This window comes from Protomyctophum parallelum (assembly GCF_964188405.1).
Source record: "Protomyctophum parallelum genome assembly, chromosome: 6".
Lineage (NCBI taxonomy): Eukaryota > Metazoa > Chordata > Actinopteri > Myctophiformes > Myctophidae > Protomyctophum > Protomyctophum parallelum.
In genome coordinates this window covers 41,392,439-41,464,527 of record NC_139701.1, presented here as the reverse complement: position 1 = coordinate 41,464,527, position 72,089 = coordinate 41,392,439, and the positions used below count along the sequence as shown (strand labels likewise).

Here is a 72,089-nt window from a genome sequence, read left to right as displayed (position 1 = left end):
ATAGAGCACGGAGGCTCCTGCGGAGGTTTGCACATGTGCAGTGTAAACAGGAACTGCGATTGATGGCCAGCAGAGGTGCTAGATAGAAAGCTCAAATGTTTTATATCATCCACAGCACTTGAATGAACAGTATCCATGTTCCTTTGTCATTTCACAAAAATAAAAGTTTGACACATGTAGGCCTACTAAAGAACATGGAAAATCCACAAAAGAAAATATACAAAAACATTAACATTTAGTAAATGTACTTGTCCTTTATCTTTCAGTTTGTTATACACAACATTATTTCCACAGTTATGAAATTGATATAGCCTACTTTTTAAAATAAAAACAAAACCAATGCTCCAAATGCATCTATAAGGGAAGCCTTCAACTTTAATTGGGAACAAAAAAGTATTAAATATTTGGGTATAAACATGACAAAAAAATTGTCCACACTATATAAAGCCAACTACGAAAAATTAAATCAGGAGATAAAAAGAGATATTGAAAGATGGGCTACTTTGCCACTAGACCTGAACTCAAGATTGGAGGCAGTTAAAATAAATGTATTATCCAGATTGCTCTTTCTATTCCAATCCTTACCTGTAGAGGTCCCACAAGGGCAATTTATTACATGGGACAGAATGATTTCTAGGTTTGTGTGGGCCAGGCAGACGCCAAGGGTCAGATTTCAAACCCTTCACCTCCCAGGAGAGAGAGAGAGGGGGCATGAGTCTTCCCAATTTAAACATGTACTATTATGCGGCCCAGCTACGATATGTAGATTATTAACCAGATTATATAGCAAAATGGAAAGATATGGAAAAGGAATTCGACCATCATCCCATTCAGAATATTATAGGAGACAAAGAAAAGTTTAAGAAATAAAACACTGTATCACCCTATTTACACTAAAGATCTGGTTTAAAATAGTTAAAAATGTAGGTTAGAAGAGGATATAAAGATTTTAAAATGGATGGCGTTTGCTAGTTCATTTAAACCTGCAGGGCATGATAGGGATTTAAAATATGGAGTAATAGAGGAATGACAGCCTGGTGTGTTTTGGATAAAAATGGGGCATTTGAGAGTTTCACAGATTTGAGTGTTAAATACATGTTGGATAAACATAATTTCTTCAGGTATCTGCAACTATAAGGGATTATTATACTAAGGAAATCAAGGGGAGGCCCTCCATAGAAGTGAATGGTATTGTCCAAAATATTAAAAATATATACAAGGGGAAAAATATTTGAATTATATCAGCAATATAATTATACAACTTTGATGAGTGGCAGTCATTCAACGGAATACATTAAAAATAAATGGGAAGCAGAACTAAATATAGAAATTACAGAAAAAGATTGGATACATTTGTGGAGAATGCACCAATCATCTACCAATTCACGGATATGGAGGGAATTCTCTTGGAAAAATCTATGCAGAACACCAAAAATCAAGAGTAATCAGTTAAAGCAACAGATACAATGTTGGAGAGGTTGTGGAGATGTAAACTTGATGGGGGGTAAGATTCGAGGAGAGGATAGATATCTGGTAAACATTTTATTGGCGGCAGGAAAGAAAGCTATCACAAGAAAATGGGGACAGATGGAACCTCCAACAGAGGGACAATGGGGACAGATGGAACCTCCAACAGAGGGACAATGGGAGGACTTGATTCAGGAGATACATCTCAAGGAGAAACAGACACACCGTCTGAGGCTACAGGAAGAAGCACAAATGGTCCAAATGGACAACATTTAAGGCTGAACAGAATTAATAAGAGTATGGGGGAATGAGAAACAGCAAATGCCTAGAAATATGTAATGTAACATGCAAAGTTTGAAACGCAATGTCGATGCCTTTTTATTTATTTTATTTTGTTTTGTCATGTTTGTTTGTACTGTATGTTTTCTTCTGTAGTCTTTTGTTTTGTCATTGTTGAAAAATCTATAAAAATGTAAAGGACAAGTTTTTTTCAACCAAGGTTCATGTTTTAGGTTGCTATTAGAGAAGGTAAAAGATGAGTGTTATTATTTTTTTCTTTCGTTTGAGGGATTTTAGCTGTTTTTGACAGGGGGTGGGGGCATTCGAGCATGGGGCAAAAGGTGTGTTCTTTTACAAAATGTTATAGCGATTTATTTTTTTATTATTTACTATAGTCCTACTAGACCCCAAGAAATTACATCTGGCCACAAAAGATCACGAGATCTACTGAATGTGTCAAACTGACATATTTATGACAGACAGTGTGGCTTCCATCCAGTAGCCTATAGGCCTCCTTCACATTCAGTAGATCCTGTGATATACTGTGGCCAGATGTAATTTCCTGGGGTCTATTAGGACTATAGTAAATAATAAAAAAAGAAATTGCCATAATATTTTGTAAAAAGATACATATTTAGCCCCATGTTCGAATGCCCCCGCCCCCCTGTCAAAAACAGCTAAAATCCCTAAAACGAAAGAAAGCAGAAAATGAAAAAAGTTTAAAACTCATCTTTCTCTAATAACCTAAAACATGAACCTTGGTTGAAAAAAACTAAAGTTGTCCTTTAAGTTAAAAAAGAAAAAAAATCAACTTTGTACTATTCTCTTTTTTTATATCCTTTTTATTATTTCAGTTCAGGCCGGTCAGCAACTCTCATGCACCTCTAGCACCTCTGCTGGAACACTCCATCATCGCAGTTCCTGTTTACACTGCACATGTGCAAACCTCCCGCAGGAGCCTAGGCCGCGCCTCCGTGCTCTATCCTCTTTATTTATTCTAGGAGCGTGGAAGGAACACGTTATTCCGACCAGTTCCTTCCCCTCCATCAGGCTGGCCAGGGGAAGGCAGTTTAGAGACCAGGATTACTGCATGTTTTTTGTGAGGGTACCTACCCTAGGGGACACTGGGAGAACACATGCAAAGGGCCCTTTCGCCAACCCCACCTAGGGTATGGTCACTGATGACACGGAGGAGAGAACACGCCTTAGAGTATATATTTCTAGAGAAGGCACCCAGAGGAAACCCTGAGGCGAAATGGACATAGTGGCCGGATTTGGTAGTGCAGCTCGAGCCAGCGCTGCTCCGTTGACTATCATTGCGCACGTTCATGTGATTGGGGCCATGACACGTGAACGAATGTTTCATACGTGAACGCGCACAAACGGCACAATGATAGTCAACGGCAGCGCGTTCATGTGTTTGGGGCCAATCCGTCCCAGAATGCACTCTGTTCCTACCAGGAAGGAGGAGTGAATCCGCCTCATGCGCTTTTGAGCAACTTAATGCAAGTGGATGGGAGGAGAACTCGGGTGTCTTCTCTATAGATATATAACTCTATGGCCACAGCGTCCCCAGCGGGAATCGAACCCAGGACCTTCTAGCTGTGAGGCGACAGCACTATACCGACTGTGCCACCGTGCACGCGAGCATTCTTTACAATATTCACTTTCTGTCAGAGATTTATGCCCCAAGCCATGAGGTCCGGAGCGGAGGAGTGTTCTCCTTTATGTAAAGCAGCGTTCAAGACTTAAAGACTAAGGTGTTTGATATTTAGTCAAAAGACTAAACTATTTCAGATGACTAAATAGAACTAAAACTAAATGGTGTGTTCAAATAGACTATATTAATACTAAATCAGAATTTGCTGTAAAAATTAACACTGATTTGTAAACTAATAATGCCTAAACTGACTACAACTGTTCTCCTTTCATGACAACTAGGCAGAAGTGTGAGTCATCATAGCTGTGTACAACAATGTGGCTGACCTGTGTTTATCATCAAAGTGGAGTAGATGGCTTGTCCTGCAGAGGTCTGGTCTGGAAATAAATACAAAAGAGACATCAAGTGTTAAAACACTTCAAACATTTGACTCTCTGGTAAAAAAAAATGTTATAGCTAGGGATCGATCGCGTTATTTTGCTCCCGAGCATCTTTCCCCATCCAAAATTTATATTTTGATAGAACATGTTTATGCCATATCACAATAGTACGATATCCCAAATCACAGACAATATCCAGTCTAACATCATGATATGGATGAAATATTGATACTATAGGGATGTCCCGATCATGTTGTTTTGGCTACAATCCGATTCCGATCATTTGAAAATGACGTGATCGGCCCCGATTTTCGAATTAAACCCCAGTTATAGCACAGAATAAGTGTTTGATGAGAGTATTAATGTGAATTAATAAAGTATGAATGTGTGTGTAGTTGAGTGACTCTACCTCTCCTCTTGAGGTTAGCTGGCTGCTTCACTCTCACATCAGCATACGTCACATCTTCACTCTGTCTGTCTGTCCTGCAGCCTGCAACACACAAGCACTCACTACATCAACTCTTAATATAAACTACAATTATGTGTACAGTACACACTGAATATGTATAATGTAAATACCTAAATTATCAGCTGTTGGTACAAATCATTGTTTGCTTGTTTGTTGTTGGAGTAGTTTCACGTGCAAGGAATCTGAATTGGTGCATCCAAGGGAAGTTGTATTTATACAACATAGTTTCGGGAGAAGAGACCTCCTTCCGCTTGACCTTAACCACTCCTCCCTCATTATCAACAACTCCTCCCTCCTTATCAACTCACCTGTCTTTCATTATCACCCGGCCAATCCCCGGGGCAATCACCACAGCATAAATACACCTGCGATCTCTCAACCAAGTTGTTTGTTCTGCTCCACAACAGACCAAACATGGGTTGTGAGTACTGCACTTGTAGATCGGCTATTTTCACTATTCTTCAAAATCGCCATCCTCCTCCACCCCAACCTCCTCCTTCCGCCTCGATTCTCTAGGAATCCAGGGCAGTGACGGAGCAGAGACGATCAGCTGCTCATTCCGAGTATAGAGCAAAGATGACCGTCAGCTCCAGAGACTAAACGCCACCCACCCTGAGTCTCGCCCTATACCTTGGGTTCCTCACTCCACTCCATGCATTCATCTCATTCTGTTTCAATAAACTGTTCATCTTGAGCGAAGGTGTGGTCTCTTACTAAGTGAATCCGGGCCTGCAGTTGTGTGTAGCAGCGGTTCCACAGAACCTGCATGGTTCTGTGTTGTTAAATCGACAGGTGACTCGAGCTTGTTCGGTCGGATGAGCTATATTTGTGTGACCCCCTCCTCACCACCATGGACACCAACACCACCGATTTTTATTTTAGACTTTAGACTTCAATGGACGATGACGTGTGGGATATGCCTTTACTGCTTCTCTAGTCTAAATGGCTGTCTGGACATCAATGACATATACCTTTGCACTTCTTCCAGAGACACAGGCCCAGGATCAGCAGAAAGATGGAGATTCCGACTGATATCAGAGCGTAGAAATATGGAGGCAGAGAGGAAGAGGGAGGGGGAGACTGAGAGGGAGTGTCCGGATGGTTGTTGTCTGCAGCAGAATAATGAGACACAATTCCTCTTAGACGCACATTAAGAGCTTTTTCTTTAATGTCAATCATTTCAATTTCAGCCTCAACAGAATGGTGTGTTTAGGCAACGTGTAGAGAGGATGCATCATTGAAAGTTCCATAGACATGAGTACAAGAAAAATGTGTACTGAGAAAGTGCATCAAGATGCCTTTCCTCCTGAATATTCTCAAACGTGGCTGTGAACCACCTATTTTGAACATGTCGTTAGGTGACATCACAACGCTTCATATTGTGGGTTTGTGCCACATTGTGAACTTATAGTTCATCCATTTCCGGTAATTGCTGAAGTTATATACGGTGGTTAATTTCCCCCAATGCAATGGCCTTATACGTGCATAGAATAGAATACTAGAATACGTGCATTATACCGTATGGCCCTGCTTCACGATAAACACAGCCCCAGACCAATACCTTAACATTTCTGTTAACGATAAATCTCCCCTAACCCTAACCAAATGTTTTAGTCCCACTGGCCTCCCTGACTGGCAAGGGTTTACCGCACCTTGCCATTAGTTGCACCTGATTGATCAACTGCTCTAGAACCTCCAAGCTTGCGTTGACGGGCCATCTGTTGTATCAGCCCCAGGGGTTATATACAGCAGCTGACCAATCAGCACATCCTCTCGGTATTGTATCACTTCTTATAATATAAAGTGTTTGCGATACAACAATCTCACCTGTCACATCCATCCAGCTCCGTGGTGACTCTCCAAGAGATGAGATGTTACACTTGTAGAATCCTTCACCAGACTTGTAAACACTGTGGATGGTCATCTGTCCTGTAGACTCGGTGCCGATGAGGGATCCGTCTTTATAGAAATCAGCTGGACGGTCAGAGGATGATTTAGCAGTCATCTCGTTTCTGTACCAGCAGTGCAGAGTGACACCACTTCCTTCCACCACAGGAAGTACAGACATCCCCAGGATCACATCTCCACCTGAACAATGATAAATATCGTCAGAATAGAAGAACAATTTAGACTGATGTTGCAACACTCTGAACAACACTACGATGATGAGGTTTTGATATGTAATGGTCTTTTCACAATCACATCATCAAGTGTAAACTGAGTAAAGTGAACAAAGTTGTTGATTTGCTGAACGTACCAGCCACCGTCATATTCACAGTGTTACTCTTTCCCGTTGAGGATTCACACCAGTAAACTCCACTGTCAAATAACAGCATGGGTTTCACAGTGCAGCCGGTGTTGTTCATCTTCCCCCAGCTAAGATCACCACCATCATCACATTCTGACGTGATGTTTTTGATGCTGGTCCTCTTCAGTCTCCATGCAGCAGAGTCAGACTGTCTGTCCTCACAGCTCAGAAAGACTGACTCATATTTAAAGAACTGAGATCTGTCAGGACTGAGTCTGAGAGAGGCTGTGGGGCAGAGATGGAGAGGAAAGTTAATTTCCTGAGAGATCATGTACAATTTAGTCGCTCTAAATCCAGAGGGACTTATACATTAAGCAAGAACAACACATGGTAATACATAGAAATAGTCATCAATGATCATAAGCAAGCTAAGAACCTAACATCCGTCTAACAGTAGAATATCTATACAATTAAACTGTACTAATATATCATGTACATTACTGTATGTTGAAATCAAAACTGTATTTCTTGTTTGATTTAATTGATTCCATTATTAGTAGAGGATAATTTGAACATCTGGTCAGTAGAAGTCAAACAGCTGTTTACCTCTCATGACATCACCACTGCTGTTTGGAACTTCTGCTGAGACACTCACCATGGAATAAACCACTAGAGAGAGAGAGAGAGAGAGAGAGAGAGAGAGAGAGAGAGAGAGAGAGAGAGAGAGAAGGAGGGAGGGAGGGAGGGGGGGGGAGCACATTATACTGAGCAATGATAGCATTTACAGGGCAGGCTTCTTTTGTTTAAAGTTGGACATTTGGTACAGTATATAGTCTTTTTTATTGGCCTAAAATATTGTCTACTGTACATGTATATAGACAATATTACATTCATGTATCCACTTGCTGACAGGCTGTCGGTATTGGGGGTTTCTTGTGACCCTACCATTAACATCCTATGGCAGGCAAAAATGTCAAACTTTCCTTATGCATGTGCATGTTTTTCATGAATCTGAATCCATTCCAAGCATTAGTTTTGCACAAAAAACACTCCATAGGCTAAAAACGGCCATAGACGTCATGACAAATTGATGTGATGAGATCAGCACAAAATGTGATGAGGTCAGCACAAGTGGCTATGGCTGTTTGACAGAAAGAAACCCCTATGAAAGAATGCCCAATACCAACAGACGGTCAGCAAGTCGATTCATGAATGTATACTGTATATAGACAATATTTTAGGCCAATAAAAAAAGACTATACCAAATTTCCCACTTTAAACAAAAGAAGCCTGTCGGCTGCTGCCGGACTAATATACACGTTTGAGTCATCTAATTGAGTCAGAGCTGGGGGAGCAGGTCGGCGGTTCGAATCCTGGCTCCACCTGTCCACATGATGTCGAAGTGTCCTTGGGCAAGACACTGAACCCCACATTGCCTCCAATGAGTCGGTCGGGGTGAGCTCTCCACCATTGGTGTGGGAAGTGAGGACGCTGGCGTTGATTGTTTGCCGCTTCACCTCCCAATGTATGAAAGAATAATGTTATTGTCTCCACCAGCCGAAGGCTAGGGGGAGAGTATGTTTTGCACTCCGTCCGTCCGTGTGTCCGTGTGTGTGTGTGTGTGTGTGTGTGTCCGTTAGTAGCTAATCTCGGCCACCGTTAACCCGGTCGATGCCAAATTTTGCACACACACTCCCTGGATGCCAACGATGAACCTCTGCCCCAAACTTTCCAGAACGGCCTGTTATAGCGCCACCAAGAGGCCGCTTTGTGCAAAACAAGTTTTTGCACAGTACACCTACAGATTTTGTCCAAACATCACGCAAATTGGTACACAGTCTCTCTAGAGCCATTCAACGAAACCAGTCTTTCAGATTTCCAGAACGGCCTGTTATAGCGCCACCAGGAGGCCGCTTTGTGCAAAACAAGTTTTTGCACAGTACACCTACAGATTTTGTCCAAACATCACGCAAATTGGTACACAGTCTCTCTAGAGCCATTCAACGAAACCGGTCTTTCAGATTTCTCAGACTCCATCCTGATTGGTTAAGATTGGCTTCCAAAGTTCACAGGAGTGCTCAGTTTAAAACAAAATGCTGCAAATCATGAACACATCGCGTCATTTCCGTGAAATTGTGCACCCACATTCCCACTAGGCAGAGGACGAAATGCCACATGAACAATTTCAACTCAGCCTCAAGGTGGCGCTATAACTGGCCGAAAAGTGTTTTTAACTCTAACTGCACGGATCTGTGGATAACTTTGTATGCCAACTCCCTAGAGGCCAAGGAAAAACCTTTGCCTGGAATTCTTCACATCTGCTCATCCTGGTGGAGACCTGTGCTTTGAGCACTTGGAAAAGCGCTATAAAGATGCAATTCATTAAGGGACGTTTTATGTTGTCTGCGCAAACTGCATGCCTCACGTTGGCCTACCTCAGTGAATTATCTGTGGGAACCGTAAACCTCATTTCATTTTAACCCTTTTTCACTGCCTCACACTAGCCCGCTCTATACCTTTCGCTTTCACAACATTATTAATTTGTGCATACAACCTGACATACAAAACAAACCTGTATAGAGCGTTGCAGTCCCGCCCCCTTTCATGACGACGCCAGGCCCAGGAAATGCCTTTTTCTCATAGACATTTCAAAACGTATTTATTTAAAGACCTTTGACCTTGTCGTGACAAATCATGCCAACACACACAATATTTTGGACCAAACAAATAATTACAAAGAAGAAAAACAACAAAAAAAGTGTTGTAACCTTCCGTCTTTTTCTACTTTCTAATTCTTTGTTTGGCCTCGAAAATTTTTGTTTGTTGTCATGATTGCTCACGACAAGAGTTGGCTTTGTCCGCGGCGTAAACGTCTTTAAATAAATACTTTCTGAAAAGTCTATGAGGAAAATGAACGGGAATTTATTTTCCGGGTCTCTCGATTTGGGGCGGGACTACGACGCTCTATACCAGTACTTTGATTGAACTCATTCTCTAGTGACAGTCTATGACAGCTATCTATCATCCAATGATCAACTGACATCTGCTATTAGGCTGAATTCTAAACCTAATTGCAGTATAGAATTAAAGCACTGACTGAGGCGAATTGAGGCAAACTCTTCATCGTGTCCTCAATCCTCATGAGTACAATTAATCTTAAAAAAGGTATCCCCCCTACACACACACACGCACACACGCACACACACACACACACACACACACACACACACACACACACACGCACGCATGCACACACGCACGCATGCACGCATGCACGCACGCACGCACGCACGCACGCACAATCCATAAGTGAGTACAATCATTGTACTGTAATAATGTGTGTTTTTACTACTCACAGACTAGAAGGTATAGTAATGTTTGCTCCATCCTGTGTTACTGCTGAATGACACACTGACTGTTATGAGCCGTCTCGACCCTCCTACTGCTGCTGTGGTTGGAGGAGGATACCATGCAGGAAGAGCTGATGCATCCTCTGCTGCTGTGGGTAGAGGCTACACTTAAGGAAGTGGTGGACAGTACAGTTTATACACGATACATAGAATAATAAATAGGGATAACATATCATATAGATAGGTATAATTCATCTCTGGTCAACAAGTGTAGTTATTCGAAAGTATGCAAAGGTCATGACATCTCCTTTCTTAGTTCAGGGGTGTTTCTAGGGTAGATTGGGGGCCCAGGACATTATGTTGGAGAGGTGTCTGTTCGCTGACCTTTGTAATAAATAAGAAAGAAATAAGTGCTTTGACAGTTCAGATAAAAGCAAGATCATTTTAGGGGGTCGAGAGGACGGGACCGCGGCGTGCGTCGCCAACACATACCAGCACACATGCAAGCGGCAAGCCTTCATCCATATGTTTATGATTCAATGAGAATCTGATCAATGATCAAATCACTACAACGTTGATTATGACTGCCTTGACGACATGATAGCCTATCTCTCATGCAGTTATCACTCACACTCACCCACAGGACTTATCACAGCAGTGCGCAGTCTCACGCCTTCGGCGTGCACTGCGCACGGATGGGTAAAATTAATATAGGCCAGCCTACAAACGTATTCTATTCATGGCGATGCGATGTCGATGTGTCATGTAGGTGCGTGCGTGCGTGCATGCATGACTGCAAGGCAAGCGAGGTGAGAGGGAAACAGACAGGGTAGGCCTACAACTTTATTTAATTCATGCAGGTGTTCGTTCTTTATTTATTTAACAACACACCAGTTAGTTGGGCAGGGCTTGCAAGTTGCGTGTGCGTGCGTCTGTGTGTGTGTATGAGAGAGGGGGGTGAGGCGGGCAGCAAGGCACGGGAGAACCGTATTGCATGTGTTCATGTCGCAAAAACGAGGGCAAGGCTTGATTTCATAGGGCGTGCCAGATAGATTTCAGCCGTCACATTTATTAACGTCAGAACGAAACGCTGTTTGCGATCACTTTATAAATGCCGTGGCGACGTGGGTGTACTACGAAACCTGCACTCGAATCTGTGGCAGATTTTTCACTCAATTGATAAATGAGGGCCTAAGGGTGCACCACTCAAAAAAGAACAGGAACGAAAGTGAAACTTAACTGATGGGAATTTACTGGAATCTCTCCTGCGTTTCTGGGAATTCAGATTGGTAACACCTCTAAATGCGAATAAGTCTTTTTCGCAAAAACACTTTTTCGGAAAAAAGGGAAATACGCAAATAGTTTATGGAAACACTTGCGGAAAAGGGTTGATGGGTAATTTTCCACCATAAAACTAAGGACTGTATAAATTAATAACTATATAATAGGATCGATAGCTTGAGAGCTAGAGCTAGAGAGAGCTCCGGAACACCGGAACTGTATAAATACTTTAGAAAGTAATCTAAGTACCATAAAATACTCTTTACCAGAATAGAAGCAGAGGGCTTGTAACTTTACAGAAATGGTTGTAAAAACCTTTTAGGCTATAATGAGTAAAAGTCAGAGTATAACAGAGTTAACCAAAATACCTTAGAATGAATTGACGGACACAAGAAGAGAACTCAGACAAGCAGAACTTAGAGGGAGGTTCAATCAGATATATTCACCATTGTTTCGGGAGAGAAGAAGACATGCCATCCGGACAGCGTTTCACAACGATCTCTGACCATGTTCAATTGAACATGGTTGATATAGCATACCGTAATCAATACACCGGAAAATGTGTTGAACAACAAGGTCAAAAAATATATTATGTTTATCATATTATGATATGAATATCAGTTAGTGGAACCGGGTGACAGGGCAGAACGTCATTGAGTGCAGTTTACCAGTCTGTTAGAGCGAATACTAACTTTCAAGGGCAAAAACACAGAGGCTGGGTGTTATGGCCAATGGAAACAAAACAATTCTTATCTAACAACGCTGGCTAGGGGAGAAGTTTTACTATCGAAAATGTCAGTCACAGGGCAATTCATAATCCATGATTCTGCAAGACCATAGGGGACACTGAGTCATAGATCACATGAAAACCGTCATCCACCAAAATAACAGATCTACAAAAGAAAAATACCTATCAAGGGTTTTAATTAGAAAGCGTTGAACTATCGCTTTTGAACAGTTGGAAAATAAAATAAAAAAACGATGGGGAAGCAGTGGAGTGCATGTGAGGGTGGCAGGGAGGGTGGCTAGAGAGGGAGAGGTCACCGACCCGTCCAATTAATACATGTGTAGGCTAGTGTGTTCAAAGATGCCATATGAAGTCTGAATCCTCCCGAGTTGATCGGGGCGCTCCGATCATTTTGATATCTGGATCGCTATTGTATGGATGCAACACACACACACACACACTCGCGCACACACACACACACACACACACACACACACACACGTGGACTACTGAGTAGTGGACTAAACTTTACCTAGCTGCCTGGGTCGCTGCAGGCTATTCGATCCAATATGCTTCATCTATTGATCTATTCTTATATTATAGGCCTATTTATGTTAGAAAACGAATCAGGTGTTATATAGTATACCCTCCGAATTATTTATCCCCACCTCCACCTTCGGGACTTCAACCTATCTTCTTCATATAATTGGTCCACACTGTGACTACACTAATGTTCATAATAAAATACCAAGATTCTTTTTCTATTCAGCCTGTGTCTCATAGGAGGGCTGTGGGCAGTTCAGGAAACGGTCCAGTAGTGGTCCACCCACCAGTGACATCATCGTTAGGGGTAGGCTTAGAGTAGCCTATATAAGGGGGTAGGCAGCTTTCAATGCTTATTATCGTGAGAACGATGGCTTCCATGTTCGCGTTGCAACTTTTCAGGAATAGAAAGCCTGGCTGCCGTTTCTATTATAGCTTGGATTCCCCATCGAGGATGTCACTGGTGGACTGCCCACAGCCCTCCTATGAGACACAGAATAGAAACAAATTGTGCTATTTTATCATGATCATTAGTGAGGAGTGGACCAATCATTTGAAGAGATGTTGAGAAGTGGTGAAGTGGTGGTCACTGGTGGTGGTCACAATATGGGACTGCTTGGTCCCTTAAAAAGCTGATCTACAAGCTGTTGTGTCATGCGTTGTGACCTTGTAGATCCTTGCAGATCAGCTAAATAGAGTACGTGGCTAAACCGATTTGAGATGATATAGCCTATTAACTTGTTTTTGCATGGGGACCCCCCTGGTGCCCACTCAAGGACCGCCTGGAGGTCCACGGACCCCACTTTGTGAACCATCCAACCGGAGCATTTACAAGAAATGGTCTGACTTCTTGTGAATGGCCGAGAGAGATGTGTCTCTGGCTCCCCCTACTGAAGGCATTGCAGACTGTGTAGCTATACTGTATAAAAGGACAAGCAGACCGTGAGCTGCGGACCGCAGCGGTCCTTATTGGTGATTAAACTTCATAGCCTGTCTTTATACTTCCTCTGTCTCTCCAGACCTACATCAGGACTTCAACACTGCAGCAGGTAAGACACTGCATGAGACCGTCAGCCCTGATGAAGACCCTGTATAGGTCGAAACATGTTATTGCTTTAATAAAGTTTTCCTCCTTTTTTAAGGAAAACAAGTGCTTCCAAACTGCAACACTTAGAAAAATAATCACATGCACAGAATTTATTGACAGAAAGTAGCGCATAACATGTATACGGTGGATTTTTATGAAAAACAAGCTCTGCAGATTGAAAGAGGATAATTCAAGCGTGGCCCACAGCTGCAATGTTGGTGAGTTTAACGTCGTTTAATAAGCAGATCACAAACGCAATTTGGATGAGTAGGGAGTCAATGGAGGGTATTGCAAATGCAATATTGCTATACTGTTGTTTTGGCAGTTGGACCTAGCTCTGGTCCATAGCCTTCTACTGCTTCGATTCTGCCCTGCAGTAAACGAAGCAGTAGAAGGCTATGGAGTGGACCAGAGCTAAGTTGGACCCTGTGTGTTTTTTTAAATTAAAATAATATAGCTGTTTTCAGTGGTTGCATAGACATTTATCATATTTTTCATGTTTCACCTTGGCTTAAACCGATCAGAAAACATTCGAACAACATTATACATTTGCAGAGGCTGTTGTTTTTGTTTGTCACGCGCTGCCCAGCTGTCTCTGATCTGATTGGGCGGGCGGTAGAACCAATGACATGACATTAACTGCTGCCTTCAAAAGATGTAATTTTTTGATTAGCTTGCTTAATGCCGTTGCCTTTTGTTGTTGTCCTGCTCCTGTGATGCACTCATGCATGCACGCCACAGTGCACCGCGGACCTGCCAAACTATTAGGCTACTGAATGATAAGCAACTTTAGTTTTTTTCAACCAAGGTTCATGTTTTAGGTTGTCATTAGAGAAACTAAAAGGTGAGTGTTCATTTTCTTTCATTTGCTGCTTTCTTTCGTTTTAGGGATTTTAGCAGTTTTTGACAGGGGGGTGGGGGCATTCGAGCATGGGGCTAAATATGTATTTTTTAACACAATTTTATGGTGATTTTTTTTTATGGTTTACTATAGTCCTAATAAACGCCAGGAAATTACATCTGGCCACAAAAGATCACGGGATCTATTGAATGTGACAAACTGACATATTGAGCCATACCTATACACACAGTAGCCTATACTGTAAGCCTTCCCCCAGTAGGCTACCTTCACATTCAGTAGATCATGTGATCTTCTGTGGCCAGATGTAATTTCCTGGCGTTTATTAGGACTATAGTAAACCATAAAAAGAGAAATCACCATAAAATTGTGTTAAAAAATGCATATTTAGCCCCATGCTCGAATGCCCCCGCCCCCCTGTCAAAAACAGCTAAAATCCCTAAAACGAAAGAAAGCAGCAAATGAAAAAAGATTAACACTCATCTTTTAATTTATCTAATAACAAACTAAAACATGAACCTTGGTTGAAAAAAACTAAAGTTGTCCTTTAAGCCTCCTTTCTTTAAAATTAAGTTTGATTGACCGAACATATGTTGCAGGCTTGCAGTTGCATGCAGCCATAGCATAATTATGTTGATGCACTGCTGTTACACCATTGCATGATGCATCTTAGTTTGAGAACGCTGCCCTGCAATTTGCAATACAAATATCCATAAGACCCAAGCTCTCCAGTAGTCTATTTTGTGGGGGAAGTGTATTTGAAAAGGCACAAATTGTGTGCTGTTTGTTGACATTCTAATCAGGCTGCATGACTATAATTTGCAATGCGTACATAATGATTGACGTTTTGTTGTCTGGAATGGTTGCAGTGCCGAATCAATCAACCCCTCCGAGGGCCCTGGCACTACACCAAAACAAAAGGCCCCATGCAGGAGCGTGCCGCGTGCGTGCACGTGATTTGCGTGCACGTAACACTAACACTCTTTGCGTTTGCGTGCCCATTAAATGAACGTGTGCGTTCAGTGCATCGCCAGCACTATCACCACTGCTCCCATAGAGTTATCTCTGACGCTTAGCGCTGACAGTGTACAAATACTAAGTGAGAAGTCACTAAGCGTGTTATACATGGTGGACCCTCTTGTAAACAAGTGTAATGCTTAATTGGGTCGTCCACTCACAGTTAACAGTCTTTGTATTGAGTTTGTGGTTGAAATGTACTGTAATTCTGCAAACTGTATTTCAATCAATCAATCAATCAAAACAGCCTAATGGCCGCCACAAGCTAGGCTGATCATGCCAGATGCACCGCCATGACTGGCCACTGTGAGTCAGTTGCTCACAGTGCTGCTCCGGCATGTTGCTCGCTTATCGTCGTGTGCAGTGTTGACTGATCATGATGGGTTTGTCTGGATGGCTTCCAGCTTTCACCTCATCCTCTCCTCCCCAACCACATTACTTTTTGAGTGCCTTATACGGAGCTATGTGTGTGGGTGGCTGGGTGGGTCTGAGCACAAAAACAGCATGGTTTTTCACCACCTGTGCGCAACCTAACACACACGCACATATTAACTGTATAATATGATTCTTTTGGGTGTGCCAGTACAGTGACAGTACAGTAGAGGGTACAGTAGAGGGACCCCCACACGGTAACTGTCATTTCTAAACTGTTTCGGACGCAGGGCGGCTCGTCGGAACTGGCCCGGCCCCCTGGCCGCGTTCCTGGGGGGTTTGGATGGTGTAGGGTTAAAAAAAAGGTCAGCTCATGACGGACCAGGAGCAAATCAACTATATTATGGCGCATACTAGCTCACTTAGATTTTTGTTTTATGTGGAAATATTATCATGATCATATAGTCAGCATGATTAGCTAATGTACAAGCCTGACATCATGTTGTAATAATGAGAACACATGAGAGACCATTGTGGTTCTTTAACCTCACATCACCAGGCTTTCCACCTCGTGTGATTGTCGTGTGATCCGCTCGGGAGCAGACGATATCGCTACGTCATGTTGTAGTCATTGTGTTGTAGTCATCAGGACAGATAACCATCAATCTGGAACTTCCTTTCCCTCAAACCGGAAGAATAATATCTTACACTCACATTCATATGTCAGAAATCAGCTAAATGATGCCGCCCGGGTAGCGTCGAGCTTTCTCCCAGCTCCGCCACCTCCTCAACACTGCCCAGTAGCACAGATGCTGGAGAGCGCTTTCTTCACCAGCTTGTTAAGTCTGTTTGTCTGAATAATATGGGTCGTAAATTAATTACGAGCAGTCGCCGTTGCTGTTGACACCCCGGCAGGCAATTGCAAAGAAGAGGGCACTAGCCATTACAGACTGGTTTAACAGCATCTGCAGCATTGTGTTGCACACACCAAAAGACCTGAGTCTGAAAGAACAGCCTACACCGCCTCTTAACCCATTGACACCTGGTATACCTTTGATGCCGGCGCGCGCCCTGTGTCTAATCAACTATTGCTATACATGTAGCATTTAAAAAATAATAATAATAATAATCCAAATTTGAAGGTTTTCAGAAACATTAGGTCAGGCTCCGGCAAGGCGTTCCCAGATCCGGCCTCGGGCATCAAAGTGCATCTGTGCTGTCAGACCAGTTCAGACCAGTTCAGTCTGGGGGCTAGTGAGATCCTGTTGCTTGTGTGGTAGTCTGACTCTCCATGTAGGCTACACGAATGTTGCTCATGTGACGTAACAGATGCACTAAGTTTCTTTTTGACTGTGAAAATAGTCCCATGAGAACCCGTAGGTATGTGGGAGGTACAGTATATCTTCCAGTAAGGAGGCCTGCCCTTCCTTTCTTCTTTATGCTCACCTGTGACAAAGTGTGGGCATGACCTTGGACGAATGACGGGTCAGAGGGTGCTATATGTTTTTTAACGCCACTATATGGAGGCAGGGGGGGGGGGGGGGGCTTGTTGATCCTCATACACTGCAGTGCACACATGGCTCATGTACAGCCACACCATTTTACTCAGTCATACTTGACATCTACGTAATATGTTCTTGTTTACAGATACACTAAGTTTCTTTCTTTCTTTCTTTCTTTCTTTCTTTAGATATGAAGATGATATACCTACTTGAGATCTACGATAAGAGACATTCCTCAAGCTTCCTTCTAATTTTAGGTCTGAATCTGCTCTGTAACAATGGAGGTAAATTAATAGCACGGTGCATATTTGTGGAAGAATCAGTTTTATTCGTCACATCACAATTTGCAGTGAAGCATGGGGTGATTTCTTTCTTCTTTTTCCATGTGCGCTCAATAATTTCTTTAGTATTCCGTGAGAAGAGAGAGGATAGAGTGAGAGCAAAGGGAAAGATATATAGAAAAAAGGTTAAATGCATGTGAAAGTAGAGCTGTACATGATATTTCTGAACATTACATAAGCAGGTGTGCAAACTCTCAGTCAGCACTACTGCCGTAAATATGTAATGTTGTTGTTAGTAGGAATAAACAGAGTTAGTGTCAAAGTGTCCTTGAGCAAGACTCTGAACCCTAAATTGCTCCTGATGTGAAGGTTTGGTGCATGGTTTCCTCTGCCATCGGTGTATGAATCTATGTAAAGTGCTATATCAATTTACTATCAATTTACTATTTAGCCAATCTTCAAAAATATAAATGTATTGGCTACATTCAGTAATTATTAGCTAGTAAATATGTGTCAAGTATGTGAATATTATTTGAAAGTATGTTACATAGGATGTCGAAATGGTTACATGAAAGGCCCTATTGGGTCTAAATACAAATTTCAGCCCACCCAGACCCATGCATGAGCCTGTTTTTAAAATAAGTTATTCATTATTCAGCAAAATGCACAGGCAAATACACATTCATGTCTCAGTTTATTGTATTTTTATTTTATTGTTTTTTATACATCTGCTATTGATGTTATGTCCCTGTGGTGATCATTATTATTATTATCATTATCTTATTTTAGCTCATCTTACCTTATTTTGGCATACCGGTATCTCTACCTTATTGTCTCCACCAGGCCGAAGGCATGGGGAGAGAGTATGTTTTGCACTCTGTCCGAGTGTCCGTGTGCACATGTCTGTCCGTCCGTCTGTGTACAGCTAATCTCCATTCTCCAGCACCGTTAACCCGGTCGACGCCAACGATGAACCTCTGCCCCAGATTTTCCAGAACAGCCTGTTATAGCGCCACCAGGAGGCCGACTTTTTTTTTTTTTGTAAACTTTATTTTTACATGTCTTTTTCGTTCATAAATTTCTTCATTACATTACATTACATGTAAGCAAGTAAACACACAAAACACACAAACATCAGGAGGCCGACTTTTGAACAAATTGGATATATTACTCCTCCAGATTCTGTCCAAAACTCCCACAAATCGTTACACACTATCTCTATAGTCATGTGTTCAAGACGGATCTGTCCAATATTTCATATTCCATCAAAATTGGCTAACATTTCCTTTCAAAGTTTGCAGGATTGGCCTGTTTTTCACAAAAATCATGAACGCAGCATGCAATTTACGTGAAATATTTCACAGACTTCCCTACTAGGCTGAGGAATATATCCCACCCTTTTTACATTGGCCTGTTATAGCGCCACCAACAGGTGGATTTTTGCAAAACACATTTTTGGATCAAAATACCTCAAGTCATCCAATTGCCATCCAAGGCGTAAGAAGAAATGGCACCCTTTTCACATTGTCCTATTATAGCGCCACCAGGAGGCCACCACCTGACCTGCCCTGGTGGAGACCTGTGCCCCGAGGGGCACTTTATCTAGTATTTTATCTGTTTTCACCCCTTGCCAGTGTCCCTGGGTAGGCAACACGTTCTGGCGGAGACCTGTGCTTCGATGGGGCACACTTTTCTAGTCTTATCTCAACTCATCTCATCTTTATCTTTATCAGGGACATGTCTGGTAGCTCTTGGAGGCGATGCTGTTCTACAATGTGGCATTGAACCCAACATCGATGCTACTGACCTGGCTGTGGAGTGGTCCAGACCGGACCTACCACCGGACCAATACGTACACTTCCAGAGGGACGGGAAAGCAGTTAACAATGCGAAGAATCCTCTCTACGAGGGAAGAACTTCCCTCTTCATGGATGAATTAAAGAAAGGCAACGTGTCCCTCAAACTCTCCAGAGTGACACACTCTGATGAAGGAATCTACACATGCTACATTCCTGAAATCAATAAGAAATGCACTGTTCAAGTCTTTGTTGGTAAGGCAATACATTTACTGATAAATTGAGTACCACAGACGAAAAACTGTCTAAGTCCAAATTTCATTCTGACCCCTCCACGAAAAGGCCTCGTTGTCCTGAACCCTTATCTATCATTTATACATTATGGATCAATAGTGTGGACTTAAACAGTTTTTCGTCTGTGGCATTCAATTATGATCGATAAAAGCATGTTTATATTGTAAACATAAGTGTGCGTGTGTGTGTGTTTGTGTGTGTGTGTGTGTGTGTGTGTGTGTGTAGAGTGAGAGAGCGCAAGAGAGAGATGCAGGATATAATCTGTAGAATATCGGAATCAATAATATCGGCCATAAAAATAACATATCGGTAATTCGGTATAGGATCGGACTCAAAATGATGCCGATTATTTTCACCGATATTGATGACGCGAATAATAATGTGACCGTCAAAGGCTAAATTCTACATTTAATTTGTGTACTCGTCTCATTCAGAAGTCATTCAGTAGTGAAAACAACATATTTATCGATTGATTGAATACTTTATTTATTAACGGGCTTTGGGGCCATGCCTTGTTTCCATTGTGGTCCTCTGTATAATATTGGAATCGGTCGGTATCGGCAGATATGACCCTGCAAATAATCAGAGATCAGACCTACAAGCTCGTAGCGCGCCACTCGCGCTTGTAGGTCTGCTATTTTTGAAAACCCGAAGAACGACTGACATAGAAACATAGCTTTTTCAGAAAACTGTCAGGATGTAGAAGACATTTTTAGAATCTGATCTCGGGTCAGAATGGGTTACCGGTAATTTAGTTTGTCTTTAGTTCAATGTTTGTTTTGTAAACGCCAGTTGACAATGAAGGGAAAAGAGAGAGAGAGAGAGAGATATGGGGGGGAGAGGGAGAGAGAGAGAGATCAGCAAAAAGGTTGAATTCTTGTACGATTCAAGACGAATCCCCCACCCGTCTCTCTGTCCATAGTGTCCATGTCTGCTGATGATGTCTCTGAGGTCGTGCCCAGGATTGGGGACAAGCCAGATGACGGTAATTAATCGAACATGTACTCTACTCGCCTCCCAGCTGCACGTCCTTCTGCAACACTAAACTTGAAACAAAACTGTGAAAACGCGTAACCGTGCGTCATATAATTGATTGGTAGAAATCACAGATCTATAAAAAGCTATTGATTATTGAGTTGTATAAATCATGTATAGGAGGACTCTCTGTTCATCATCTTCTCTTCGTCTTTCGTTCTGTCTCTCTAGAGGTTCCTCCAGCTGGTCCACCAGCTGGTGGTGTTAACGTCATTGTCGTCGTCATTGGCGTCGCCATTGGCGTCGCCTCGATCATGATCGTGATCATGATCAAGATGGAACAACGCCTTCTGGAGTTTGCTAAAGGTTTCTTCCCAAAATCATCTGCTAACGACGGGTACAGTTTGTATTCATTTCAACACTTTTTTTTCCCACATGCATCAATGCATCGGCACATTGTAGTAAAAGCAGTGGTTTTCAACCAGTGGTCCTTGAGGAGGTTCCAGGTGGTCCCCCCAGCTAAATGATGGAGAGTTGGTAAACTCTAACTCTAATATCTCTAACTCTTGAGAGTGTAAAATGAAACCAAATCGACCCTTACGGGTTCCAGCTGGAGGTTTTTTGAGTCTGCGAGGCTAAATCTCATCAAATGGTGGACCATGATATGAATACAGTTGAAAACCACTGGTAACTAAATGGATTATGGATTGTATTCTGTTTTCTGTTCATCATCTCTGTTCCTTTCTCCCTCTGCCCCCCCCCCCGTCCTCATGCTCGTCCTCTCCTCTCCTCTCCTCTCCTCTCCTCTCCTCTCCTCTCCTCTCCTCTCCTCTCCTCTCCTCTCCTGTCTACCTTTTCTCCTGGTCTACTGTATGCGTAGATACCCCAAACTTATGAATGGAGGATCCAGTCCTAAGAATGGAGTCTCTGCTGAGGTCAAGCTTCACATTCTGGAGGCTGAAACATCTACTCCACTCACGTCTCAGGAGAAAGTGTGATGGACCAAAGAAGAAAAATATATATATATTTGCGTTATACAGTAGCAATTCATACTCACTTTTGTCCTGCTTTTCTCTAAATACGTATCTTTTAAAGGTTGGTGAAATCCAACTGATTCAAAGGTGATTAGTCTGATGATCATGTTTTAGGGTGGCAAAAAATCACGGCACTCCATCTGTAGTGGCTAATTTACACCAACAATAAAACTTAGAAAACCACTACTACGGGCACCAGGTAGCGAATCTTACTCAGAGGTAGGAATGAGACCATTGACCAGACAGGCAGTGAAGTTTAGTGGTGTTTATTTTCAGCTTTTCGGTCCAGACATATAGCAAAAGATGGAAAGTGTTCAGGTTCATCGCTGACCTGCTGGTAAAAATCCATATGCCCTCCTGGTGCTCTGCTGACTGACTGTGTGTGCTCATTAATTTAGTAACCTCAAGCTGTTCCCCAAAACTGCCCATCACCTCCAAAATAAAAGCATATAGCTGCCAACTAACAAACTGAAATAATGACCAAGCTAAAATAAACTAAATAATAAATGCATTAAATCGTTATATTGAAAAATACTGAATTAGCAAAAAATACTTAATAGCTCCCACACCATCTTTAACTCTTTGTCAAGCACAAGCGACCAACTGGACATGCACAATCTTTTGCTCCCCCATGTGGTCACTTGGAGCAACACCCTAGTGCTGAGTCAATCAATGCCGCAAGAAATGTCACATGTCACATATGCATTTAATGATTGAGTTGAGGAGGCTATTGTGAGATTGTTTCCTTCTTCTGGAAACTGAATCAGGGACCTGTTGCTGTGTGTAGCAGCAAACATATCAAAAGTACATAATCTGACTATTTAAAGGACCACTTCACCACTTTTCAATAATCTTCATTATAATGGGTCCTCACTAATAATCATAATGAACTGGCACCATTGTTTTCCCTACCCAGTCTGTGTCTCATAGGAGGGCAGTGCCAGTGGGTAGTTCAGAAACCCGTCCACCTGTGACATTGTTAGACAAGATTGTTTTACAAAAATGTTTAGATTTGTATTATCGTGAGAACGATGGCTTCCATTTTCGCATTGCAACTTTTCAGGACTAGAAACTTAGAAAGCCTGCAGTTTCTATTAGCTTGGATTCCCCAACGATGATGTCACTGGTGGACGGGTTTCTGAACTGCCCACAACCCTCGTATGAGACACAGACTGAGTAGAAAGAAATTGTGCCATACTGCCATTTTATCATGATTATTAGTGAAGACCTATTATTGTCTCCACCAGTATGTTTTGCACTCCATCCGTCCGTCTGTGAACCGCTAATCTCCGGCACCGTTAACCCGGTCGATGCCAAATTTTGCACACACACTCCCTGGATGGCAACGATGAACCTCTGCCCAAATAGTTCCAGAACGGCCAGAGCGCCACCAGGAGGCCGCTTTGTGCAAAACAAGTTTTTGGACAGTACACCTACAGATTTTGTCCAAACATCACGCAAATTGGAACACAGTCTCTCTAGAGCCATTCAACAAAACGGGTCTTTCAGATTTCTCAGACTCCATCCTGATTGGCTAAGATTGGCTTCCAAAGGTTCGCAGGAGTGCTCGGTTTCAAACAAAATGCCACAAATCATGAACACATCGTGTTCGCCCCCTACCACTCCCCCTGCTCCAGCTAGGTTCTCTTTTTTTCCTCCCCCCGCGCAGCTCATCCCTTTCGATGGTATGCGTAGGAGGAGAGCTTTTTTGTGCCTGGCCCAAGCCCCCCCCCCCCGCTTACGACTAGCAGCAATAAGTTTGGTTTGATTGATGTATGTATATGTGTTTTTTGCCCTTTGGGGACACTAATAAACAACCTTGAACCTTGTTTTCCGTGACATTCCCACTAAGCAGAGGAAGAAATGCCAATTCAACTCAGCCTCATGGTGGCGCTATAACTGGCCGAAAGGTGTTTTTACCTAACTGCACGGATCTGTGGATAACTAGTTTGTATGCCAACTCCCTAGAGGCCAAGGAAAAACCTTTGCCTGAAATTTTTCACATCTGCTCTTTATAGCGCCACCAGGAGGCCGACATATGTAAAACACATTTTCTAATATTACTCCTTCAGATTATATCCAAATTTCACGCAAATCGGTACACATGCTCTCCATAGTCATGTGATCAAGACGGGTTTGTTTGATTTATCATAATCCACCCTCATTGGCTACTCAACGCAGCGTCCGATTGTGGTGAAACTGTGCATGCATATTCCCACTAGGCTTTTGAAGTAATGCCACTTGACAGTTTTCTAATCAGCCTCATGGTGGCGCTACAACAGGCCAAGCCTTAATTAAACCCTATGTACTGTGGAAGAACTATATAGTATAATAGTTATGGCAGTTTTTAATTAAACCTTATTGGTATTGTGTTGTTTACCATTGACCTTATGATTGTGTTCTGATTATTCAAATCAAGATACAGGCCTGCATCTCATCTTTGTGTATAATTAAAGGCTCTCAACTTGCTTTCCCCCCATGAAATACTGTGTCGTATGACATTATGAAACAAAACAGTTGAACCAAGAGCCCATTGACCATTGCATGGTGTTACACCAAAAGTGGTGTCTTCAAACCACCTACCGAATGTCCACGGGGGGGTCCAAAGAGCTTAATGCGCAACATTGTTATCTCACTTAACAGTAAACAAACTACTGTAACATACAGTATATGTTATACTACACGGTATCTTCACATTTATAAGTTGCAGTTTATTGTACAAAGCACATGCATTGTTTCTTTCATCGTCTTTTAGGATCCCCAATCCCCATTTAGCTTTGGCCATACAAAAGCTAGTGTTCCATTTTAACAAAAACATCAATTACATCGACTTTACAATGACTATGATCTAAATAAAAACAGAAACATGTAATAAAAGTAGTAGAGTTGAAACTAAACCAAAAGCACATACAACACATTAAACATTGTGCCTCTATACAGGCTTGTTTGCATACGGTGTTCCTTTAACTTTTTCTTAAAGGTGAATTTCATTTGTTTGTATTACATTATGCAATTAGGCAATGAGTTCCATCCCATTACAGCTCTAATGTTTGATACTTAATTTCATATTTCATACTTTAATGCAGTAGGCTATACTCTAGGCACCTTGCTGTAATCCTATAGACCTGCAGACAGGCTGATAATCTGACCCTATGATGAGGCTTATAATAGAAGGTATATGGCACCTCAGGGCCAACTGCACCTCCTTTCATACGGATCATAACAAAGTCACATAAATGCATCACATTATAAACATTTTTTATTTTACTTACAGTGCAATATAAATTAGACTTCAACCATTCAGCTTTCACATGCATGCACTGTATTGCTATTATATTTGCGGTCCAATGAATTGTATTTAGCAATGAATTGTATTTAGCAATAAAGGCAAGCGTGCGTGCAAATTAATGGATACAGTAGGCGCCGCCTACTAGGCGCGCTTTAACCCAGATATGACTGAGGCTGAGCGCCAAGATCTTCGAGCGACTGGTTCTGCAGCACTCGAAACCGTGGATGAGTGACTACGTTGATGAGGAAAACCAAACCACACACATTCAAACCCAAATGAAGCAGATGCCAAGCTCAAAATACAAGACGCTACGAAAGAGAAAGAAGCAGCTTGCACACTGTTGGGCAGTGTCAGCAGTGACATGGATAACGGACCCTATATTCATACAAACAGTCACAGGATGTGGAGATTCACACCTGTTGCTACTGTAGGTAATAAACAACGATGCAACATGTCACCACCAATCAGGTAAAAGGGAAAGTCTCATCCACACATTGGAAATGTAATACATCAAGTACTATGAAAACATCAAGTTGGCAAACATCATGTAGGCTACATCTGCAGTATGCATTGCACAAACATCAGTCAGCTAGAAATAATGACAATGAAAACAGTGGCATCTGGTTAGGATGCCACTCGGGCGCCTCCCTAGGGAGGTCCTCGACGCATGTCCCACTGGGAAGCGACATCGCCCTAAAGGGCGAGGTCGCGTCCGCCTGGGTGACAGCAGACTGCGGAATAGACACAGCATTACCTCCACTTCATCTTCTCTTGACTCTTTGCTGATTCCTGACATTTGCATAAACTGCATCGCGTTGAGGTTTTGGCAATTCTGTGACTGAAACACGAGTTGAAAGATGATTAGAAGCTTTGCAGAATGTGGGCCAACACACGTGAGTTACACGTACAGTATCATATCCTTGCTGTCGGGAGGAAACCTCCTAACTCCATTTTTGAGGGTTTTTTTGCATAAATCAGTGCAATTGAACACCCTTTACGTCTGTGTGTTATTTAAAAAATATTGAACCAATGGAAAGTAGTAGAAAAAACGCTTTGGACAAAACTTCTTATTACTTCCCCTCTCATGCAAGTCATTGACAATATATAAACTCACAACACCAACGTTGATGAGGCAGTAGCCTATTGCTTTGTTTTGAAAATATATGGTTTTCTTAATTTCCTGAAAAATGTATAATTTTCATTTCCTTAAGAATGAACAATTTGGAGTTAAGAGGTGTCTTCCCGACAGCAGAGATATATCTGTTTACTGGCAATTTACTCAACACATCATGTCCCCAAAATATGATACGTCATCAATATCATACGCATTGTGAGCTTGTAGATCTGCTATTTTCAATAGATTTTGTACACAGTTTGAACTTGTGAAATGGAACATTCTGCAATATGAGTACTTTAACGTTTAGTACTTTAAGTACATTTTCAATTCCGTACTTTTACCTGTAACAAAGTACTTCTACATTGCAGTATTGGTGGGCTACTTTTACTTAAGTAAAACAATTGAGTACTTTTTCCACCACTGAGAATAATATGTAAACAGTATATAGGCTACACTGTACCATTTGGAACGTGATGAGATCGAGTCAGTACTTCATAGACGCTCGCCTTGCCTAAGTGGACAAATTGTTTATTTTTAATTTAATTTCAAACATGGATACGGTGATGGACTTGATGCACTTATTTCCAGCTAATGTTTTAAATTAAACTCCATTAATTGAAACCTTTGAGACGTGTTCTTAATAAGCAACATGATTGGTTCAAAGACTGACCGTGTCGGAGTGGGCAGTACGTGTCATCAGAAGACCTGCTTTGATTGGTCTGCTGGTGTCCAGCTGAGCCCTGATTGGTTCCCTGAGGCTGAACGGGTCTGTAAAAATAAATACATAGATAAAAATAAATGAAAAACTATATACAGTATGGAATCTAAAGCCATGTAGTAGTCGAAAGGGTATTCACATGTTTTATTTAAGTAAAAGTATCAATATTGCTTATCAATAAGTACAAGTAAAAGTCCGGTATTCAAAATACTTGGGCCTCACTCACACCGTCGCAACAGACTGATGTATGCTTGTTGTGTACAAAGGCCTCACTCACACCTTTCGATGTAGCATACAACATTTATGCATGCTAGATGTAAGCAAGATGTAAGTGTCATGGCCGCCCCAATGCATTTCCAATGGAAATCACATGGTTTAATTGATACAACATTTTGGACTACAAGCTGTTGAATGGCTTTCGGCTGTGTTTCGACTGCCCCCCCTCCCCCCCATACAACACAAATGTTGTGTCAAACCATGTGACTCCCATTGGAAATGCATTGGGGCAAGATATGTATCACACCCTTTGTATACAACAAGCATACATCAGTCTGTTGCGAAGGTGTGAGTGAGGCATAAGTATAAAAAGTGCAAAAGTCGTGGCGTCAAAAGTACCACTAAAAGTACTCATTATGCAGAATGTCCCATTTCAAGTTTTCAAATGTATACAAATCTTTAGAAAATAGCCGATCTATAAGCTCACAATGCTGAGTGTGTGTTCTTGTAGATTGACCATACAAATGGTCGAAATGTATATAGGGCTGAAGTGGGTAATGTATGTTTCTTTTGCAATAATGATCAAAATCTACAAAGTAACTAGTAACTAAAGTTTTTAAATAATTGTAGTGGATTCAAATGTACAATATTTGCCTCTGAGATTACATGGGTGGTGTGAGGAGTAGGCCTACAAGTAAAAGTATTGAAAATTGTACTTAGGTACAGTACATAAAGGACCACTTCACCACTTTTCAACCTATCTTCATATAATTGGTCCTCACTAATGTTCATGTTAAATACCACCATTTTTGAATAGATATATTTAGATTTGTATTATCGTGAGAACGATGGCTTCCATTTTCGCATTGCAACTTTTCGGGAGTAGAATTAGCCTGCAGTTTCTTATCTATTAGCTTGGATTCCCCATCGATGATGTCACTGGTGGTTTCTGAACTGCACACAGCCCTCCGTGAGACACAGACTGAGTAGAAAACAATGGTGCTATTTTATCATGAACATTAGTGGGGACTGAGGACCAATTATGATGATAGGTTGAAAAGTGGTGAAGTGGTCCTTAGTAGATGTTCTTAGTTACTTATCATGTATATACTGTATACAATGCTTACCCGACACAGCATGGATCTGTTAAGAAAAAAGAAAAGATGAAGATAAAGTCCACATTCAGTAAGTTGTATAAATCTTTAGTCCTTGACATTGTTATATCACCATGGTACTATCTTTTATGGAGAGTTGTTCAGATTATCAGATATAATCCATCCATCTAATGTAGTGGGTTTTTCAAACTTTTACATATCAAGGCCCATTTTCTTTTCACCATTTGAGCAACGTACGGACCGCCGTTTGATGATATTTAGCCTCTCATACACTAAACGAAAGAATATTCTGTTATCGTGACATTGACACACAATTCCATACTGTTGGCAAACGTTGACCAAAATATCAATTCTACCACATTCTCTAATTGTGTAGACTTCTTGTAAATTAAGTAATGTTTAACATTAATGCAACTCTTGAGAGTGTAAAATGAAACCAAATGGACCCGTATACAGGTCCATTTGGTTTCATTTAACACTCTCAAGAGTTAAAGGGTAAGACCACTTTTTTTAGGTTTGGGTTGTGGACAAGAAATCAATAATTATTGCGCCAGTGATTAGAAATTGAGTCAATGAGGAGGTTTTTCTTTTATTTATTATACATTTCTAATCACTGGAGCAATAATTTTTTATTTCTTGTCCACATTTGGAGTTACATCATGGCAAGGTAACTACACAACCCAAACCTCACAAAAAGTGGTCTTACCCTTTAAAGATCTATAATTGTCCATTTGGTTTACCAACTCTCCATCATTTATAGCTGCATGCAGGGGACCACCTGGAACCCCCTCAAGGACCGCTGGTTGAAAACCACTGATCTAATAGCAGCAACATCTCACCTTTAGATGTTCTGTATCGACACAGCAGCACCAGGAGGATGGTCAGTAGCAACATCTCACCTTTAGATGTTCTGTATCGACACAGCAGCACCAGGAGGATGGTCAGTAGCAACATCTCACCTTTAGATGTTCTGTATCGACACAGCAGCACCAGGAGGATGGTCAGTAGCAACATCTCACCTTTAGATGTTCTGTATCGACACAGCAGCACCAGGAGGATGGTCAGTAGCAACATCTCACCTTTAGATGTTCTGTATCGACACAGCAGCACCAGGAGGATGGTCAGTAGCAGAATCACAGCGACAGCTCCCACAATCACACCCACTACATGTGGAAACCTCAGACCCACAGGAGGAGGAGGAGGAGGAGGAGAAGTGTGCTCCACTGATCCAGACACCGCTGGCAAAGAGAGGTTATAATGAATTATAAAATGATGTACTCAAATACACTAAACGCACACCGGTCTTAGTAGTGGTGCCGGTCCACGGTAGAACAATTTAGAAGTCTTGAAAAGACAAAGGTGGCCCCGCAGACACTCCTATATAGCCAAAGTGCCGATACTTTATTGGAATAGGACGCAGAGAATAAAAACCAACGTTTCGGCAGTACTGCCTTCTTCAGGGTATATCATATATATACCAAAGGCCACCTTTGTCTTTTCAAGACTTACACTCAAATACACTGCTGTCAAATCACTTGATGCAGGTAGACAAAACAGGAAAGCGCGCACATCAGTGTTGGTGAGGTGCTGGCCTAAGGCAGTAAATAAGTAAAAAAGAGAAAAAGGCTGCACACTCGTAGCCACGATGCTGTATATTTATTATTATCCAACGTTTCGACCTTCTTCAGGGAATCACTTGATTCATTCATGGCTCCATTATGGATTATATTTTGTAAAAAACGCAATAGTGTCATTGCGTTTAATACTAAAGAACTCAAGCAAATTGATAATATTCTTATAAACATGAGGAAAGTCTATTTTAAGCTTCCATTTTAGGTTAAGGCCAAAAATTATAATTTTGATTTTCTTCACCCACGACCCAATGACATGGAATTGGATAATTTCCTTACTTTGTGAATAATGTAATGATATGATACTGATTCAGGTTTAGTTCCATTCTGGTCAACCATAGTCAGGGTGCTGCACTGCTGCTGTTGTGCGTGTTGGCTCTGCTACACTAAATGGAACAAACGAATCACCATTGCGGTGTTGTGGAGGTCTCGATGTTTTGGCAAACCAAATGCTGGCATGTCTGGGTCACACAATTTGTTTGCTCATTGTGTATAGTTCAATAGTTCAACTCATTCACATCATAATGACATGATGATGACGATTATGACGCAGAATCGCAGAATTTGCGCCTTCACATATTGCCCAGGTACAAATGGACGACTATTTGTGTCTTTGCAATTGTGTCTTTGTAAATTGTAAATTATGAAATATGAAATAATGATCTTCAGAATAATTGACTCAAACCATAGGGACCTTTGTATCGGAGATATCATACAAATTTGAAGAAGAAAATAAGGTTGTATAATCAATAGTTCACTATGCAAACACTTGTGCTTTAACATGAAATGTTTAAATTAAACATGATACTTCCCCTTGTCAACAAAGCCAGACAATGTTAACACATTCTAACCTAAGATTAACATTACTGTCAATGAGGAACTCCCCCTGGTGGATGAAATGGTGTAGTACTACTGGGCAACACTGACTGTGTGATTATATGGGTCAATGGGTTTATTTAACCAGTTTAACAAGTGGGAACTGACCTATAGGCAGAAATAAAATTACACTTCAAATACTACATTGTACATCACATTACAGAACAGCAAATAAAACAGTCCATGATACACCTCTATCTACAACAAATCACCAAAGTCGCAGGGCAAATACACAATGTAGGCCTGCAAGAAATAAACAGAAATAATAAATATATAGGCCAGACATAAGGCCAGACGTTTTTTTACCCCCCTCGGATTTGAATGCTGGTACCACACACACACACACACACACACACACACACACACACACACACACACACACACACACACACACACACACACACACACACACACACACACACACACACACACACACACACACACACACACACACACACACACACACACACACACACACACACACACACACACACACACACACACACACACACACACACACACACACACACACACACACACACACACACACACACACACACACACACACACACACACACACACACAACGTAGCCAAGCATTTGATCTGAGGTTTAGACCATGATCAGAAGTATGAGCTGCTGATATGACTCATGGGCTGTATTTTGCGTGTCTTAAGTACCAGGTCTTATTACCTAACTTGAGTAAACTAAAGACCTGGAGGCGTGATCAATGCTCTTTGGCCACTCAGAATACGCCTCCAGGTCTTTAGTTTACTCAAGTTAGGTAATAAGACCTGGTACTTAAGACACGCAAAATACAGCCCCTTATGTCTGTTGGTTACTCAGACATTCAGTGAACTGCTGAAGCTCAGGGTTTGATGCTGTGTTTTGCTAATTAGTGCCTATTAGTGCTGTGAATGCAACTTGCGTCTTATTGTTGACTTTGTTGTTGTTGACTCAATTTGTCTTTACATGATTTCTAGAATGTTTTTAGAATGTAACTGGAATTATGTGAAAGTCTTTTGGGGCCCTTGTGCCTTTAAATGATGTCAGAAAATCGATGATCACCACAAGCTGTACCTCCTTCTCTAATCAGACTGTCTATTGTGATTGGTTGATTCCTTTTCAAATGTTTGCATATAAGTAACTCTGTCAAAATGATGTGTTATGCCTGAAGAAGGTCCCGTTGCTTCTTTAAATAAGAAAATACTCATGTACCGAGCAGATACACAGTGTGCGGGTGTATTCTGTTGCTTTCATTGATGTCCTCTGGCCTACGCACCTGTGCATATACGCCTGATTTCTAGGTGTGCGGAAGTTTTCTCCTACTGTTGTGAATGCAACCAAATCATCCACAACATTATGGGCAACTGGGGGGGGGCACATGCAGGCCCCCACCATTGCTTAATGCTGCCCGCAGGTTAAAATCCGAACATTGATATATTTCAGCTAATTACTAGTATTAATGTTACATTTAATCTAATGATAATGTGTTAAATCACATTTTTGGTGAATGTCCCCCCCCCCCCCCCCCAGAATAGGGATTCAAGTGGTTGAATGTCAAGTATAAAGATATTTTAAATCATTATCTCGTGTTTTCCTCATGACATAGGTCTAGTCGTATCTTAGGGGAAAGATTTACATATATGTATTTTTTTTTTACAGAGGTACCCTGAGCCAAAAGAGTTTGGGGACCACTGGGAGAGAGATTAGTGGATAACATATTTAAACATTCCATCCCTCCTGGGTATGTGGTAGCACTTTTGCTCTATATCTCACCCGTCACATCCATCCAGCTCCGTGGTGACTCTCCGAGGCCAGAGATGTGACACTTGTAGAGTCCTTCATCAGACGTGTAAACACTGTGGATGGTCATCTGTCCTGTAGACTCGGCCCTGATGAGGGATCCGTCTTTATAGAAATCAGCTGGGCGGCCAGAGGACGGTTCATCAGTCGGCTTGTTTCTGTACCAGCAGTGCAGAGTGACGTCACTTCCTTCCAACACAGGAAGTACAGGGCTCACCAGGATCACAGCTCCATCTGGACAACGACGAATTAAGAAGCGTCGTTAATGATGATGATGAATTCACGGCTCAACTTATGTAACCTAGAGAGCACTTTATGTAGACTTAGATAGCATTTTTATACAGACTTATAGCATGTTATGTAGACAGCGCTAGAATAGCATTTTATGTAGACATAGCACTTTATAGTAGGCCATGTTCAGTTTCATTATATAGATATTCCACTGTTACGTTCTTAGCTTACGCATGTTTCGTGATAACTACTTGTTATGTAGGCTATGTAATGTATTGCCATGCTTTTTTGTTCTTGCTTACTGTAAATCGCTCTGGATTAAGAGCGTCTGCTAAATGCCTAAATTATTGTAAATGATCTTCTCCAATGGGACAACCAAAATAGTTAGACAGTGCTTTGTGCCGCTGGCTTTGAACTGACTGAAGATCTGTGAGTAAGCACACAACGGTCACTATAGGCTCATTTAATTAATAGACAAAAAACATTGCTTAGACATGACAAGAGGTCAGTAGAGTAGACTATGGACATAGTTTACATGCTTATTGTGCATTATTTTGTAATTTGTTTATCCTGTGTTATGAAGTACTGTTGAGGGTGTATAGTATTGTATAATGTTGTTGCTGTCGCTGCCGGGAGGATACCCCCTAACTCCATTGTTGAGGTTTTCTTCTTCTTCATAAATCATTGCTATTGAACCTCCCTTTGTCTATGTGTTCGTTAAAAATGATGAGGCAGTATTGCATTGTTTTAAAAATATACGGTTTTCCTCATTTCCTGAATCTTTTTTTCCCCTTTTTTTTCAAAAATAATGACATTTTGGGGTTAGGTGGTTTCTCCCCGACAACAGAGATATTTCGTCCTGGTACTGTATGTCTTAGAGTTTCTTTCATTAGGCCTACTTACTTGTCCTGTAACTGTATACTAACTGCTGTGTTGCCCTTTGTGACTGGATTTCCCCAGCACGATCAATAAAAGTCTTATCTTGTCTTAAAGACTCTTTAACGGACATAGGCTACTGAATAAAAATGCAAACTGAACAAAGTAGCAGCCTTGCTGAACGTACCAGTCACAGTGACATTAGCAGTGGTACTCTTTCCCTCTGAAGACTCACACCAGTAAAGCCCAGTGTCTAGTAAGGGCAGCATGGACCGGACAGTGCATCCTGTGTCGTTCATCCTCCCCCAGCTGAGATCGCCACACTCTGAGGTGACGTTGTCGATGCTGGTCCTCTTCAGTCTCCACACAGTGGAGTCAGGCTGTCTGTCCTCACAGCTCAGGAAGACCGACTGGAACATGAAGAACTGGGATCTGTCGGGACTGAGCCTGAGAGAGGCTGTGGGACATACAGTACATGAGACGAAGAATAAAAACAATATATGTCTTGTTACAATGTAGGCATTTAGCAGACGCTCTTAATGCAGAGCGACTTACATTACGCAAGAACAAAAAGCATGGAAATACATCACATCTAAGGCCTACATAAAAAAGTAGATTTTATCATGAATCATACGTAAGCTAAGAACGTAACAGTGGAATATCTATTATGAAACTATGCGTGTATACTTTATAGTGCCATGATATCTACATAAATTGCTATGTCTACATAAAATGCTATCCAAGTTACATAAGTTGGGCCTTTGCATACACCTGTAAGGTCGTCGGGGCTAGGGCAAGTGCTACGGCAAGTGCTACAGGCCATGATGGAGTCGAAGAGGTGGGTTTTCAGACTACGGCGGAAGATTGTTTAGGTTCCTTGATCTTGGTCAGTAGAAGACAAACAGACTCATACCTCTCATGACATCACCGCTGTTTGGAACTTCTGCTGAGACACTCACCATGGAATAAACCACTAGAGAGAGAGAGAGAGAGAGAGAGAGAGAGAGAGGGTGAGGGTGAGAGAGAGTATATATGTTTGCACATCTAATATAATTCCCGTGACAACTGTTACCATTATAGCTTGCCCCTGAGTGGGGCAAGCTATAATGGTAACACGGATCAGTGGGTAAGTTTAAGTTATAGTCTATTCTTGCCCAGCAACGTGGTTCTGGTGCCACTGTTTTCACAGCTTACTACCAGCGTGTTCTACCAGTGTGTAAGTTATGAGAGGCACAAATGCTGTGTCTGTAGTACTGTGTACTGTATTCATTTGCGTTTCTGGTTTGTCCATGTTCTCTTCGATAAAGGTTTCTAGGGTGTGTACAGTGAGTGTAGTAGTCATTGTGGGGTGAAATAATGTGGACAAACTCTTTAAGTGCATGTTAATGTAATGAGTACTTACCTTTCTTGTTAATTATGTATTGATTATATGTTGCTGCTATGGCGTTAACTGTCAATATGCTGATTCTGATTCTGCTGGGCATGAGGCACTTTGGCCATTGATCTGTTTATCCACTAGAGGGCAATGTAAACCATATGATAGGCTAAGTTTTTTTGCTCAATGCAGTCAAATGAAGCAGAATTATTCACAACCTAGGCATTTAGCAGATGTTCTTATCCATTTTTGTACAGGTTAGGTCAAAATATTCCCTATATTGTGATATTATATTTGTTTTTGATTCCCAGTGTGGGACTGTTATTGTTATTAGCATTTTACATTGTATAATACCGGTGATTTCCTTGATGTTTAAGGACTTTCTGAAAAAGGAACAAACACCCGCACACTGTCTTCAAATGCAGTGACCAACTTATATTTCAGGGATACAGCAACGTTTCGGCCTATGCAGGCGGCCTTCATCAGGCTATCTTTGATAACGTTGCTGTAAACCCTGAAATAAAAGTTGGTCACTGCATTTGAAGACAGTGTGCGGGTGTTTGTTCCTTTTTCATTTTTGGGGCACCATACCCTCTCCTACGCACCTGTTGCCTGGCTGTAGGTGTGCAAAAGCCTTGCTTTTTATAGGTATAACACTTTCTAAAATGTGATATGTATATGCACTCCATTAGTATGATTGGTGTCAACTCCGTTAGACACGAGAAATGGGACACTTTTACTACCCTTTTACCAGGCCGGGTCACACCAAAGACTATAACAATGGGACCCAATGGCTCCCTGCTGTGTCATGTCCAGGGGGTGAACTTGTGCTTCATGGCCAGTGTTGATTTTGGCAGCAAATTTAGATTTTAGTTTTTGTCATAGTCCGTTGAATACATTTTAGTCACCTGGAATGTTTTACCGTTAGTCCAGTTTTAGTCGACTAAATACCATAAGATTTTAGTCGACTAAATGTATGAATGAATGAACCATTGTAAAGCGCTTTGAGCAAAAAAAATGCAGTTGATTTAGTTGACTAAAATGTTTAAAAAATTTTTAAAAAAAGTTTAATGTTTAAAAACTAACATTTTGGCAGGCCTTGATGCCGTCGTAATGACTGTTTAGCAGATCTATAAGCTCACAACGTTGTGAGCTTATAGATCTGCCATTTTCAGCATGCAACCAAGTGTAAAATGACGTATACTGGATCTCTTGTCCATTAGTCCCTTCCTGTAACATTTTAGTCTAGTTTTTATTTGTTGACGAAATTGTCAGTATATTTAGTCTCAATTTTAGTCATCATAGCTTAGTTTTCATTTACTTTCCATTTAGTTTTCTTCAGTGAAAATTTTTTAATTTTTCGTCATAGTTTTAGTCGACGAAAACAACACTGATTATGGCTGTCGGATGCACTTGTATAGGCCTCCATCAAGCCGCCTCAGAAACAGGAGATATTAGGCTCTTTCTTGACCCTATATACTGTACAGTAGGCCAGAGTTCAGCATGAAGTGCCATGCTTTATTGCCTTGATAGTCGGTGTGCCATATCAACATTACTTAATTTAATTATAACACCACATCCAAAGGAATGAATGAATAAACAAACAAAGAAATACATACATGAAAATAATGGGCAACTGCTTGGCTAAATGAATAAAAAATATTTCCAAACTGATTTTGATTTCCCATAATACATACCGGTAACAACCTTATTTTGTTCTTTTGAAATATGTTCTTTCACATATGGACATTGTAATGATTATTGCTCTATAGGGCTGGCCATATGGCTCATAGGCCAGGCTGGGTCTTATACTTCCTCACTAACTAGAATATATCACAGCCGTTACTACCATATCTACAGTAATTATACTCTATGTAGCTACTGTGTGACAGCATTAACTACCACATTAGAACATGAACTACACAGAATACAAAGGGTATTTTGTCCACACTATGTATACAATTGGCAAAGTGTCTCACTCATTAAGCCTAATTCCAACCCTAAACTATTAATCAAAGCCCTGGCGGTGAAAGAGCATCTTAGTATAGTGGGCAAATCTGTCAACTTGTCCCCATGAGGACCAGTCATCATCAGAAAGCTTGAAGGAAGTATTTAATAGACTGACACATAACATGAGATAAGAGAATACAATAGTTTTTACAGAGTGTTTGTACTCACAGACTAGAAGTAGTGATGTTAAGTCCATTCTGTGTTTCTGCTCACTCACTCATCACTCACTGACTGACTGACTGACTGACTGACTGACTGACTGACTGATGTTATGACAGAGGTACTGTCTGTCTGACTGGCAGTCTGTCTGTCTGTCTCTTATGACAGAGATACTGACGGACAGTCTCCTCCTACTGGTGTTGTGAAGAAGAGGAGGCTGCACTGTGAGAAGAGGTGGGCTGGACGGTGCAGTCGTCTCCTGCCGCTGTATAGTGCTGTGAAAAGGCTACAGTGAACCTGCAGTGTCAGTTTCACCAGTAGGACATGACACATATAATATATGTGTCATCGGGAGCTGTGTGTTCTCCTCCACATATTATGTGGAGGAGAACACACAGCTCCCGATGTCCTCCCAAAACAATACAGTTTATTTTATTTCATCTGCTTCAATGAGTACACATGAAATACTTCAACATACTCCTTGATTGATCACTCAGAAACCAGTTTGATATTTCCACGTGCTTATAATATACACATTTAATTATATATTATAATTCATAGTTTGTGTTTTATCGCGTTTACGGATGGAGATGTTTGAGTGAAGAAGAGATAGGACGACTTGCCAAGTGCATTGTTACATGTCTGTGTGCTTGATCTGAACTTTCTGAGTCTTGGAACAAGCAAGTACCTCTGTGCAGCAAGAGAAGAGGCGGTTTATAATGGTACCGAAACATCTCCGTTAACCACAACAGTGAAACACATACTGTTTAACCCATGAGCTACATGTTGCATCCTGCGCAGCAATGGAAAATATGTGCTGTGGTTTTCCGGGGCCTTTTGCTGCTGTACTGTCATGTGAGCGTCCATATGTCTCGGAACCATACAATACAGCAGTACTGATTCCACTGTATCTTCCAGTGTACTTTGAGACAAAGTACTGCTTAAGTATACTGCTTAAAGGACCACTTCACCACTTTTTAACCTATCTTCATATAAGTGGTCCTCACTAATGTTCATGATACAATACCAAATGTTTCCCCCACTCAGTCTTTGTCTCATAGGAGGGCTGTGGGCAGTTCAGAAACCCGTCCACCAGTGACATCATCGTTAGGCAGATTTTTTTTTATTTTATATATATATATATATATATATATATATATATGTAGCGTGGATTCCCCATCGATTATGTTCACTGTCTGGTGGTTTCTGAACTGCCCACAGCCCTCCCATGAGACACAGACAGAGTAGAAAAAACTTGTGGCATTTTATCATGAACATTAGTGAGGACCAATTATATGAAGATAGGTTGAAAAGTGGTGAAGTGGTCATTTAAGGTTGTCCGAAGCGCTCACGCGCGCGCGCACACACACACACACACACACACACACACACACACACACACACACACACACACACACACACACACACACACGCACAGTCGCACACACACGATAAGACACAACCACTTAAGTACAAATGAGATTTTGCCACGTTAGGTGATACCAAATTCTGGACTGTTTCTGTGTACCTTCCTGTTTACTTTCTGTGGCTGACACTTCCTGTGTGGATGTTTCAGATCTGCTAGCTCTCAGCTCAGCACCACACCGAAGAAACAATTTACCCAAGAGTATACATAAACTAAAGAGTTCATTATGAATTCACTATAGTCTAATTTGTGAGTTTGCTTGACACGAAGCTCAACATGGGAGTGGGATAAGATCCTATACTGTCGGATCTCCTCCCACTCCCATGTTGAGTTGACCTATAGTATCTATCAAGAGTTGACTTGCGGTTGCTCTTTCTCTCTAAAGAAAGTATTGAACTGGGTTGGTTTCTATAACTTAAACATATTTTAAGATATGGTTGGCCAATGTTGATCATTTTAGCGTTCATGATGTATGTTTTCTAATGTTTACTTTTGTTTTATACACCACCCTAATATGTTCTTGGGTAGGCCATTGTTTTGTTTTTGTTTTATTGTATGATGCCCCCAGGTGGCCAGAAATGAAGACTGCTTTACATTCACTACCTCCTGAAGAAAGGCACAAGCAAGCTGACGCGTTGGTGTATTTTAATGTTTCTAGCCCAGACATAAAGGCATTTTACTTATCAGACCTACCCTGAGTGCCTGGGCCTGGATTTTGTATGCTATCCCAATCAGGGGTCACCAACATGTCCTTACACGGACCAATGTGGACAAATGTGTCCGTGGCAACAGACTTAATTGGTCTTGTCCATGGCAATTATTTTATTTTCTGTTTTACAAACCATTATAATGGTTAATGGTTCTTATTTTGATCATAACACCTACCCAGGTTTTCTCCAGAATTATTTATGACACTATAGGCACAATAGGAGTCCACTAATACTAGTGGTTCTCAAAAGTTTTATTTTCAAGGACCCCTGTAACTCGGGTCCGTTTGGTTCCATTTGGACGATCGATAACACATGCTTTATCATTGTTTTGCTTGCTACAGTGACTGCATGTTAACATTACAACGCAGAAATACAGTACAATGCAACAATGCAAAGTAACAAAGTAGCCTACAAAGTAATAGAATAGTTTGTGGCTCTATGGCCACAAAAAAACAAAGTTGACTCTCACAACTCAACCAATTGTTTAATTATTGTGTTTTATTTATGTAACATAATTAATACAAGTGCAAGGAAACCCACATTTGCCTATATTGCCTAATATAGACAAATCCACAGTGCTGCCCTGTAGTTATACGCTCTCATTATTGCCGTTATTTATTATTTTTAGATCTTTTTGGGGCTTTTCTGCCTTTATTGATAGAAGATAGAGACAGGGAGATGGAGACGGAATGACACGCATGCAGAAAAGGTTGTCGGGATCGGGACTCGAACCCGCGACATGCTGTCAGGCATGTGCCTATATATGTGGTATGCGCCTGGACCGCTAGGCCAGCGGGCACCCCTTGACACTGGAGTTATGATTGTGCCAGGGGAGCGCTCTGTGGATTTGTCTATATACCTATAATAACACAACAAAACAAAGTAACCTGTTACAAAATGAAATTAGATATTCCAAAATATATTAATATATTTAAAATGTGGACCCCCCCAAAAACACCAGATGCTTTTGATACTTACGTTTAAAGGACAACTTTAGTTATTTTCAACCAAGGTTCATGTTTAGAGAAAGTAAAATATGAGTGTTAATTTTTCTTCATTTGCGGCTTTCTTTCGTTTTAAGGATTTTAGCGGTTTTTGACAGAGGGGCAGGGGCATTCGAGCATGGGTCTAAATATGTATTTTTTTTACTAGATTTTATAGTTATTTAATTTTTATTATTTACTGTAGTCCTACTAGACCCCAATAAATTACATCTGGCCACAAAAGATCACGAGATCTCTAAATAAAAAAATAAATAAAAAAAATAAAAAAAATATCAACATAATATTTGTAAAGAAATACATATTTAGCCCCATGTTCGAATGATCCCGCCCCCTGTCAAAAACAGCTAAAACGAAAGAAAGCAGCAAATGAAGAAAAATTAACACTCATCTTTTACTTTCTCTAATAACAACCTAAAACATGAACCTTGGTTGAAAAAAACTAAAGTTGTCCTTTAATTAAAGGGAGCTTCTAGGACTTCTTACATTCAGTTTCCAGAACAAGTCTTCCAGTTCCTGCCCTCAACTCATCTTAACCGCAGTGCATATATCTGAACACAACAGTACAGTACAGACAGTATAGTACAGTAAAGTACATTTCAATAATCCCTGCAGTGACATTACTTATTTGTATTGACCCAGCAGTGTGCCGCTCCAAGTGACCACATGAGGGAGCAGTTGGGCATAAAGTGAGTTGAGAGCCGCACAACAGCTCTCTATGTAGAATGGAAAGTAGGCTACAGGTCAATACAAAAACTGCTAAAAGCACTAAGACCAACCGGTATTTACATCAGGGTCGTCCATTTTCAGTTAATCTACATTGTGTGAGTTGCATATGTTAGCCAAGCTAATCGTTTTTTAAATCACAGCTTCAATGAAATGTGACTTGTGTGACATATCGACATATATGTGACATATTTGTCATAGTAGCCTACTTAGTTGACGGTTTACAATGCCAGCATTGAGTACAAAGTTTTCATCAAAAAATATTTTTTAATTTCTTTTATCCAAAGCGCTTTACATAGATTGTGCATGATTCACCCACACATTCCACGCAAGCCTCCAAGGCACGGTGAGGCATCAACCTGCACAGGAGGGAGCAATTAGGGGTTCAGCATTTTGCTCAAGGACACTTGGAGTGGACACTAACTCTGGGGGAGCCCGCGGGTTCGAACTGGGAACCTTCTATCCTCACGGTTCCCAGCCACTCTACCCCTGAGCACCGGCTGCCAAATAAATAAACACATTATTCTTTAACATGGTGGAATTATGGTTTTGAACCGCAACGTTGTGGGGCAACACCTACAATTCGTATAACTGAGCCCCGTAAAATCACCCCCTTTCCCCCTTACTGTATATTATGTTTCTTTTCCCTTTTTACCTCCTTACATGATTTCCTGTTTTTTATAACTACGTCTCTAAATTGTTCTGATGAATTGAAAATGGTGGACCCTGTTGCCTGTTGTAAACAAGTGCAATCACTGTGTCGTCCACAGTAACAGTTTTTGTATTGAGTTGTGCTTTCATGTGAAATGTAGCCATTCTGCAAACTGTTAATAAATACTTCAATCAATCAATCAACAGATAGCTCTGAGCTTTAGCGGTAACTGAGAGTGTTTTGGATAGAAGTGAGAGGGAGCAGTCATTTAGAAGCGTTGTCGGAGCAGAGAGAGACAGAGAAGGAAGGGCAGCATGTGGAGTAATAGATGTTCCATCAACGTTACACCTTCAGACCTGGGTTGTTGACACTCCGTTCATAGGACTGACCTCAGAGACACCTTCCATAGGCCTGGACAGAAGATGGGAGGGGGGAGAGATATAGGATTTTATTGAACTGGAGCGCAATAGGAGATCGTTTTCTGCCTGCAGCCATGCAGCGATAAGAAGTTGTACAGTCTTCCATAATTATTAGGTATTTATTTAGACCATGTGGTTCCCAAACCTTTTCATGTCAAGGACCCCCAAATTGACACTAATTAGCCTGCGGACCCCCATTTGAAAATATATGCCAGGGACCCCCATAAGAGACGAAACCCGTATAATTTCAAGGACCCCCAGTTTGACTTGCATATTAGTCTACACCATTTAATGGCATTTCTATCTCTGAGACCCCAATTTATATTGTCAAATAAATGTTAATTGAACTCTGAGAGTGTACAAACAGAACCAAATGGAACCTAACGGGTCCATTTGTACACTGTCAGATTTACAGACCCATGAGGGTCCATTAGGTTCCAAACTATCATTAAGCTTATAGACACATGTCAGGGCTGTATTCCAGAAGGCTGTCGCAAGATCTGTTGAATTTAAACTTGCGCTATCAAGCCGTATAATATTTATAGGGCTATGATTAGATGATTCAATTTGGGGGATGAGGATTGATTAAACTGTGATATCTTCGTTAAGCCCAAATCATGCATGTTCACTATAGTGGAGCAGATTACTGAAACGATCGTTCACTGCAAGATGCAGCTATTACGTGATTCAAAATTAGTTTTTTGGAAGCTGTCTTAGATATTGTTGAAGGGCAACATCATTCATTGATCATGCATTGAAATGCTGTGATCAAGCTCTATTGGTTTGTAATTTTGTATAAGAGTGATTTCAAAGCACAACCAGGACACACTGGTAACATCACTGCTGTGAGACTCTGCTCAGTGTGGCCTTGTAGCGTAGCTGTAGTTGTGGTTCACTAACTGTTGTAGTGTACTCACTGTAGATTGTTGTATACTTTAGTGTCCTAAATGCTAATAAGCCCCTGTATATATCTCCACTAGAAGTTTAGTTAGATAGCAGCACCTGAATTGACAAGATGTGCCAGCGTAGGAGAGCTGAGACAAGGGTAACGGCCGTTTCAGTTACCTGGATGGTGTACAGATCGCACAGGACTTAAATCGCATTGGATGAATGGTTGGGCTAGGTGTAGGGCACCAGATGCTTGAACCTAGATCAAGGTTCAAGGTTGTTACATCCTGTGTACAGGTACATCAGAGTAAAACTTATTTTTGTTTGGCTTCCTTGCAGACAATGCAGCGGCATAGATAGCATAGGCCTAACATTCAAACAACATAGAATAAAGAGTGCTAGAAAAATAGTAACATATACATGTGCATGTTTTCCCTGTAGTAGCAAAGTTAGGTAATCTTTCGCCCTGGTTCTTATCAGTTCGTTCATGTATCTGATTGTTTGGGGGAAGAAGCTTATTTGCACTCTATTTCCAGTGGCTTTGAGACTGCGAAAACGTTTTCCACGTGGCAGCATCTCAAACAGTCTGCGGTTGGGATGGCTTGGGTCCCTCATAATTCCACGAGCTTTACCTACACAACGATCGTCATACAGGGTTTCGATGGGGGGGAAATCACATCCACTGCACACTTCGAATTTGTGCGTGTCCTTCACCCGGATCATTCTGAATTTCAGCTGCTCTCTTAGTGGCACGCTGGAGTTTCAGTTACTAAACATTTGGCTGACAACTTTGGTGATACTTAGTACTGTTTTGCCTCAATGTATCCTCACTGCCGCCTCCATCATCCAATCTGGATGAGTCTAACATGATGGCAACAGGTTTATTGCCTGGAATATGGGGATACTTCAACTCCTCTTTTGTATCTGTTTGACAGAGGAAACACTTCCTCCAATCAGTTTTAGTAGCGGAACATCTTGTGTTATACAGTTAAAGGCAGAGGGCTATATCCTTTTACCACCCAACCGTACAAAACATCAAAGCACATTGAAATATGGGATGCATCTAGGTTCAAGCATCTGGTGCCCTACACCTAGCCTGACCATTCATCTAGTGCAAGTCCTGTGCAATCTGTACACCATCCAGGTAACTGAATCCCTGTTACCCTTGTCTCAGCTCTCCCACGCTGACACATCCTGTCAATTCAGGTGTGGCTATCTAACTACAATGCTACAACTAACTAAACTTCTAGCTGTGATATATACAGGGGATAGCTAGCATTAGGACACTAAAGTATACAACAATCTACAGTGAGTACACCACTACAACAGTTATTTGTAGTAAATCAATGATTCATCCATAACTCTGTGTGATCAATGATTATCTGATCAGGATGTCTGACTCACATTCCTTAGCAGGCAGGCAGGCAGGCAGACAGTTTAATTCCCATTGTATCAATAATATTCAATATTTTTTTCTTTTCTACATTCAGAATTGGTTACTCAAAAACATATATTTTGAAGTAAAGGCCATCAAAATAGGATTTTAGAGCCCAATATAGCTCAAACACTGTTTAAAACCACCTCGAATGGCCATCTTGAAAAATTGTGTCCATTTTGTTTTTTCAAGTGGACAACGTACTTTTCTGAGGGAGTAGGTTCCGAAGCACTTGTGTGCCAATTTTGGTGCTTGTACCATCAACTGAACGATTCTTATGATATATTGACTTAATCTGCTCCACTATATTGAAGACATGATCAAAGTGATTAATTATTATGGACACCCAAACATACTGTTTGGCTTCATTTTTCACACTTGCTGAGCAATAAACACATACAATGCAAACCCATATGACTCATAAGCACATAGGCTACAATGCATACAATTGTAATCACTCATATGCAGATTATAGCCTATAAGTCGTCATTTGGTGCATTACCTCTTATAAGGACACACACTATACATTGCATTATTACAGTGATTATAATGCATTATAATATTATTATAGCCTAATAATCCTCATATCGGTGCTTAGAACTGTAATTATATACAGTGGTATAAAGCCGATTACAATGCATTTATTTACGCTTGACCTATGATTATTTTTTATCAATCATTATGAGTATTCATTATTAACTATATAATTATACAATGTTATAATCAAATTATAATGCATTATAGTATTACAGTATGTTCATAACTCATTATATACATGGAATGCATCGCAAGTGTTACCAAAACGGTTGTTTATGAGAATAGAATATTATAAAACCTAATGTATGAGTATGATTAGCTGAAATTATATCTCATATCCAAATTTTGAAGTACAATAAAATAAAATAAAAACATCTGATAGTTTGTTACAGTCATTTCCCATTTACTATGGCGTGTTTACAATATTCACTATTCAGGATCTTTCATGCATTTATGTTATAGGAACTTCTTGGTTTTGCTTAATGTGTATATCTATGTCTATGATTGTCATGTTTCCATATTTGTTGTCCTTTTCAATGTAAATTTTACACCACTTCTAAATAAAAGAAAAGAAGAAATACTGTAGGTTTAATTGCAGTGTAATTTTACCTCCAGTGTGGCAGAGCAGAACGGATATTAGAAGAAGCCTTAAGGAATGCCACGCCATCTTCATATCTGAAAACAATGCCAAAAGAAAATGCTTAGTTCCATAATATATCAGTATGTGTTGTGCCTTGGACGGACTTGATTCAGATTGTCAAACTAAGCTATCCTTAACATTTATTTCAATATAATTTCAAAGTTGAGAGAATGTCAAACATACAGGACTGGTTGTTTACTGTGTGTTGTTAAAATTATAATGTTGCATTTATTTTATGTAAAAAATATTGTTGATGGGATTTTTACTCGAGTCTGGACCCACAAAACACATACTGTTTGGTTACCAAGTGTCCTAGAGGAAGGAAGGAAGGAAGGAAGGAAGTTCATTACATGCCAAACCACTCCTACACCTTCATTCTCACAGCTGTTTTTATATCTGGCAGCCTAGAGCAGTGGTTCCCCAACCTTTTTATACTGAAGCACCACCTCAGAACATATTTGGCTCTCCAAGTAGGCCTACCAACATAATAACTGATGTTAAGATACAGGAGCGTATACCTGTACTTTTTGTTCCATTCCTATAAGCCAATAATGCTGCTGCTCTGACAAAACTCTGTCTAATCTCTAATCAGCACAACGGATGATATTTCCAATGTGATTAATCCGTTCTCAAATCTTCTATTAACGCTATAGGTGTGCTGTCATGCCCATTTCAGCACGGCTGGAGAGCATATTTCAACCAGTCAGAAGAACTGTAGTAATTTCATTTCACTTTTGTCTTTTTCTCCTTTTTCGGGCGACTCCTCTGAGACCCCTTTTCCACCGGTTGGTTCCCAGTGGGAACCGGTTCAGTTATTTTTGGTTCTTAGTCCAGGAGCCAGAGCTCCAAAATTGGAACATTAATTACGAATTGAGTGTGCAAAACCATACCTAAATTCGATTGTTATCACCATGACACTTCCCCATTTGATTACTTACACGAAGACAATGATTTATTATATTGCAAATTTAACATTTTTAAATATGCAAATGAGGCATTATGTAGGAAAATATGCAAAATAATAGAAAATATGCAAAAGCTACTACTGTGGAAGGGTTATCATGTATTCATTTACTGGTATTGATCCTATAAACAATTTAATATACGTCTTGTTTTTCCCACCAATTTTGGAGCTTTGGCTCATGGACTAGGAACCACAAAGAACTGAACCGGTTCCCATTGGGAACCAACCGGTGGAAAGGGGGTCTGAGTACCACCAGAGAGGGGCTCAAGTACCACCAGTGGTACTAGTACCAGTGGTTGGGAACCTCTGGCCTGGAAATATTACCCACATAATGGTTGTCATTGGGTTTCAACAACTTGGGATGCCCAAACAGGAGGCAAAAGGCTGGTAATGTTTTGTGCTGTCTCTTCTAATTGGCAACACGCATGGTGGAGATACTGCTACTTAGTCCTACCCATAGAGTAGCCTACTGACTGAGTGTTATTGAATCATGAAGAGAAATAACAAGAACGGTCGAAACCAGGTATTCCTAAACGTAACCTCAGTCCTCAGTACAACTATGCCTAAACCTAACCTTATTCCTAAACGTAACCTCAGTAAAACTATGCCTAAACCTAACCTTATTACTAAACGTAACCTCTGTGTAGCTGAGGGTTACTGAAAGGACTGTATAATTATGCTGGGAAGAATTGGCACTCGCCCCTGAATGTTGGTCAAAACAAATACAATATGGATCACGACCACAACCTTGATATATTATATAGACTTGAATTGACCTGCTCTTGACAAGACAGTGTGAGACTGTATAAGACCTTTGACAGTATGGTCTGAAAGAAAGAAACAAAGTATAAATGTACATAATCATGGATACCACAAATGCCTAAATTGCAAACTGTATAGGCCTACTGCAAAGACATACCTCTGCTGGACATCACATGGTGAAATATTGGCCATATGGAATGAATTAACCCACATCTGAATTACAATTTATCTGCTATAAAACTCACTGTAACTAACATAATTATATCAACACCATGGCAACATATTTCTTAGTTTACAAGAAAGGTATAATGGGGAATGAACTCGACAGACTTCAGCAAACATTTTGATCAGCAACATTGTTTATCTCTCCTGTTCGCTATCAATTAAAAAGGCAGAGAAGCTTTAAAAAATGTAATAATAACTACTGCAACATAGTAGAATGTGTGTCTAATTTTACGGCCAATACTGTCAATATAGCATTGTCAACATCCCCATCTTCAAATGAGTCCAGTACAGTGGCTCTGCTTGGTCCATGGCTGAGTGTGTATGAACTTTTTACTTATTTTATAAAATAAACAGCTTATTTATTCACTTATTTCAATGATAGTTGATTGATGTATTGAAACATTTATAATTATCATTAAATAAATACATACATTATTTCCGTGGACTTGAAATCACTGTTTTATGTGATGTCCTTCCTGCCCTGGCAATATGGCCTTTGTGCCCTCAAACTTCAAAGGCCATAAAAGGATAACATTCCAGACATTCTCGTGGGAGGTCCTGCGTGACCCCCGCGCCAGAACAATTGTGCTGTCTTTAATATTTCCTGTTATATTTTGTTCATTATTGTTAAATTCAGTGATGACGTTGTGTGACAGATCGCGCAGGGGGCATTTAGGAAAATACGGAACAAACCGCGTTCCGTATTGATTCAATACGGGACGCATCATTTAATGCTCAAATAAAGGACGAATCCGTATTTTACGGAACGGGTGGAAACCCTGCCCCACACACACACACACACACACACACACACACACACACACACACACACACACACACACACACACACACACACACACACACACACACACACACACACACACACACACACACCCCCCCCCCCCCCTTGTTACCAATAATCCTGCCTTCATTTACTTCCCCTCCAGGGAACAGGGGGTATAAGCCCTACACGTACTCCTTGTGTTGAGAACCAAAGTGTGTGGGTGGCTATGAAATGACAATTCACCACAGCTTTGCTTTTGCTGGGTGTTTATTTTTGCTGACACAATGGAAAACTGTAATTGTTTTAAGTCCCGTGTCAAAGGGACTCAAGTGTTAATGTAACAGCTCTGTTTACACCTTTATGTTATTGTTTCATAAGTTGTTTTTATTCCACTTTTGCTTTGGCAATGTAAACGTACGTTTATTATGCCAATATGATAATAATAATTAACTAGAACTGCACTCTGTCGAGTGCATACTTGCTTGTTGCACACTAGTAGGCCATAAATGGCCAACTAGTGCGCAAGCAGAGCGCGCAAGTCCTTTCGACCGCTGTAAACTGTCAAATCTCAGTATCTCTGTGAAGGAACGTTTGAAATGATTAATGTTTAGATGTAACTATTTGCTACCTACTTTATACATATAAACATCTAGTATTATTAAGTATGATTCAAGTTTCTATCTATATAAGAAATACTGTTTTATCGTTGTAGATATATTCTGGATCCCTTTTTAGTTTTTCTAGTCATACACATACACACCACGTACTCTGGTCCCAGCAGATCAGGCACAATTAGCTATTTTATTTTTTACTGATTATGTATATAGTATACGTATGACTAGCTCTAAATGATGACGTAAGAAATATATATAGTATATATATAGTATATAGGCATATACTATATATGTATACATATATACTCTATACTCTATACTGTATAAAGTGTGTAGTTGTAAGTTGATTAGCGGTATACTGTGGTTACTTTGCGCCAAAAACCGTGACAGCTGTTCCGCCATTTGAGGCTTACGCAGAAAAACATCAAATCTGTGCCTGTGTTGCTGGACCAAATGACCACAAATGACCATATTTCTTACGTCATTATTAAGAGCTAGTCATACACATACACACCACGTACTCTGGTCCCAGCAGATCAGGCACAATTTGCTATTTAATTTTTTACTGATTATGTATATAGTATACGTATGACTAGCTCTAAATGATGACGTAAGAAATATATATAGTATATATATAGTATATAGGCATATACTATATATGTATACATATATACTCTATACTCTATACTGTATAAAGTGTGTAGTTGTAAGTTGATTAGCGGTATACTGTGGTTACTTTGCGCCAAAAACCGTGACAGCTGTTCCGTCATTTGAGGCTTACGCAGAAAAACATCAAATCTGTGCCTGTGTTGCTGGACCAATGATGACGAAATGACCATATTTCTTACGTCATCATTTAGAGCTAGTCATACACATACACACCACGTACTCTGGTCCCAGCAGATCAGGCACAATTTGCTATTTTATTTTTTACTGATTATGTATATAGTATACGTATGACTAGCTCTAAATGATGACGTAAGAAATATGGTCATTTCGTCATCATTGGTCCAGCAACACAGGCACAGATTTGATGTTTTTCTGCGTAAGCCTCGAATGGCGGAACAGCTGTCACGACGAAGGAGACCGGGCGAAAATATTACTTGCGCGCTCTGCTTGCGCAAGTAATTAATCTCCTAAATAAACTATCGTTGTTTTGTTGGTGAACGGTGTCGTTCTTTTAATAGAAAAAAGGGGGAAAAAAGTCCAGTCACACACACACACACACACACACACACACACACACACACACACACACACACACACACACACAATTGCTTCACCTGTGGAACCAGTTGCAACTAATTATAATTAAGCCTATATAGGGAAGATCATTTTGTTGCGCTTGCTTCATTCATCTACCCTGAGGGTAGGGTTGCTCAGTGTGAATGGTGTGTTGTAACTGATCGTTCGTAAATAAGGCACTCTCAGGTCGATTTTGAAGGTGCAGTTTACCAGGTCGTGATACATAAATTGGCCTCGCTCTGCGCACATTCGTATTATGAAAGGCATATCGGCCCGTGTTGAACGCACTCGGCCCGTGTTGAACGCACACACATTTGGCATACCGCGTCCCTGAATATTTTAGCATTGTGGGAGTGTCCATATGTTAATTATTCTCGCTTTGCGCAATTTGCTATTAAGCCCCTTGACCTAAAGACACTCAGCGCATAACGATTAGACGTGGGTCTGACCACCTCATAAACGCAAAAAGCACTGTTTGATTTGACACTTGAGCGGCTCTGGAAGGCTGGTAGAGTGTTGCCATGTCTGTTTATTATAAGCGGCTTATTTTTCTGTAAAGTTGCTTTGTGTGGTTGCTTTTCTTGTTTCTAAAGTGGTTATTTGGGCTTTTCTCCTAATGTTGTTTAAACCAGTGATCGTCACACAGCACATTCCCATGTCAAGGATCCCCAGATGAATGCATTTGCCCAACTAAGGACAGCTAATCCAAAAATTAAATAAAAAGATTACTTTTGAAAATAGCAGATCTATACCAGCTCACAATGCATCCCATTCATTCATTAAAACTATGAACTCTGACTGCAGGGGGATATATAATGATCATTATAACAATGTGCAAGAACATATTTAAAAAGAAGGAAGAACTTTATATTTGTGGACAATCAAAATATGTTTTTTTATTTTAATGTGGTGTCATTCAAATTAATCTGGATATGGCAGACTCACTATTTAGAAAATAAAAACATGGCACTTCATTTAAAATAGGTTACAGACCCCTGTTATATGCGCTTATTTTTATAGACCTATTTACTTGTTTCTATGAGACATGGCGGTTTTGCGTCTTTTAAAAAAAAATGTTGAGATTAGAAACGGCCATAATTCTTTCATTTCTCAACCTTAAAAATAAATAAAAACATCTCCATAATCCGTGGGAAATGTGCTTTCATATGCTGTATCACACCCGATTCAAGTCTTCTTCAATAAAATGCTACGAGCGAACTCAGCGAAGACCATACCATCGGGGCCACAGCATTACGCAGCACGCATTCAACTCATTCCTTCGTCGTGACTTGAATGAAATAAAATATAATAAACGTTATTTTACTGGTGTTTTTCAATAGAAACAAATAAAGAGCGTGTGTAGGCTAGTGTGTGCAAGTGCAATGCAGTGCATATACATGCATGCACTAGGCTATATTTCTTCCGTGTCGGGATGGTGATTGAGCTCTTCAAGTTCACAGCCCGTTTGGTCTTTCATAAAAAAACGTTGATATTAGCCTATAAACACTCATGGTTCTCTCATTTCTCAACCGTTTTATTAAATGTAAAAATCTCCATATTCCTTATGAATCTTGCTTTCATTCGCTGTATGGTACATGGTTCTATCGTTATCGAATTAATTAATTACGCATGGATTGGCAATTTGCCAATATGCTGCTATATCTACTCGCAATTCCATTCCGATCTGAAAGGTGGGTCTGTTCTTTTGAGGCATAAAGGTGACAGCATGCAGTGCAATAGGAATAATTAACCCAAATGTGACAAAGGCATGTCATGTCTTCTATGGTGCCAGCCTGAAGAAATGTCATACCACGACCCCCAAAGTGCGCATTCCGTATGTGACATCAGCTGACTGGTAAAGAGAATAGTACGGACATGTTGATTGGGTACGTCTCAAACACGCCTTAAACACACCCATGACTAATTCAAGGCCGTTTTGCGAACTCCGCGGGGTGTCAAAAGCGCTTCTTAACATGCCCAAAATTGCAATATGACATACTACACGCCCCCAGATCATAATACTGTAATTAGATTAGTAATATAGAAGTAAGTAACATAGAAGTCCTAAATCGACCCCTCTGTCTCTAAACGCACTCTGTGACATCACCGCCCACCACACTCAACAAACTGACCACATTCCCGGTGCGCATAGCTGAACGCGCGCGCGAGAGAGAGAGAGAGAGAGAGAGAGAGAGAGAGAGAGAGAGAGAGAGAGAGAGAGAGAGAGAGAGAGAGAGAGAGAGAGAGAGATAGAGAGGAGGGAGGGACGGAGAGAGAGAGAGAGAGAGAGAGAGAGAGAGAGAGAGGGGGGGGATAGACGCCTGCTCTACGGTGGTGAGATGAAACGTAGAACGTAGAAAACGTAGAAAACGTAGAAGCCCCCATTGACTTGCATGCGTTGGACTTTCTACGTCTCGCCCCCCCTCCTTCGAGAGGAGGAGTATAGCCTTTGGACTATCCCCGCCCCTCTCGGATGCCGGCGACCAAGATGGCGGCGCCCATAGAGACCGGTGGGAGGACTGGGAACTAAATGCAATTTTAATTCATTATAGGTCCGGTGAGCTAATTCCGACGGTCTGTTTCTGCTCGATGTGCCCCTATAACATTTCGATTTTAGGTGTTGTGTTTTTTAAGACGTTTTGGACACGAGTTGTAATATATATATATATATATCTCCACCCGATACAAGTGCATGCTGCAGGGCAGCAATGGAGCGACTCGACCGAGCACAGCAGTCCATAGAGGTACGGTGCATGTAACGTTATAAACTAATTATAATAATAACTTTGTGTGTTTACATTGCCTGCTTTTTATGTGGTCCTCTTTGAGCCAAGGGTGGCCATGCTAACGACGTTAGCGTGATGCTAACGCAGCTCACACAGTGAGCCTATATGTGGCATCAATATACCATTGTCTGACTTGTCAATTCAAACGTTTTTAATGTGACAAGTTGTGGTGTGTTGGTGATCACACGGGACTGATTGTTAGATCAACCTGGGATTTTATAATGGGTACTAAGTTGTGTGCTATGTGTCCATCCATGCTAACATAGCCTTATTGTTAGATCAACCATATGCTAGCCTAATAATAGCCTATTTTAATTGATTTAGTCACATTCAAGTAGTGATGGTAAGTATAGTGACATAGCAAACAAAGCCCTGGTAGGTAGTACATGCCAGCTATATGTTGGGATTTGGGTGCAACTCCCAGGAGGGCTGTCAAATGCTGTCTCACTGCTGTCCAGTTGTATGTTTACAGAAAATGTTCAATTCATTGTCACGCTGTCCAGTTCAGATCAGCTCATCTGAAACCCACAAATGTTTTCTTGTAGACACACAACTGTCCTACGACCAGATAGCTCTGGGATTACACCTTTAGGCACATGGTTGCTTTATTCTGCAACATGTTTACATCTTTTTTACACATTGTGCAGTGTGCACTTAATGAATTAACCACGTAGGCCCTATTAACCCATATAGACCTGAGCTCGATTCTACAAATGTCTTCTGAATCCTGACAGTTTTCTGAAAAACCTCATGTTTCTAACGTTCTATGTCAGTGGTTCTCAAACATTTTCATGTCAAGGACCCACAAATATATTATGTAATTGGCCGCCCCCATCTGAAATGACATCTGAAGACAAATTAAACCATTATGGGTCCATTTGGTCTCAAGAGTACAATAATTGTTAAATCGGCATTAACTTTACAGAATTGGAGACTGTACAATTCTGTTTGATCAACTCCCGTTGTCTCTTATGGTGCCAACATCAATACAGCATGGGATTGTGGACAATCGTATCGGTCGACATTTTCTGTCTTGAGTCTGCGAGGCTAAATCTCATCCAATGGTGAATAAATGGTTGGTTATCAAATTTGTTTCTGTGTATGTTATTTTAGACTCCTGTTTCTTGCACATTATAAAGTGATTTGCAACTTGTACTATGGCTGCTACAGTATATTGTTGCTGTCCGGTGGAAACCTTGTACCGGTATGTCCCAAATTCATTCAAGCGCATAACAGAATTCAAACGCATTCATTTAAACACAAAGTGACATGTAGTGAGCTTGCAGATCTCTTATTTTCACTATTGTGTAACAGTCTTGTATGATTTATGGCATTTTCTGAAAGAACATGCAAGTTAAAATATGAATATACATGGTTTCTGCCTGACAATATGCTGCTATAAGCATTTTTGTGCTCTGCCTACACACATTTTTGCACACTAGTTGTTGTGACTACTATTGAGGTGCTTTACAAAGGCTGCCATATTATGACAGTTTATTAGTGTTCTTAATATTGTTCCTTGCACATAATGCAGGCCTATAAATACTCAAACTTTGAACATAACGAAACAAATGTCAGTATTGGCGTTCTCACAGTTGTGTCAGTGAAGCTGTAGTACAACACAGGTGTGTTTAGGTCTTTGACTCTAAAGTTGTCAACAGTTTGAGTGAATTTGTTCACTTGATGTAAGAATTTGAGTGCAGAGGTCATCTCCATGCTGGCTTGTGTTGGACTTGCAAATTAGTGGACAATCACATTTTACCACACTCTTTATAAATGGACTAATATAGACCATTACAGGTCTATAGCTACACAAATGGTTCCATCTGTACACAAGAGAGGTGGGTGCTGGGTTAAAGAGACGGATGGAGCTTGCATACCATACACCACATACCAGGTAGGCCTACAAAAGACTGCTTCATTTCGTTCATTTCGTCTGGTATTTTGGACCTATGCTGCCTGTGCAGGCTCCATCCATTTGTACACTCTCAGGCCCCATTTCCACCAGTTGGTTCCCAACCGGTTCAGTTATTTTTGGTTCTTAGTCCATGAGCCAGAGCTCCAAAATTGAAACGTTAATTATGAATTGAGTGGGCAAAACGAATACCGGAAGACTCGACCCGGTGCTTGCCCGTTTTTCCTCCTGGAATTGTCACCAGTGAGGGGGATAACTTTGTAATATGCTATTGGCTGTTTGTATTCTTTTTGGAAAAATATAAAAAGATACTCCTGTAGAAAGGCTATATTATTTTACTTATATTGACCCTATAAACAATTTAGTATTATTTAGTATATGTAAGGTTTTGCCCCCTCAAATGGTACCTCGTCAGATAATCCCCACATATCCTACAACAACTTCTGTGAACAAACTTCAATGTAGTAGATTTTCATAAATTATATTTGCACTTAGGCTGTCTGCTGTCATGAAAGTTTATAGTTAGAGAAATTCAAATTCCAGCCGTCTGCTGTCCAGCCTCTCCCACCCCTCACATTGGGGAAAATTCTGGGAGGAAAACAGAAACGGGGCGAGTCCTCTTGTTACCGGCAAAACCATACCTATATTAAATTGTTATCACCATGAAACTTCCCTAATTGTATTAATGTACTTGTATTGATCCTATAAACAATTGAATATAGGGTATAGTTTGCCCACCAATTTTGGAGCTCTGGCTCATGGACAAAAAACCAAAAAGAACTGGTGGAAAAGGGGTCTCAGAGTTATGGTGGTCCTTGCAATGGGTTTGAGAAACCAGTGGGGGGGGGTCTGTCACGCAGAAATGTCACGTGACGTCAACCAAACGGAAGCACATGGCTAATTGTCATGCACGAAGGGAACCACCCCTAACCAAACAGAAGCACATGGCTAATTGTCATGCACGAAGGGATCCGCGTGACAAACGTAGGATTTTGGTCCAATAGCGCCGCCAGCAGCATTTTCACTCCGGTGCTGCCCACTTGTGGGTGGTGCAGTGCCTCTACTATAAAGAGGCGACACTGTCTCCAGTCCAGTAAGTCCACATTTATTATCAGTAATAAATGTTACTCATGTCATTTCTCTACTGTAATAGGCCAACTACTGCTGGGTCTGCCTGCACGCTAACGGGATAAAGTAATGGAAACCGGCGTACGGTCGATTCCGATTAACTACTAGCCTACTACACACATTTATTCAACATATTAATCGTCGGTAAGTGACTTTTGTGTTTTGTCCAAGTTGTCATTGATTCTTTTCTATTGGAGAAGACGTTAAATTCCCAGCTAGTTGGGTGGTCAGAGAGTGTTCTTTTAAAAGCCCGTGATTTCAAATAGAATAGTCCGCGGGCGGCTGAATTGGAATCGGATGCACATTTAAGAGATTTCTAATTATATTGAATTATTCGAAGCGTGCGTGTACAACTGTACAATTAATAGCAGTGGCAGACGCAATGGCATCGTGCGTGCGTGCGTGCGTGCACGGGACTACTAGGCCTACTATAGCTTACTAGTGTGTGATCACTGTGATGTTATGTATGTATCCCGGTCACGGTGGAGGTCCTGGTGGACACAGTTTAATTCCACCTGAAACAAAACGCCTGAACATCCACCTGACTGTCTGTGGAACGCCTGGTTTCTATGTGCGGCTCATTGCGCTGATCCGGCCTAAAGACCGCCTACTTTCGGTCAGTTTTTCCGCACATTCACGTACCGTTTCCGTATCCCCTCCTAGCTAGGCCTGATCTGAAAGCTGCTAAGAGGATCTATTCGAGCATGGAGCTGACACATTCTCCTGTTCTTCCCTGATGCAGTCAGTCACTGCGCAGCTCGGCCACGGAATACTCTCTCTCTGCAAGTACACTTGGCGACTTTTTTTTTAGCAGCCCCTCTAAAGGTTGTTGCACACTGACACTGGTCTGGACGTGTTTTTCGGAAAACCGATGGAGAAACTCTGCTAAAAATCCGAAAATCGCGCCCCGGTGTGTAGGGACCTAACGCTATTACAGCTTCAACTTGGACACATCAAAACCGCGATGTTGAATTATTAGCTACACACCTTCAATTATTATTAGTCTTCATTCTTCGGTAAGTTACTTTTGTCATTCTTTGTCTTTTTATTAAAAAAAGAAAATCCCAGATAAAGTAGCTGGTCAGAGTGTTCTTTAAAGTCTGTGCACAGCCGGGATCTTTAATTATTGGAAAAAAGCTATAGGGCGAGATGGAATTGGGGCGACCGTAGCCTACCTGTTAGTAACAGCCTAGGTAGGCTACGGTTTAAACGGTAACAGGCTGTTACCGTTTAAACTGGAGGGTTACATTATATTACATATGCGATATGCGTGATTCTTGATTTACCGGTACATTTTCGCCGTCGTGCGACGTGCAGTGAAATAGCAGACCTGGCTACAACAAGGCGAACAAGCTCACAACTTGGAGGCTGCTCAGGATGGAGCGCATGCAATGCGTAGTAGTGAGATTCCGGTGACAATTTTGTGTCATCGTCGGCTCGGCGCTCGACACCGTCGTGTGGCGGAGGAGGCTGGAGGCAGCATATTTCTTTTAACTTTTCGACAAGCCACGGAGGCGGCCTTTAGAATAGGCACGCCCCTCTAACAAAAAGGTTCAACTCTCCCCTGCGACTTCATTCCACTGCACTGGGTGCAGATCGAAAGAACAAGTCAGCTACTGTATAGTAGGTAGTCTAGTCGACTCGAGACTGTCCTGTTGGGTTCTCAGATTGGCTATGGGGAAGCAGTAGTTCAGTTCACATTCATTATCGTCTGACAGTGTTTTATGTATATATATATATGTATATTCCACTCAGTCATAGATGATTAGCCTATCTCCCTGCAGCCCGACACAAATTGCCACCAGACAGAAACCAGACTAGACTATTCATATTAAATTATAAAAACACGCACACAAAACAAAACTACCTGGCTTACACACATTTTCTGTCAATATAACTCACCTATATTCCCGCCCAATCTAAACACGTATGTCCTTCATCCGTTTAACTGTTGTGCAACTGAGAACGAGAAGGTTGTGTGTTGAGCCTGCCTCTCCTACAGCCTGTGTGACTTGACCTTTGGTCTAGACTAGAGGACGGTGGTTCACTGATCTAAGCACCCGGATAGGCAGGATTCTAGACTGGCTGAGGATAGAATCCTGCCCCCTTGAGCTCATTCCCTTGTCTTCAGTTCAGAGAGAGAGAGAGAGAGAATAACCTGTGCCCCGAATGTTTGAGTTTGGCCTGTTATAGCGTGACCAAGGTTGATTTATACAAAACACATTTTGTTTTATTTTTTTGCACGCTCATTCCCACTGTAAAGAAATATTTTCCAAATCAACTTCACACAAATCGGTACACATTATTTCTACAGTCATTAGTCAAGTGATCAAGACGGCTTTTGGTAACAATAAAGTATTATTACTTATTTTAAATGATGACGAAGAAAAAAGTTCACAACACGTCAGGCCTGTAGCCATTAGTAATAAACGTGTCGTGTTGTAGCCGTATTGTGATCATATTTCCACAACTCTCACTGTCCGTTATTGGAGAAGAATAAACATAAAACCCACACTAATGAAAGTTAACTCTGGTTATAATCCCGTGGAACTGTAGAGAACAAGTTCAACCCTTTTGTTCAGGTGTGGGGTGTGGTTTAAGTTCCTGCCTCTCTGTCTTAGACTCTCCCTGTCCCTCTCTCTCTCTCTCTCTCTCTCTCTCTCTCTCTCTCTCTCTCTCTCTTTCATTCAAAAAATGTCATTCCTTTCTGCAAAGGAATGAAATTTTTCAAGGCGGAGTAGTTATCCAGGCTATACTTTTATTACTTTGTTATATGACTGTCACACTTTCACCCTGTATTACTCCACGTTCTGTACTGTTGCTGTACTAGTAGACAGGCGCAGTGCTATATGTATATTTTTGTCATGACATCTCATCGTGAGAGTTGTTCAAATACGATCATACAAGTGAGAGAGCGCACGTGAGAGCAAGAGAGAGAGAATCCCGCCCCTCTAACAAATGGGTTGAACTGCTTGCTTCCCTGTGTCTTCAGTAACTTCCACAGATTCAATTCATCCCGTTCTTCTTTCGTGTATCATCCTCAAATGTCCAACTCGGTATCGAGTAGCCCTTGTCTCTGGCCCCACGTGGAAGAGGCCAGCCTCCAAAGAAGGTCTGTACAGGGGGCAGGTGTTAAGTATGTGTTCGGCAGACTGCTCACACTCGCAAGGTGCACTGTCTGTCAAGCCCCACTTCTTCATTGCTGCTTTGAAGCAGCCGACTCCAGTGCGGTTCAGTAGGGTCCATTGCCGGCGTGGTAGGGCCTCTCCTTCAACGCCATCACCCGGGTCACAGGTGTAGTGGTGCATACGGGAGGGCCCAGCAGACTCCCACTCCTGCTTCCAAAATGCCACCAGCCATGCACTGGTGGATGAGTCCTCCGGGACGGAACGTAGGATCTCTTGTGCCGCCTTGTTGTATAAGGGTGGACTTGAGTCTGTTTGGAGGTTGTGTAGTGTTGTGCAGGATATGCCAGTCGTGTATCTTGGCTTTCCTTGCTAGCTTGATGGTAGCAGCCTCTCGTCGGAGGCCGGCTGGGGCAATTCCTGCAAGGACTGGCAGGTAGGACACAGGAGTGTGTTTCAGGCACCCAGTTCGGAGAGAGTTGTTAATTGCTGTGTCTACCTTTTTGACATGTGGGCTCAGCAGGAGATCTGGTTCAAATCCTGGGGTAATAAGTTAGTGCTGCTTTAAGGGAAAAATGAATGAAAATGGGATATTTTATGTAAGTACGAGAAAGATAATTGACCATGTGTATCAATAAGGACGCAGAGACTCAGACTGGCATTGTGATGACTACAAAAGGACACTGAACTGTGGACTGAATGAAAAGCATAGTCCAAATAAAGTCTACATTTGTAGTACTACTACATATCAAAGGAAAATATATTGTTTTTACTTGTACATGGTAATGGTAACAATGGTTTTTCTTTCTTTCTTTCTTTAGACCTGAAGATGGCGTACCCACGTAGCATCTACGCTAAGAGACATTCTGCAGGACTACTCATCTCAGTTGTGTTTCTGTTGTGCTACACTGGAGGTAAACGTCACTACACTGTATACCGGTGTTGCCATGTCTGCTTATTCTTTTGGGCTTGTGTTACTAAAGTGTAGTTGCTGATTTGGGTTTATGTCCTAATGTTGTTTTTGCATGTTACGGACCCTCACATTAATAAGGTATGTAGATGTCATTCCGCAGAATCTCATCTGAAGATATTTTGTGCCGGGGAGCGGTGGGGACCCCCATTTCTTTAGAACTGCTGTTTCCAAATAACTTTGACTAGTCACATCTTTTGCGCTTGTTTTCATAGACCTGGCCGCTTGTTTCTCTGGCAAAGTCTGGAAACACTGCTGGTTACCTGCATTACACCTGCTCCACAGTCAGTCAGACAGATAGACATAGACTAGAGATTCTTGGATTGTCAGATGGTTCTCGAGTCATGCATGAGACAGTCAGGAAGACGGGCGCACACACACACACACACACACACACACACACACACACGCATGTGCATTTATACATTGGCGATGCCTTTAAAAGTTGTTCATGGTCATCAACATGAACATGCAAGCCTTTGCTTTGTGTACAGGCTTTTGTGTCCAATGAAAACACCTAACATCTGTCTACAAATAAATATCATATTTAGCGTCTACTACGTAAATCGTCAATGAAATCTTCACAAAATGCTATAATAATAACTAGAACCGCCGACAAGAGGAATGAAACACTGGCGCCTCTCAAATGCCTTTTAATTTAAATAGTAATCCTCTGACATACATCTTGTCTGCTTAGGTGTCCCGCTATGATGTTTGATTTGAAGCACTCGTGTTAGCTATAGACCGATTCCGTAGCGGGTCTCATGGTCGCAGCCTACGTATTTCCTGTAGGTGGACTCGACATAGCTGCGGGAGTAAAACCCTCACCAGGCGCACCTCTTCCACTACAGTGAACGGCAGAGTGACTGATGTTAGTTTGCCTCAAACTTTACTCCTTTACCTGCTTTTTTACTAACACTAACATTACAAAGATGCCCAGAACATCGAGATGAACCTGTGTAGTTTATGGCTGCTCCAACAGTAGTGGCAACATAAAAAAAAAAAAAAACGGAATGTCAAAATATCCACCGTTGTGGCTGAGACCAGAGCCATTGAGTAATGGTTGAGACAAAGCAGTGAAGGGTCCTGAAAGATACATAATTTCAATCTTACCCAATACCCAATCTTTCTGTTTTATGAACACAAGGCTGCTGTATTTTATACCTCATACTAAGCATTTAAAGTATGAGGTATAAAGTACAGCAGCCTTGTGTTAATAAAACAGAAATATTTGGTATTGGGCAAGACTGGCGTTATGTATCTTTCACTGCTTTGTCTCAACCATTACTCAATGGCTCTGGTCTCCGCCACCGCGGTGGATATTAGACATTCCGTTTTATTTTTATTTTTAATGTTGCTACTACTGTTGGAGCAGCCATAAACTACACAGGTTCATCTCGATGTTCTGGGCATCTTTGTAATGTTAGTGTTAGTAAAAAATCAGGTAAAGGAGTAAAGTTTGAGGCAAACTAACATCAGTCACTCTGCCGTTCACTGTAGTGGAAGAGGTGCGCCTGGTGAGGGTTTTACCCCCGCAGCTACGTCGAGTCCGCCTACTGGAAATACGTAGGCTGCGACCATGAGACCCGCTACGGAATCGGTCTATAGCTCTAAGTGGGCTGGATAACATTACATGTTTTTGTCTAATATCGCCCCCATGTGTTCAAAAGATGTAACATCTAGTCTCCCACAATGGACTGTTTGTCTCCACCAGCCGAAGGCATGGGGAGAGTATGTTTTGCACTCCGTCCGTCCGTCCGTGTGTCCGTCCGTGAACAGCTAATCTCAGCCACCGTTAACCCGGTCGATGCCAAATTTTGCACACACACTCCCTGGATGCCAACCATGAACCTCTGCCCCAAACTTTCCAGAACGGCCTGTTATAGCGCCACCAGGAGGCCGCTTTGTGCAAAACAAGCCCGGTCGATGCCAAATTTTGCACACACACTCCCTGGATGCCAACCATGAACCTCTGCCCCAAACTTTCCAGAACGGCCTGTTATAGCGCCACCAGGAGGCCGCTTTGTGCAAAACAAGTTTTTGCACAGTACACCTACAGATTTTGTCCAAACATCACGCAAATTGGTACACAGTCTCTCTAGAGCCATTCAACGAAACGGGTCTTTCAGATTTATCAGACTCCATCCTGATTGGTTAAGATTGGCTTCCAAAGTTCACAGGAGTGCTCAGTTTCAAACAAAATGCTGCAAATCATGAACACATCGCGTGATTTCCGTGAAATTGTGCACCCACATTCCCACTAGGCCGAGGACGAAATGCCACATGAACAATTTCAACTCAGCCTCAAGGTGGCGCTATAACTGGCCGAAAAGTGTTTTTACCTCTAACTGCACGGATCTGTGGATAACCTGGTGGAGACCTGTGCCCGGAAGGGCACTTTTTTATTTTATTTTACACTGTTTTGAGAATTCATGCAGTCAGCTATAAGATCTATAGATTTTACAGGTACACGCATGTCACATACAGACAGGACTGCTGACACCATCTTTAAAGCATGCCAGTGTAATTAAGTATAATTGAAGCTAGACAGTGAATTATTTTAGTTGAATTATTTATTGTTTATTTATCCGACAATAAATAATTGTCCAATACTGCAATTGTCTTCATTAAAATATTCTCACCTTTAATGTAATCTGTTTTCACACAATTACATGCATAAAAAGTTACTTTTTGATACTGAACATTTTGATTTGAATAGTGTAAATAGTTAAATAAATGCAGACCTGCCAGACCCATATATGAGCCTGTTTTTAAACCTCCGTTATTACTTGTTGGTAGCAGAAGCAGAATTGTTTTCACTTGTCCACACATACTATGACAAAACGCATGTTTTGTTTTGTCTGTCATATCAGGAAACGGTCTGGTAGTGGAAACGTCTGTTGGAGATGATGTTGTTCTACCGTGTACGCCGGTCGAGCCCACCACTAATACTGCTGACCTGTCGGTATACTGGTCCAGAACAAATTCACCACCCAATAAATATGTGCATTTCCGGAGGCATGGGAAGGACGAGATGACGCATCAGACTCCTACCTACGAGGGAAGAACTTCCCTCTTCAAGGATGAAGTGAAGAACTTCTCCCTCAAACTCTCCAGCGTGAAGCAGTCTGATGAAGGAACCTACAAATGCTTCCTTCCTGAATCCCTCCAGGAGTTCTTCGTTCAGCTCATTGTTGGTAACAATGGTGAGGCAAATACAGTTTGTTTTTGAGAAATTATTGAGAAAGAATGTTCATCATCTATGAAATTGTACGTATTATAGCATGTGGCAGCAGCTAGACATTGGGCTGTATTTTGCGTGTCTTAAGTACCAGGTCTTATTACTTAACTTAAGACCTGGAGGCGTGATCAATGCCATTTGGCTATTCTGAGTGGCCAAAGAGCATTGACCACGCCTCCAGGTCTTAAGTTAAGTAATAAGACCTGGTACTTAAGACACGCAAAATACAGCCCATTGAGTCAAGAGATCAGATATACTCTTTGTTAGCCCAACAGGTTTATCCCTTGCAAGGAACTTTGGAAGGAATTATTATGTGAGCCAGACCTAATTCCCAACATCAGTGTCTGACCTCATATGATCTTGAGATTAAATGGAAGCGATCACAGGCATTGCTATGGAGTTGGTCCTCCCTTTGCTACCATAATAACATCCTCCACTATTATTTGAGGGCTTTATGGTAGTTTGAACATTGCTGCTGCATTCAGCCACAAGGGCATTAGGGCTGTCTGACCCCTGCCATGTACTATACGGAGTAGAGGTTAATGCCGTCGGGTAGGAGGTACGAGGTCCATGCGTGGAAATATGGGTACAAGTACTCCTTTTGTCCCTGTCAATTACACTCCTTAACGGAATCTTTGCAGAGGGCAGACGGGGTAGAAGGTGTTGCTCTTGTTGAACTAGATATGTTGGCTTGGGTGTTGTATTTGTCATTTATTTATTATGCTGGAGGGTGAAGTATAGTCCTAATGAGTTGTACAAGTCACTGTGTTTTATACTGTATTGTAAGTTTACATTGTTGGTATGTATTGTTCCTTCCTTGTGTGTCCAAGACAAATGTCTCCCCTGGGAGACAAAATAAAGTAACCTTGAACCTTGTTAGCTAGTTTATGGTGCTAAATGTTTGAGCTGTGTCTGTTTCCCTCCAGAAACACTACAGGCACCCGATAACAGGTCACTAGAAGGACATGGGGACACAAGTGAGTGCATAGATTAAAAATATTGTATAATGTCTTCTTTCTATGAGAAATTATTTATGCCTTGTCTTCTAAATAATGTCTTCTATTGTTCTTTATGTCTTCTTTTACTTATGGGAACATGTGAAAGTGTTATACTTTGACTACTGCTTCAGTGCTACTGCCAATAATACTAATTATACTATTACCAATACTGTGTGTGTGTGTGTGTGTGTGTGTGTGTGTGTGTGTGTGTGTGTGTGTGTGTGTGTGTGTGTGTGTGTGTTCTGATCTGCTCATTTGCTGCTTTGTTGACCTCTGATCTTTCCTTCCTTTTGCTGCCCAACATCGGAGGAATTAAAGTAGGAGATAAATCTGTAATGTTTCCCTCGTCTTCGCCTTTCCTTTCTGCCTGATCTGCATAATGGAGCAGGTGCGCTGCCTTCCACTGATCCCTTCTCTGGCTGTACTGTGGGGCAGTGGTTTTCAACCTGTTTTATATCAAGGCCCATTATTTATTCAGCATTTGAGCAACGTACGGACCACCGTTTGATGACATTTAGCCTCTCAGACCCAAAATGAAAGAATATTCTGTAATCGTTGAAACACAATTCCATACTGTTGGCAAACGTTGATCAAAATAACAATTCTACCACATTCTCTAGTGTAGACTTCTTGTAAATGAAGTAATGTACCTCTTGAGAGCGTAAAATGAAACCAAATGGACAACCGTACAGGTCCATTTGGTTTCATTTTACACTCTCAAGATCTGACAAAAATGTAAAAAGAACCACCGCTCATCCGCTGAAAGAAACTTAAGAGGTGCTGGAGCCACAAAGGGGCTCCGCACACTCTGATCTGCGCACAATCAATGTATTTATTTAGCAAGCTTTCGGTCTACTGACCTTCAGGCACTCTCAAGATCTATAAGAGTTCCATTTGGTTACCAACTCTCCATCATTTAGCTGGGGGGACCACCTGGAACGGCCTCAAGGACCACTGGTTGAAACCACTGCTGTGGGGTGCTTAGCTATAGTCGACACCAGTGGTGGACAGTAACGGAGTACATACTAAATCACTGTGTACTTAAATAGTTGTTTTGTTCAAATTTGAGTATCTATGACTCAAGTACGGGGAGTACTTTGTCCACCAAGTGACAACACTAAACTTCAATCTCTAATTTTGCGTGCAATTGTGCATCATATAATTGAGAAAAGCTATTGATTATTGAGTTGTATAAATCATCATGATGACCCTCTGTTCATCTTTCACTTTTCTCTCTTCTCTTCTCTTCGTCTTTCGTTCCGTCTCTCTAGAGGTTCCTCCAGCTGGACCGTTAACCTGGTGGGGTGGTCTTATCATTAAAGTCACCATCCCCGTCGTCATCATCATCATCATCATGATCGTCATCATGAGACGACGCCTTCTGGAGTTTGCTAAAGGTTTCCACCCACAATCATCTGCTAACGACGGGTACAGAATGTTTCACGTTTGTATTCATTTAAACATTTCATTCACTTTTTTCCACATCAATGAATCGGCACATTATAGTAAACGCAGTGGTTTTCAACCAGTGGTCCTTGAGGAGGTTCCAGGTGGTCCCCAGCTAAATGATAGAGAGTTGGTAAACAAATGGACCCTTATAGATATGGTTTTGGGTCTGCAAGGCTAAATCTCATCAAATGGTGGTCCGTGGCTCAAATGCAGAATAAGTAATGGACCTTGATATGAACACAGTTGAAAACCACTGATAAATGGATTGTATTCTGTTACAGTTCAATACAATCTCTGTTCCCTTCTCCCCCTCTGGTTTTGTCCTGGTCTATGCGTAGATACCCCAAACTTATGAATGGAGGATCCAGCCCTAAGAATGGAGTCTCTGCTGAGGTCAAGCTTCACATTCTGGAGGCCGAAGCATCTACTCCACTCACGTCTCAGGAGGAAGTGTGATGGACCGTTAGTGGTACCGAGGTATGGCTCCAGGTTCGGGACTTGGAGCCTTCTCAGTCGGCTGGCCTCTCCTCAGTGCCATAGTGGACACAGAGAGTTAAACAAATAGGAAGTGTGTGGCGACTATATGTGCGTGTGTCTGCCTTTCATGGCAAAATCACCTGTTAATTCAACCGCTTAGAAGCGGTTGTTCTGGTGTACATTTCATGTGTACTCTGGCACGGTACGCATCAGTACGGTACTACGCATCGGGTGTGAAATTATTTTACCCGGTATGATATTCCTACTTGAATGTAGACATGAAAACTACATTGTGTAGTGACGGTGCAGCTTGACGTTGATTGAAAAGATACCGGACATTTGTCTGTGACGTCACTGCTACGTGACGAGGTTTGACGGAATGTGCTCGAGGCTGCTTGTAAGATATACTGAGGGTATGCATGTCAGCAGTCGCGTGCACAGACATTTAGAGGGGCAGGTGCTCAAGTGAAAAAAAGGGCACCTTGTGCAGCGCGTGGAACCGGCCGGCTGCCTTAACCCATGTTGGGGCGGGAACCCATTTTGGTGTTAGCATTATGGTATGCTTTAGCTATTGAAAAATAGCATATCTACAAGCTCATAGCGCGCCACCGAGTGGCGTGCTACGAGCTTGTAGGTCTGCTATTTTCTTTTTAATCAAAAACCACTGACATAGAAACATAGCTTTAGATAGTGGGGGCCCAAATAATATACTAGAAGCGTTTACTGGGTATGGAATAGATTGATGGAATAGATTCAGTGTATAGGAAAAATAACAGACCGAAACAATTAACTACACTATTCTAGTTATCACCCAAGTCTAAAAAGAGGGCTACTATACAGCCAATAATGAGACTTAAGAGAATATGTAACACGGAATCTGAGTTTGAAAGTCAGTCTGTAGAAATGTGCGATAGGTTCAGAGCAAGAGGTTATAATGAACCCATTTGAACTAAAAGTTAAGCCTCTGGACTGAACCAGTGGGTATTGCTATGTTGGAAAAACAAAAAGAGAATTGAAAAAGATAATTATTGAGCATAAGAATATCAGAAATAATGATGAGAAGTCTCCAGTGGCCAGGCATTTCAATTCTGTAAAACATGACATTTTGAACTTTGAGATGCCAAGGTTTAGAGATAGTCAATCCACTAAAAAGAGGTGTAGATAGAGACCGGGTTCTGCTTCAAAAAGAGGCTTTTTGGATCCACTTCTTAAATACAGTTTCCTAAAGGCATGAATGAAGAGCTTTTATTGAATTGTTTTTTTGTAATTGAACAGTTTGGAATCTATGATACTTGTGTAAAAAATATATAAAATTGTAAAATACCAAAAACGTAATGCTGAATATGAAATGTATTGTATGAACTGAGTGAATTGAATTCACAAATGAGACCCAGCTGTGATAGATCTGTTGCTTAGCTATAGCCTATACATGCGTCTTCTCTGTGAGACATACTCTAGTTTGAAACGCTGAGAAGGCCTGCGTTCGTTTCTCTAGGTGGACTGCTGCTGATTGTGTTTTCATGAAATAAAGAAAGTCAAACTTTATACAAGAGTGCGGATATTCCCTTTTTCCATGGAATAGATGATTGCAATTGTAAATGACGATAAATATTGAGTAGCCAACTTGAACAGAACTGACAACTGTGCCAATTGTTTTTAATCATTCTAGGTATGGACAACAATAGATATTTCTCATCAGTTGACGCAAAATTGACCGGCTCATAAGTTGGTGAACCAATAGGATGTCGGCGTCAGTTTCCACCATTTTCCTATTTTTTTTTATTTTTTTTACAGTAAGCTGAATTATAAAAAGGTGTGAATGGAGTTTCTAGGTGAAAGTGATTTTTTGTGTCAATATCTGCCATTGAGCCCCATACATTTCTCAAATTTGAAACCATTTGAACACTCAAGAGTTACAGACCTGTTATCCAGGGCTATATATTTATGTGTTAATGCCTGGTGATATTATTGTCCACTCATTTTGTCCATGGCACAAAAATTATGATGACCACAATGATGACCCCTGGTCCCAATCTGTCCCAACTCATCACCTGTGTGGGATTAAACATTCAATATCCTGAAAACATTCTTGAAAGGCATTCATGAAGCATAAAGCCTAGAAACCATTGGGACGATAACACATGCTTTATCATTGCTTTGCTTGCTACAGTAACGGCATGTTAATAAATACAGTGGTGCAAAGTAACAAAGTAGCCTGCATAGTAATAGAATAGTTTGTGGCTCTATGTCCACAAAAAAATAAAGGTGACTCACAATTCAACCAATTGATTGTATTATTGTTTTATTTATGTAACAATTAATACAAGTGCAAGGAAACCCACATTTGCCTATATTACCTAATATAGACAAATCCACAGTGCTGCCGTGTAGTTATACGCTCTCATTATTGCCGTTATTTATTATTTTTAGATCTTTTTGGGGCTTTTCTGCCTTTATTGATAGAAGATAGAGACAGGGAGATGGAGACGGAATGACACGCATGCAGAAAAGGTTGTCGGGATCGGGACTCGAACCCGTGACACGCTGTCAGGCATGTGCCTATATATGTGGTATGCGCCTGGACCGCTAGGCCAGCGGGCACCCCTTGACAGCGGAGTTATGATTGTGCCAGGGGAGCGCTCTGTGGATTTGTCAATAACACAACAAAACAAAGTAACCTGTTACAAAATGAAATTAGATATTCCAAAATAGTAATATTTAAAATGTGGACCCCCCCCCCGGGGACTCACCTTAATTGACAAGCACTTGGTATTGTAGGAGTCGAGGCGTTGTGAGCTTGTAGATCGGCTATTTTCACTTTACTTTCATCTTTCTCTCTGTCTCTGCTGTCGTCTCTCTCTCTCTCTCTCTCTCTCTCTCTCTCTCTCTCTCTCTCTCTCTCTCTCTCTCTCTGTCTTTTATATTTTGCACCTGTTCTTTTGAGAGTTACTTAAATGTAATTTTACAGTATTTTGTGATGTTATTGTATTATGTTATTATAGAGTTAATATTTTTCATGTAGACTTAAAACACTATAATGCATTATATAATGCATTACAACACTGGTCATAATAGTCCTTGTATAATTCCAGCAATTATGAAGTATTATAAATAACATGTAACCGTATAAGTCATCATAAAATGCTTTATAATGTGTTAGGAATATTTTTCTGAAGCATTTTTAATATATATGAGTTCCGCTTATAAGCAGATTAAGTATGTATAATGTGCATTATAGACATGGGATGCATACTGTAGTAGTTACCGCAATTTATGACTGTTTTGTTTCTTTGTACAATGAAAAGTACTTCCTATAGTTTTACTTTTGATGCCCTAACCACTGATTGATTGATTGATTCATTGATTGATTGAATACTGCAACACGATTACTAACAGTACTGGTGGTAGTCAAAGGTTTAAACCCAATTAACACCAGATGCTTTTGATACTTACACGTTTAATTAAAGGGAGCTTCTAGGACTTCTTACTTTCAACAAGTCTTCCTGCCCTCAACTCATCTTAACCGCAGTGCATATATCTGAACGCAACAGTACAGTAAAGTACATTTCAATAATCCCTGAGGTGACATTACTTCTTTGTATTGACCCAGCAGTGTGCCGCTCCAAGTGGCCACATGGGGGAGCAGTTGGACATAAAGTGAGTTGAGAGACGCACAACAGCTCTCTTCTATGTAGAATGGAAAGGACAGGTCAATACAAAAACTGCTAAAAGCACTAAGACTTATTTACATCAGGGTCGTCCATTTTCAGTTCATCTACATTGTGTGAGTTGCAATGTTAGCCAAGCTAATCGTTTTAAAATCACAGCTTCAATGAAATGTGCTTTTGATGAATTGAACAAGGTATTGGGTCGTCCACTCACAATTAACAGTCTTTGTATTGAGTTGTGCTTGAAACAAACTGCAAACTGTTAATAAATATTTCAATCAATCAATGAAATGTGACTTGTGTGACATATTTGTCATAGTAGTTGGTGCTTTTATCCAAAGCGCTTTAGCCTACATAGATTGTGCATTACATTCACCCACCCATTCATACACCGATGGGGCGGAGGAAACCACAAGGCACGGTGAGGCACCAACCTGCACATCATATCAGGAGCAATTAGGGGTTCAGTGTCTTGCTCAAGGACACTTGGACACTAACTCTGGGGGAGCCCTGGTTCGAACTGGGAACCTTCTATCCTCACGGTTCCCAGCCACTCTACCCCTGAGCACCGGCTGCCAAATAAATAAACACATTATTCTTTAACATGGTGGAATTATGGTTTTGAACCGCAACGTCTTGGGGCAACACCTACGGACGGCTGCAATTGGGCCGTCTGGAAGACCCTGAACCGTCTGCGGGTCGGCGAAGGACGCTGCAAGGCATCCATGAAAAAATGGAATATAATTTTTTCTGATGCATGCGTGTGTGGCGAACCACAAACAATGGACCACATCATGATGTGTATCTCTGCTCCACAATGTACTGGAGATGACCTGGCCGGGCCAAATGCTGCTGCACTCGCCTGCGCCAACCACTGGAAAGACGTGATATAGAAGATGGCCAGACACGAAGAAGAAGAAGAAGGCTGCAATTCGTAACTGAGCCCCGTAAAATCACCCCCTTTCCCCCTTACTGTATATTATGTTTCTTTTCCCTTTTTACCTCCTTACATGATTTCCTGTTTTTTGTATATTTGTACGTCTCTAAATTGTTCTGATGAATTGAAAATGGTGGACCGGACCCTGTTGCCTGTTGTAAACAAGTGCAATCACCGTGTCGTCCATAGTAACAGTTTTTGTATTGAGTTGTGCTTTCATGTGAAATGTAGCCATTCTGCAAACTGTTAATAAATACTTCAATCAATCAATCAACAGCTTTCGCAGTAACTGAGATTGTTTTGGATAGAAGTGAGAGGGAGCAGAGAGAGACAGAGAAGGAAGGGCAGCATGTGGAGTAATAGATGTTCCATCAACGTTACACCTTCAGACCTGGTTTGTTGACACCTTCCATAGGCCTGGACAGAAGGGGGGGGGGGGGGGGGGGTATAGACAGAGGAGAAATAAGAGAGAGAGAGAGATTTTATTGAACTGGAGCGCTATAGGAGATGGTTTTCTGCCTGCAGCAGTATTAAGGTCACATTCTCACCTAATACTTCGGTAGACTCAGATCCGTATGGGCGGGGAAATGGAATTATTGCATATTTATTTGGCTGCGGTTTGCCTTCACACTGTCAATCGCAGCAATTGGAAACGCAGCAGGGGGGACCTTTATCAATGTGTTCCGTTCATAAACTATAGCCTACACAGTGAAATCTATGGTGATAAAATTACACTCATAACGTGCATGTGTCGTGCCGTCTGGGACCCCCCCCCCCCCTCTCTCTCTCTCTACGCACGCAGCCGCCACACACTGTTCTTTTGGGCATGGAGGCACAGCGCTGCATGAGCGCACTGATATAACTCCCCAGTCCCACACAGTGACAGCACTCCATGTTTACGGCACGCACGCACAGACAGACAGAATATTATGTAGGCTATAATACACTGCAGTGTTTTTATGTGTTTTCTTAAGCAATTGATTAATGTACACGTCCTCATTTCGATCAGGGCTTCAGTCTCCTTATTCGACCACGTCTATCCACAGTAACGGGACATCTTTGCGCTGCGTAAAATATGCCTTCTCCGTCTCCAACTGTGTTCAGCTCCTCACCCGCCACATTATGTTTGCTTCATTTCCTTTATTTACTGCGGATTGCATTCACACCTGCACCGAATCGTAGTCAAGTGCGATTCGAAGCGAAGCGAAACCCACGTTTTTGGGCGGAGTAAAATGCGGTTATTTGCTGCGCATTAGGATTCGAATGAGCCTTCACACCTGCCAAACGAAGCGCACTTTCTGACAATGCGCAGCAGGATTCGTTTTAAT

General features: G+C 41.3%; 2 protein-coding genes and 1 long non-coding RNA gene across 4 annotated transcripts; 1 reads left to right on the top strand and 2 right to left on the bottom strand.

The window, feature by feature from the left end:
* Nucleotides 1-13,333: 13,333 nt before the first annotated feature.
* LOC310860670 (uncharacterized protein) lies at nt 13,334-66,576 on the top strand. 2 transcript variants are annotated; one of them, XM_083767748.1, is made up of 7 exons: nt 13,334-13,453; nt 17,430-17,525; nt 19,256-19,573; nt 64,159-64,209; nt 65,502-65,658; nt 66,018-66,210; nt 66,245-66,576. In XM_083767748.1, the coding sequence occupies exons 2-6, from the start codon at nt 17,432-17,434 to the stop codon at nt 66,133-66,135; spliced, it is 738 nt and encodes a 245-aa protein (XP_083623874.1). In that variant the 5' UTR covers nt 13,334-13,453; nt 17,430-17,431; the 3' UTR covers nt 66,136-66,210; nt 66,245-66,576. The 2 variants fall into 2 exon arrangements, with proteins under 2 accessions (XP_083623874.1, XP_083623873.1); XM_083767747.1 differs by lacking the exons at nt 64,159-64,209; nt 65,502-65,658; nt 66,018-66,210; nt 66,245-66,576 and adding exons at nt 20,535-20,597; nt 20,819-20,984; nt 21,468-23,351.
* Nucleotides 25,627-33,914, bottom strand: LOC310860824 (uncharacterized protein; the record flags this gene model as incomplete). The annotated part of the gene is made up of 6 exons (XM_083768014.1): nt 25,627-25,748; nt 26,698-26,795; nt 28,089-28,104; nt 29,156-29,314; nt 32,362-32,622; nt 33,683-33,914. The coding sequence occupies 6 exons, from the start codon at nt 33,912-33,914 to the stop codon at nt 25,672-25,674; spliced, it is 843 nt and encodes a 280-aa protein (XP_083624140.1). The 3' UTR covers nt 25,627-25,671.
* On the bottom strand, nt 39,653-57,895 carry LOC310860671. The gene is made up of 3 exons (XR_014569410.1): nt 57,799-57,895; nt 45,443-45,508; nt 39,653-41,965 (listed from the first exon to the last, which is right to left on the bottom strand). It is a non-coding gene; the product is annotated as an uncharacterized lncRNA (long non-coding RNA).
* Nucleotides 66,577-72,089: the final 5,513 nt, after the last annotated feature.

Excerpts from the sequence above, each read along its gene's own strand:
- LOC310860670 (XM_083767747.1), top strand. The coding sequence starts at position 17,432 with ATGAAGATGATATACCTACTTGAGATCTACGATAAGAGACATTCCTCA. Across the intron at positions 17,526-19,255 it reads TCTGCTCTGTAACAATGGAG|GGACATGTCTGGTAGCTCTT; the intron begins GTAAATTAATAG and ends TATCTTTATCAG. Across the intron at positions 20,598-20,818 it reads TGGGGACAAGCCAGATGACG|AGGTTCCTCCAGCTGGTCCA; the intron begins GTAATTAATCGA and ends CTGTCTCTCTAG.